Here is a 72,089-nt window from a genome sequence, read left to right on the forward strand (position 1 = left end):
TATTCAGTACTGTATCAACTCGTGGTTCGTTCAGTCCGCTATCAGTAGTTCCTATAATCAATATTATAATAATATTAATATTTTAATATTATTATAATCTCAATACTAAACTGGGCTGTATAACTAATCTGGGCGTAGCTGGAATGCCCAGAAAGTGGCAATAGGCTTAGGTTGTGATGTTGTTCAATGTCTAATACTTAAAACTGAACTTGGCTCAGATTCCCGTTTTCCCAGCTGGGCCAAGTTGTTCGTTTACGCGTTCAGAAAACAGTTATGGGAAAATAAGCTTGGGTAAATGTATTGGTTAACAAAATGATTAAGTTATAAAGAAAGATCACATATCGGGGTCCCGGATTGGCCACGGGGCCCGTTTCCGCTTATTCAGTTTGATTTGAGAAGAAACGCGCACAATCCACCCGAATTGTCCAGGTTTCTCATAGAAAAGTTCATTTTTACTTAATTAGTCCAAACAAATGATTTTTTATCACTCTTGGTGTTTTGATTTCCCCGCAGGGTCACTAGTCGCGAACTTGCCGGTTGTTATAAAAACTGAATTTGTTTAATATTAAGATTAGCATAATTAATTAACCGTTAATCATTAAATTATGAAAATTTAACCACTTATCATATAAAATATGTAGATTTTTATAAAAATATTTTTGGAATTTATTTACTGATTTATTAATTTATAAAAATTCATTTTATCAGCTATATTTCGTCTGAAAATCGTCCGTTTACCCCAAACAATTTCCAAAAATTCACCAAAAATTCCTGAATACTCAAATCATGTTCCAAAACAACCTGTATCAATTCCAGAATGTAAAAAGCTCGTGCGATATTCTTTTCGGCCCAAATTCGGCTATAAAAATTCACACGAACGCAAATAAACAAAACACCTTTAAACTTCTCCAAATGATTCCAAAATTCATATGTGATCAAAATACATCAAATCTGAGTTCCCAGAAAAATTTCATAATTTTTGAAGTATTTTAGCTATTTTTCCCAAATAAACGTCCCAATTCGGTAATAAATTCGCCAAATATTCTCGGATGGTCGAAAAATTACCAAATTTAAACAAGGACTCATTGACATGGTCCCTGATGTCCCTGAAAAATTTCAAGTCCTAAAAATATGAACATCACAACCTTAACCTAAATAGCCCGTAAGCGAGTGTTTCGGCATTACCTTAGCGGGTTTGGCTCGTTTCCGACCTTTTAATCAAATTTTCAGGTTCTTGTGCTTCTAAGCAAGCTAGGTACAAGTCCTATATCACAAACCAAGCAATATTTCATCAACATAACAGCCCTTAAGTTAGGGTTTCGGCTAGTGCACAAAAAACGAACTTTTGAACCGTAAAAACGTCGTTTCAACCCTTTAATCCGTGTTTATGGCCAAAAAAAATTATCAAAACAGGTTCCTTACCATGTGTATGATCAAAACATGTTTATGGACCTTTTTTAGGATTTTTACACGGTTAGGAATGATTTTTAGTAACCAAGACATGTTTTTATGGTATTAAACAAGTTCAAACAAGTAAAAAAGCTACTTATTTAAGCTCTTACCTTAGGGTTTTGGAAGTTTTCTGGCTGAAACAGAAGTGGTGTCCAGAGTTTTCCAAGAAATGATGTTAAAATGGCTTGAACCTAGTTTAAATGTGAAATAAAAACAAGGGGGGGTGGCGGCTGCGATCGGACCATCATGGGCCCACTTTGGGCCCATTTTGGCCCAAGTTTCTGATTTCTCAAGCCCAAATACGAAAAGCCCGGTCCAAATTTAGTTCGGGTTCGGTTTTTAGCGCGAAAAACTTATCGGGTGCGTTAAACAACGCGAAAACAAGTGTTTTTCGGCTAGTTTTGTATAAAATTATAAAAACATACTATATGTTTGTAAAAATCAAAAATATTTTCACGGATCACTTAAAACATTTCAAATAAGTGTTTGGTAAGTCTTTTTCGGCTTAACGGATGATACAATGCTTGGTTTGTAACGACTGATTTTTGACACTATATTTGTTGTGCTATTATTATTTGCAAGATAGTTATAACATTTGTTTAAATTGTTAATTACATGAATAGTAAAGTGAATATACACCAAGAATTAATTATAGATTTTGTCACACATGTTTGTTTAATGTTTGTCATTTTATGTTTTGTCAACCACATTTCTTGCTCGAGAGGTATTAGATGAAATGCCAGTAGCTAAAAGCCCGCGATTGGCAATCAAAGGTAGTTTGAAAGTAATTTACATGGTAATATGTTATTTTACTAATGTCGATTTGTTCATGCGCCACTTAATATGAAGGCTGTGATGGCTATGATGATCGATTTATTCTATCGATTATAGGATTCGTATTGTGGCATGGAAAGATCCGGAAGGTCTGGTCATGAACTATGCAATTGTGAATTTCCAGCCATTTGATCCCCCACTTAGAGATCTGAGCCTTGGCGATTGACGCTCGATGGTACAACAGGTTGGATCTCTATTGCTTTCTTGGTATGGTATGTGAAACTATCTAATTTTATATAAATAATATTTATATGTGTTATTTATTCTTTTGCAGTCAACTGCTGACTTATGAACTATTCTGATTCAGAATTGTATTCTATTGTTGGCATTCTTTTCGTTAATATTTTGAATGGGACTGCTACAGGAGTCGATTATTTCGATTCACCTCTGTAAGAGGCTGTCTCTATTTGCTTAAGAAGCTATGATGATGTTTTCTATGAAGAATCACATCTTGGCGAGGCATAATCGGAGTACAAAACTCTTTTGCAGCCATTTGCATTCTAATGCACTCATCTGAGCCAGCGATGTGATATTTTACATCCGCCTAATAGGTTATTTCTGCTATCTTTTGAATATTATTTATCAATATGTTAAAAGGTTGTGATGATTTTATCTGAGCGTTTTGTTAGTTTTCGTTAATGCCGACAAGTGTCTAAACGTTCCAAGTTTGGCTAGCGACTTCAACACTTCGCCACAATGCGCTAATTGATGGAAGAAGTCCACAATTGGTTCTGGCTATGTCGCTTCTTGAGTTTTTTCATTTGCTTTTTACAGTTGACATTAACCATGAAGTTACCATGCCACTTGAGATTACATTCAAATCTATGTGAGAAGATGTGCAATGCAACTGCAGTGGCTGATGAAAATGTGACTTTCCTTATGTATCTAAATTTAGGCATTTGTTTTCTATGTAATTAGCAAATAGAATGCATTATAATTCTTTTTTTAAATGTGCCAATTTGCATAATGAAATTGTACGTTGATTTAATTGAAAATCGAATTTGAAGATTGAAAAAGAGATGAAAAGTAAAGTTTTGAAATAACTTGTAAAGGGCATCAAGCTTGATCCGTGTCTTGACTTGGTACTGTCATTGTTGTTTCGCTAAATAACTCTAAATTTTGCAAGTAAACATTTGGCTTAACGACAACCCGCGCAACGCGCAGGTTCTAAATACTAGTTATATAAATATCACAATAATCAAGACGAACTCGAGTTTAAGATTTCAGCTATAATTTCGAGCTGAGCTGAGTCAGCTCAATACAAAGTTCTACTCGAGCTAGCCTTGGCTTGGCTAGGCTTAGATCGCTAACAACCTTTAAGTGTTATTCCCCACTACAGCGTGCGAACACCTGACTATTATCTATCTTATTAATATGTTTCTCTAAGTTAATATAAAGAAATCAAGAAAATGACCTACTCTCATGAAACGATGAAAAATATAACATGCAACATTCACATAATTATATATATATATATGGCTAAGTATAGAATGAAAACCCACTTGAGTTGTAAAAACTCTAGAAACTATTCTCAACCACATGTTTTTAATTAATATTTAAATCTTGTGGTCTACAATTAAAGTGAATAAAAAATGTAAAAATAAATACAACTTTTTCTCTCTCCTGAAAGCATATATAAAAATTAGTAAAAAAATGTTAAAAAATAGCAAAACATTTTTTTTGATGTTTCGATGTTTTATATTAAATGTTACAACATATATTACATGTAACAAAAAAAAAAACCGATGTTAAATAGGGTTTTCGCGGGTTTTCACAACTCAAATGAGTTATATATATATATATAACACTACAACTTTTGTGCAAAGAAAGTTGTACATGGGACAATTGTCGGGTTCCGCGTGTGTGGAATGCAGATCTGATTTGTGTGCTGCCGACGATTGGGACAGTCGTCGGGTTCCATTTTGGAACTCTTGGCGACGGTAATGATGGAGACAATGGCTTTCGTCCACCAATAGTGAATGTGGTGGGATATCTTTTTCTTTCTCTTTGTTGAGGGGTTAGCCAACGATGATGGTGGCCTGCCACTTGGCATGGCAACTTCAGTTGCAGCCATGCCGGAACTGCCTGTGGCTTTGTTGGCGATGAGAATAATGTTACATGTGTTTGATTATTCATGGGTGTGATTTTCAGCTGCATGTGACAGTAACATGGCTTTTCATCTAGGCTTTGATGATGCCTGATATTTGGCATGGCAACGTATGTTGCAGCCATAGTTTATTTGACTCTTTGTTGTTCGGTTATTTACGTTTCCCACACTTGTATAAAGTGGTACAATCTTTTTTTTGCTTTTGATCGGGTGATTTAATTGTTTATTTGTTGTTTTGGTTCTTATTTTGTTCACTTTGTGTTTTATTGGGGTTGTTGGTAATTTTCAATTGCATTTAATTGTGATGTTTTGTATAATTTGAGATTTGTTTATTATCGTAGGTAAAGAATATGCAAGTAATAATTAAATCTTGCTATACTATTAAGGCAATATAAGGTTTTTATATGGCATTCAACTAGCATGCCCGTATAGGCTTCTAACTCATTAATTTTATGTTTATATAATTTTCACATGCTAATTTGAACATTAATTTTAAACATTAACTCCTAAGTTGAAGAAAGTTTCAAAATAAATTAATATAATCATTATTTATTGAGTAATAAAGACAATTACTTGTTTTCATTGTTATTTTTTTAAATTTTGAGACTTTGTTTTATATATTTTTTTTAGATTTTGGGAAATTATTTATGAACGTTTGACTGGATGTTTGGATTGAAATAGTGGTTTAAGTCACAAGGTTTGAATTATATTGTTGTTTTATCAAACACGCGATTTAATAAAAATTATAACTAAGCTCATTGTTATATTCATACTTTGTTTTATAATTTCAGTAAAAATAGTTTTTTTATAACACACAACTTATGTTACAACATTTACATGTTTACGCTTCATAGTTCACAACATATGACTTTCGTAGATGATGAAGTTTTAACCAATATGTGTTTTTTGTTTCATGGTATAAGTAAGAAATATATGGCATAACTTAGAATTATATTTTAAATTGTTATTTTTCTCTATTTGTCTTTGTATGTTGGGTTCTTTTAACTAAAGTAACAATGTGATACCTTATAATAATAATGCTAGATTATCTGACGTTTGCAATTTGTTAAAATGTATATAACACACACACACATAAGTTCCATATATTTTTCGTCCGTGTATAACACGGGATCTAACCTAGTGTGTTTATTATTGTAGGTAAAGAATATGCAAGTAATAATCATTTGTGACACTTTGTATGAAGCAAAATAAGTTATGTTACACATTATAATGTAAATAGGATTTTGAAGCTCGAAATTAGGGGGTTTGATGTTTGTAAGACTCTTGAAAGTCAAAAGCATCCTAGATCATCGAGTATATACTTTGTAACCAACAAACATTATCCTCGCTAGAAGTTGTGGCTAAATTACATTATAGACACGTGTTGCATGGTACATCATTTTACTTTTTTTTGCATGTATTTTGTTTTCGTTTCTCTTGAATAGTTCGGGTTAGTTTTTCTAAGACGATAGTCAACTGATTCCCAAAACGATTGCGGTTATTTTCCTTGTCACCTACCCGCGCAATGCGCGGGGTACTAAAATACTAGTCCTTTATTAATTTATACGAAATTATTTGTTAACAATATTAAACCTCTTTTTTGAACTGCGTTTAAAACTATCCTCGTACCCAAGTGAGCTTTCTGAGACGGGATGCCAACTATCCATACCAATTTTGACATTCCAGATTCACCTAGAACCCATCACTATGAGAAAATGATTTTAGTCAAATTTGAAATACAAGACGATAAAATCTCAAGCGTCAACCATCATGTCATTAGACATTGCAATTGCTAAGACCATGTGTTGTGACAGGTTATTGGGGGCGTTGCTCCTTACCTACTACCCATTGTTTTACTCCCTTGATACCCAACATTTTTGGAAGCTTTATTCTCCTTTTCTTCTCTTTTTTTTTTTTTTTTTTAAAGAGCTACAATTGTTTCTTTGTTTTTAGGTAATTATGCTTGCTTGATGTTTATGGGCTTGAATTAAACCCAAAGATGTGTGTGTGTTAAAGAGCCACAATGGTTTCTTTGTTTTTAGGTAATTATGCTTGCTTGATGTTTATGGGCTTGAATTAAACCCAAGGATTATTGTGTTTGGTGTGATATCTGGACTCCATATTATATATATTTTCAAATTTTTATTAGAAAATTATCTTATATTGTTATTTTATAGTGTCGGAACATTAAATGAAAAACAAAAGGACACTCACTAAAGTCCTGCTCCTCAAAACCACAATAGGCTCATATGGCTTCAGTAGAGGTTTATTCATGCTACATAATCTAAAAAGTAGTAAGTCAAAATAGATAGCCGGCGTGCAAGAAACCAAAAAAAAAAAAATAAAACAATTTAGAAACAAAAAAAATCGGACCGAAACAAAAACCGATTGTTTGATTTTATGTTTTTGTGAAAACCGAACTTATGGTTCAGTTTTGGTTTTGCATGTAATAAAAATCGAAAAACCCAAACTGAATTTCTATATTTTTGTATTTGCTTTTTAATTTTAAGTAATTTACAAGAATTTAATAAATATACAAGTCATATATTTTTTTACCAAGCGTATAACAGTCACTTAGATAAAATCAACAAAATTATTTGACCTAAATTCATTGTTTTCAGTCTAACTTTTTATCCGGCCTAAAATTTTCAAGTTTAAATGATAAAAATCGAAACCGAACCGAAACCGAAAAAATCGAATGATTTCAAAAATCCAAAAACCAAAATTGTAATTTTTAGTTTGGTTATAGCCTAAAATGTAAAATCGTATCAAACCGAACAGCACCACGCGCACCCGTAACGTAGCATAGCATAGATGGTGGATTAGATGACGTTTAATATTCTAGAACATTCGAAGCCACCCAAAAACACAGACAGTAACACCTTCCGCCGGAACTTCCTCCTCCGCCGCCGCTAATACCATAAATTTAATATGAATTCATCATCATGTGACGCATAACAATATTATTATTCCGGCACACCATGTCTACTACTAGTAGCACATCACCAATATGTCACGCTCTTTCTTTTCGCCCATCACTTTCTTCTACAACAACACCCAAGCATATGACATATAAACCCTATTGTAATAATACTTCACTCTGCATCTTAAGTTTTTATTCTTCAAGACATGTAAGTCGTCTAAACTTAACTCATCTGAACTATATATTATTTTAAATTCTACTTATAACTCTTAATTTCCTGCCCACATGATTGAGCTGTGCTTATAAATCAGTTAGTTTCCCTTATTGTCATTTTTCATATTTTGCATATACACAGTAATTTTAGTGATGCTACTTACTTTTTATTTAATTTAAGGGTAATGCTATGTCACACTACCATCAAAACTGCACAACAGTGTTATGTTACATTGGGGCCTATGAGGATATACGGCGGGGTGCCTTCGAGAATCGTGAAAACTTTTTGGGCCGAATGCAGAAAACTATTTGGGCTTTAAGTTAGTGAGTAATCGAGTTTAAACATTAAGAATACATTTTTTTTTGAAAAAATATATAGTTTAAAAAAAATCAGGCCTATCGGGGTGTCGGGCCGGGGTCGGTCAACCACCCAGCCCTGCCTCATAGCCAGCCTTGATATACGGCCTTATGACTTTTGCGAATCAGAGGCATGTAGTACTGTAACATTATATAAACTATAAAGCAAATTTTTACATCATACCACCAGTATGACTTCAGAAAGAACACTCACGTAGGTCGTTTTTAGTAAAGTTATATGTGGCCCGTATTAGGTGTATGTATTATGTATAGTATGATCGTGGATTCATGTTCTGTTGAACTCGTTATTACCATCATTTCACAAATAATTTGAACCAAAGCTGAAACAAAAGCAGAATTATGCTCGATATGGTCTTTTTGAAGACATATGCATTATTACTCAAATGCGTTTTTACTTAATTAAGGAAATGATGTTCAATTTCTTGTAGATAAATAATGAATGAAATGGTATTCACTTTCTGGTAGTTGAGTCTTTGTTTATCTTTGCAACAAGGCAATTGATGAGTAGCAAAGTTAAGCTTGATATTTCTTTGAACCGGTTAGGGGTTTAATGTTATTGTAGAACTGGCGGTTCTCATGCTTTAAAGACGAAAGCTTGGATTATGGTATTCCTGATACGGGAGGAGAAGGAGATTCTGTGGAACAAGAACCAAACCGATCAAATGTGACGCAAGATTGGCCTTCACAACTCAGGAAGGTTATTATTGCAGTTAGTTGGTACTTAGTTACTTACTGATGTTGTGACGGTTATTGATGAAGCCAGGTATGTTGTTTTCAGGCTGTAGATGCTATATTTAGTACAGAACCATGGACCGTCCTGTGGACAGCTAAGACCATTCTTCAGGTTCAACCGCTTGCTTTTCTCGCTTATTACTTTAGTTCTCATAAAATTTTCTCGAGTTGACAAACAACTGCCACATCAACCAATTATGTATTGTTCACTTCAGTAGAGAAAAGGGGGGATAGCCGAGCTCGTGCTCGTTAGTTGTGTATTTTCAAGCTCGGGCTTGGCTCGTTTATTATTTATTAATTAATTTTTATACGCTTTCTAATTGTTTTCATATATTTTGAGAAAACGTTAAACGAGCCTAAGCTCAGCTCGAGCTTGTGTAGCACCTTAAACAAGCCAAAGTCCGGCTGTGGAGTGCGAAATAAAACATAGAAGTCCAAAAGAGGTAAAACTTAAAAATACCCAAGGGTTGAGCTCGGGCTAAATAACTAAACAAGCTGTGTTTGAGGCTTAGGCTCAGCTTGAGCTTGAAAAGGCTCAGCTCGTTTCAAGCTTTTTATTGATCCAAGATTGAGTAGCTCACGAGCTGCTCAGCTTGTTTGCACCCCTACACTTCAGCAAGAATCAACACTAACTTTAATAATGCACAGGTTATGCTTCTTTGGATTGCCTCGTTCTGGTTGGTAGGGTCTTGGATAATACCATTTTTAGCTCACATAGCCGGTTCAGAAAAGAGACCTTAACATACAGAGGCCAAGCATTATACAGTCTTTTGACAGACGTGGCGGAAGGCGTTGCAGGGATCGCAATCCTCCACCGTTGCCTCGCACCATTCCGTCCTCTTTCACCAGATTGGTTTAAATTTAGCTTGAAAGGAATATGGTTATTTGATGTGGGCCTAGGATGTCTCATGTTCCCATTGGTCAACTGTCTTTCACAAGTCAACCTTAATCTACTGCCAATGCTTCCTCTCGCTCCAGTAACGGTATCAAACGTTGAACAATCAATTGTAGCACGAGATCCTGTGGCAATGGCGCTTTATGCAACTGTTGTCTCGGTTTGTGCTCCAGTTTGGGAGGAGATTGTGTTTAGAGGGTTTCTTCTTCCCTCTTTGACGAGGTACATGCCTTTATGGTGCTCGATAATGGTGAGTTCTGTAGCGTTTGCGTTAGCTCATTTCAATATGCAGAGAATGCTACCGCTTGTGTTTCTTGGGATAGTAATGGGCACGGTTTATGCACGGTCAAGAAACTTAGTGCCATCAATGCTTTTACATAGCCTTTGGAATGCCTTTGTTTTCATAGATCTTATGAAGTAGTTTTTCTCATACAATTTGCTATTTATTTTTATACTTGTACAAAGATACTGTTTGGTATTAGTAATTGATATATAATTTTTTTATTATATTTCAGTAAAGATTATCGAGCTATCAACTATGGAGCCCCTATTTGCTTAATTTTACTCGTGCATTGGAGTCCCTGCATACCCCAAAATTATATGAAAATTTTAACTAAACTTTATATTTTGGGGTTCACTAACTATTCTATATTTTTTTATTTTTTAGTGGATGTGAGTGGAAAAAATTATAATTTAAATGATTATGGAAATGAGGAATTGGATGTATGACGCTTTTAAAAAGAGAACGAATTCTCGGGATAATTGCGTATCTTAAGTTGAATTATGTGGATGAGATGGGAATACCATTGTAAATGCTCTAATCCAAGCCTAACTACGGATATTTTTTCTTCAAAATTTGCAAATCGCTTGTGGCCATTACGTTTGGGGCTGCAAATAAGCCGGCCTAGCACAATGGTTCACCAACCTTTGCCGCCAAACATACTCTTCAAACTTGTAATTCATGTACCCGTTTACAGATTCAGTTAATGTGATTTTGTTGATGCTCTCTTTCCTAACAGCCAGATAACTAAACTACTGTTGTTTTATCACATATGCAACTCATGATATACTCAGTTTTTTTGTCTTAAATCAAATCAAATTGACAAGTCTTGGCCCATTAGCCTGCTCGACCTGACAGACAACCATATTCTCTTGGTTTGACTCCTGATATATTCAGATTATTTCGAAATAGTTTAGTCTCGATGAGTAGATTGAAAAGAAGATCAAGACTTTGCTAGGTTATGAGCTACCAGTGTTTGTAACAAGGGAATTCAAAATACCAAATTTCAACCAAGTTCCAAAAGAAACGGAGTATGATAAATAAAAATAACAATTCCCCAAAACAGCTAAGAACATGCAGTAAAGAAGTAACTACAAAAACTAATTCACCACTTGCATAAGCAGCACATGACTCATATAGCAGCTTTCACTCCGATTCTTTTCCCTTGTTCTTTTTGCGATTTTTCTTCCTTGTCTCGAGTGTTTCCACGTTTGCCCTTTTCCTTTCGTTTGCTATCTGAAAAAGCAAACCAGCGTTATTATGTAAATGTAAAATGTAGATAACTATAACAAAAAAAACCACTTTTGGCCTTTCTTAGAATGAAAAGGACGTGGCATATCAACTTCGCTTCTATAACTATTTAATATATTAAACTTACCTTCATGGCTTGCAAAAGTCCTCTCTTTTTACGGGACATTGAAACCATGGCCATATTGTCATCATCCTCAGCAAGCTGTCGTGATGATGGCCCTGCTTCATCCTCACCATTGTTCTTAATCTCGTCGATGTTAGAATCTTGCGTGTGCTGCATTCCTATCATTTCCCTCTTTAGTTCCTCATGATACTTCTTTTCTTCAAGTGCCATCTGAAAACACTGACACGTTTAGTAACACTTTCAAATAAAAAAATTTATTAAAAAAAGAGCAACCTTTCGTTTTCTTTCATCAGCTTCTTTAGCTTTTGTCCTGTCAATGACCCCTTCAGCAAGTAGATTCTGGGCACTCTCAAGACCATCTTGTTCGCCACCAGGCATTGGAAGAATTTCTTTTCTTGCGGCTGATTGAAGCCTTTTTATGGTTTCTGCATATTCAGGTACATACCCTTCTGCTTCGTTGTCAACAAATGGTGACAAATGTGGTGGTAGAACCCTATTTAACACAAAATGTATTAATATCCAAAATATAAATAACTATTCAAAGTACTAAAAAAGAGGGGTGTTTTTGAAACATACTTCCCAACCATGTACTCTTCAGTCGGTAGTATGATCCGTGCGTTTATGCAATCAAATACCCATTGTGGCTGAATATAGTCTCTTGAAATAAACCGGTGGCTTTGAGTCGGCCTGTCCACAATCTACAGAAAAACATTAACATAAGATGACGAACTATTGATTTCAAATAAGATTCATGACAATCATCAAACATACTTGATAGCTAATGTCCTGATTAGATTCCTCAAATGGAGCTCCATCACCATCCCACGAAACCACTCCACCAAATGCAGTAATCACAAACAGTAACGATTCTCGTGGAACCTGAAAAACCAAACAACAGACATTTTGAAAACTGTTGCATGCCAAAATAATAAACATTAATCTTACCTCACGACCCAAGAAAAATGTTTTATTTTGAAAGAGTGTTTTGCAAGCTTTTGTTTCTTCATCTTCTTCAATATCATCAGTAACATCTTCAACAAGGTGCATTAACGCACCAGGTTCATTAGCAGGAAGTTGGTCCTGAAGTTGTGCCAACCTAAGCTCAGATTCTTCATCATTTGTTCCAACTGCTCTGTCTTTAGCATCAGCGTATCTTGTCAAAGCATATAAATCTACACATAAAGTTTAAAGATTTCAAAAGAGTTCTCCAGCAACAATTTAATCATATTATAGCAAGTTCTGGTTCTTACCTGCCGCTAAAGCTTTCAATCGGGGATCAAGAATAGGTGGATACTTCAACTTAATTGAATGATAGAGTCTAAGATTAACAAAACCAAGGAGAGTCTGCATGTCAAATAAATGTATCCATAAGCAACAGTTAGAAATACAACCAGAGTATGAAACTTTGATTGATGATCACAAACCTCATAAAACTCCAAGAAGGTAAGCATAATCTTATAATCCACATCTTGAGGCATGACTTGCTGGAGTGCATGAGGAGTCAACCATGTTACTTTTTGGCCTTCAACTTCCGCCTAGACACATATTATTTGATGAACGACAAGTTAGTCAAATTACAAACACAAACACAAACACAAAAAAAGAAAAAAAAACTGTATGTCAGAATCATTGTACCTGATAATAGATTCCCTTCACTGATATGAAAGCCTTTCGCAATTTATGTGTGCGAGAGATATATGCTTGCCACTCGAGGCTTAACCTAATGAAACATATAGACCATTATAAATTTTTCTAAAAGAAAATCATGATTATAGTATCGACGTGACAACGCATACCCTCTACAGTTATGGATTCTTTCTGCTTGAATATTTTCCCTTTCTATAGCAGGTAAGGCAGCAAAAAGATGCACCATGGTGAGACAGTCATCCAAATCTCTTAATGCATCAATGAACTTTGGATATCTAAAGCCAAACACAATATCACATATCATATAGTGACAGGTTACAGGAAACTAAAACAGCAAGTAAAAATTTTAAATACTGAATATGCTCAGACCTACCTCTCTCGGATAAGCATATCAAGAGTATAAGTAGGCTTTCTTGTCAACAACCGCTCAGCAAGATCCTTGTTCTTCTTAGACACTGCTTTCTTGACCTTTTTCTCATATGCTCGCATCTCACGAAATTTATCAAGAAGTGGCTCGTGTTTAAGAAACAATATATCCTTCATGTGATAATAAGTATGGTGGTTTCCCTTCACCTTTTTCTTTGGGTCCCGTGGGAACACGCCTTTGAAGATACATAATCTCCTATTGAATCAAGCGCCCAAAAACATTAAAATTATTAGTAACTAAACACCTTCACGGAAAAAAAAGTGGTTGTGTGTGTGCTAATTGTAGCCAAACAAATACATCCAAAATAAATAGTAGAATAAAATGCATAACAGCAGAAAAGTGGTTATGCGCGTACATTATCAGTGTACATGTTTAATGGTCATGATGGATGGTTTTTTGTGTGGGTGCGATTGTCTTGACCCACACATGTTGCAATTCTCTTTATCTAGTTCATGTTTTTAGATGTCACTATAGAAAGTATTGATAGTGTGCACTCGGACGTTGTTTGGCCTTTTTGTTATTAGATGAAAACAAGCTAGAAGACAATTTGCAGAACCCATCAATGAAGGTCCCAACACCATGAGTGATCAATAGTACTCAGGTGCGTGTTTGCTTGTTAAAAAAAATACTAACAGCAACTGCTGTAATGTAAAACTAGAACATAACTACAAAATCATGAATTTATACTAATTTATTGTTCTTTTGACTCAAATCAATGTAGTATATTGCTTATGGGTCATGTGGGTAAGTTTTTGTTTCACCATGTTACTAAAATCAATGATCAATTTACAAATTTTGGGAGGGAAAGTTTTTGTTTCACAGTAAAAAAAAATATTTCTTTAGTTATTTTTGAATACTTTTGTTTAATATTGAATGATTAATGGGTTATGTGGTATGCACTATGCAGTGGTCAAAGAAGCCAAGCAGAAAGACCCTGTAAGCTTCTTTAGAGAAGATAAAGGTTAGTCACAAGTCACAACCTATGCAGTCAATCTTGATGGTATTTCGGTGGTATCTCGGTTAACGATCCTCACGTAAAATATCGGTCAGAATATTGGTACCGATATATCACAAATATTCCTGATATTCTGGATATCGGTGTTTTAAGTCTTAATTTTCAACTTTTAGTGTTTAATGTTGGTGGTTTGAGTCTTAATCAGCTCCTACTTGCTACAATTGTTAGTGTTTTGCAAGTTAAGGATAATTGTTGATAGCAGGTGAATATACTGAGTTGTTAGTGTTAAAGTGCTAAATATATAAATTCTACATGATATTAAAATTACCGATATCTCACCGTCCGATAACCCGATATTTTTCGGTGTTAAATGCTTAGGTCACAACTTTGATTGATTTTGAATGTAAAACTGCATTTGTTGTTTATAATTAGTTCAGTTTATGTTAATCAAATAGGAGTTGATTTTACGTTGAGTTGGTTCAGTTACCTAAATAACTATCAATTCCAATCAACTCTTACCATTGCATCAACATATATCTATACAAATAGGATCTGCAGCAAATATTCGAACCTGAAAACAGAGAGACTGACTTGAAGGTACTTAACAGCTTGAGACCTAGTGATGTATCTAGCGGCGTTGCCTTCCTTCTTCTTCCCCTGTGCAAAACCATCAACAGATTAATCGATTTTTGTAATTAATCAGCTGCTAATTTGATATCAACCAACTTACGGCAGGCCTGTAGTGCTTCGGCATTGTTGTTTATGATAAACCCTAAAAGTTGGGTTCTGCAGCTGCTGTGGATTTGCAAGTTGTTACGTGTTGATATATACAAGCACGAGACTTGAGTTGGGCCTGTTTACTCTTCACGTTTGTCAATGGGCTACGTTTTATGTAACCCAAAATAGAGACAGGTGCACAAACACAAATTTGGGTTTTTCTTATACTTGGTTCCTTCAGGTATAACAGGGTGTATAGCCTATGAATTTGGTTCGGGTCGGGTATAGCATCGAGCATTTGAATATCCTATTTTCGAGTATTGAAAAAATCCCTAGTTTCGTGATTTTCCCTGTTATATTTCGTGCATAGATTGGCTTTTTAAAGGACCTGTACTTTTTTCAGGTATAGATTGGATAATTGAACGGTTCCAGGTATGGAACCGGTGCCGATTTTCTAGTATTACTAGATACAAATCGGGTCTGGTTCCATACTGAAATGCATACTCTATTTGCATCCTAAGGGTAGGGTTGGGTACGAGTTTAGGTAGTAAAAACCCGGGCATAAAAAAATCTGATTCCAGCTTTTTTTTCGGGTTCGGTTCCAGGTTTTTTGTGCACCTCTAAAAGTTGAGAGAGAATCAATCGATCACGAGTACTTGTTTAAATGAAAAGTGAAAACTGTATGTAAGGATGGGAGCTCTCAATAATTTTTCACAAAAAAACCTCATATTGGTTTAATTAACACCACAATTATAATTTAATCTTTTTATATATAGATATATAAAAATGCGTGATGGGTAGGCTGGCCCCACAAAAGGTGCCCCTTAGCCCGTTAATCCATTGGTGCTTCTTCCCTCTACTACGCCCTCCAACACACTCTATTTTGGTTTAACGAAAATTTGGAGCTGATGTGGAAACAAGTGGCGTCCCCATCCTGTGCTACACTTGGTTTTATAAATAGGTGTTTAATTGTTCTACTCAGTTTTTAGGTCAAATTGTAAGTTAAAACAACAATCTGTTAACTATGTAAATATATCAAGTTTGATTTCCCAATTTAATGGTTGTTTCCCTCGTATTAATCGCTTTATTTTGTTTGTAATTTTCTTACGTTTGCTTTTGGACTTGTGTCTTGTAAGTAGTCTTTTGTTTTTAATAATATTTGACCTTTCAAATTAAAAAAAAAAACCGTATAAGTATAAATTAAATTGCTACTAAAGTTTTATTTTACTATTTGAGTTTATCGAATCTTTATAAAAGAACACACATAAATAAAATAAAAATTGTATCCCCACATTAGATGGTTGGTGAGGGGTAGGGTGGAGCACATGATCTTAAATATGCAAGTATAATATGGTGTTTAATGGCTTGAGGTTATAACGGAAAACGTGATAAGAATTTGTGTATGTTTAAAGTGTAACTAGGTACGTTTGTAAGTGTCTGTGGTGATTTTTGGTGGTTGTCTTTGGGCCATGGGCTAGTTACTTGTTAGGCCCGGTTTGGTTGTACTTTATTTTTATATATTATATGCGTTTTGTCACCAGTTAAAGAATATATATATATATATATATATATATATATATATATATATATATATATATATATATGCAAGCAACACATACACAGTGTTTACTAAGTGCTGAAATCATTGCATTATTGCCTTGAGTCTCATCTAATATTGTGCTATTGTCGCAAGTCTCGTCTAATATGTGCAAGTTCTCACGTGCAAGCTCCATTGAATTAAATTCACTCCACACCTTATACATATCGATTATAATCTTATATTATCTTGCTTTCAAAAACTTAGGTTGGGTTTCACTTAAGTTGATTAGAAACCATTAACTGGCATAGTAGAAGATAATGTGATTGATAGACTTTTATAATTCAATATTTAATAAACAAGTATATAATATATTAATATTAATATAGTTGTTCTTATCCAAGAATGAATATGACACCTAAAACATTTGTTACGGGCACCAATATTCCGAATTATCATTGAAGAAACACTAAGTGACCCCGGCAGATTACGGATAATCTTAGGGTCAAGTAGATGTTTCCCACGAGGGTTAGGTCCGACAAAGATGGTTATTCTTCTGATGACCTGCAAAACAGACACCGTGAGCTCGTCACTGAGAAGGGGGGGTACCTCCTTGTGACCACCCTCCGGCGTGAGAATCAGACTAGATTGCTCTGAATATAAGTGTATATTAAGAGAAATAGCTAGAGCAGATAAGATCTGTGATGGTATAAGATAAGATATGATACCGTTCCAATGTGTTGGAGTATTTATAGCCGAAGGTAGGTTTCCAATCAGGTACAGCCAGCTGTATAATATTCCTTTTCTACCAACTGTGGGCTACGCACGTGCCATGCTGGTGGTTGGTGGGTAGGCAGCGGCTGATAGTGACATGGCTGGCTGTGTACTATTCCTTTTCCACCAACTGCAGGCTGTGTACGTGCCACGACAAGGGTTGGTGAGTAGGCAGCGGCTGATAGTGACATTAAGTACTAGAGCGTGCTCCTCGTCGTACTGTTGTCAGTGATCTGTCACCCTGTGATTGGTTCATGGGCTGCTTTGGTCAGATCTTGTCTATTTTGTCCATACCTTGGCAGCTATAATACAAAAGATCCTCCAGAAGCGTACGGACTGGCTCATTTGGGCGGGGGTATTCCCGGCTTGCTCATTCCTTCTTCAGGTGACATTACTGAATTATTGAGAGTTAGTGCATTGTGCGTGTAGCCTTGCTATTAGTGCGGGTAGCCTTCCCTGATGGCTTGTATCCGCAGCTGTGGGAACAGGCGGGGTACTTCACCACTGGGAGGCTTTTCCTGCGGGAACAGCTGGCGTACTGCGCGTAAGGTCTTCATCTCTCTGAGCATGGTGGGTCCTGCGGAACCAGTTGGTCTTTGCGCAGACGTCCCTCTTCAAGGTGAGTTTTGCGGGTCCAACTGGGCTCTGCTGTGACCTATCTCTTCAATCATTTTCTGCTTTCTAGCTCTAGACCTTTTTCCGCTTTATTCCCATTTTGTTTTGGCTTTATTTTATCTTTTTATATATGTGTTTTAAAGTATTATTATAATTACTTAATAGGCATGAATGATTTAATAGTAATTATTTTTTATAATTAGCCTCTTCTATGTCATTTTAACCACTGAATTTTGTATTTTGTATTTTTTTTTCTTATAAAAGAATTATTTTGAAGCCAGTTTATTGAAGAGGTTATAATGTTATAAAATATTAATGAAATTTTAAAATTGCAAATAGAGGTAATTTATAAAACCGGTTATTAGTCAATGGCATATTCTTACTTATTAGTGTGACAATTTGTAAAATACAAAATATGGGTGATCAAGATTTAAGTGTAAAATTATTAAGAGAAATAAAAAAAGAAAATCTGAACATGAAGACAAAATTACTGGATACATAATAGAAACGCAAGAAAGTAAAACATGCTCCTAGTGTATAATAGCATCTTCACCTTTTTTATAAGCATTGGTTATCACACACCTTTGACCTACCCACACACCTTTTAACGTGGGATTCCATACGATCGTATGTAGGGTGTGTGGATAACCAAAAGGTATACGTACGAATAACATATCCCTTTTTATATTGCCAAACAATATCCAACATGCTGTTCGATATTTTATATATTTATAGCCATAGGGTCATAGAAAAGGCACTATGTTCATAATCATTAAATATCAAAAAATAGAGTAGCACCATTAAGAAAAGTAAAATGAAACCCTTTAAAAGAAACATCATGAAAATGTTTTTAGAAACTTTCATTGCATTTTTTAAATCACATGCATTTATAAATTTTCTTTAGTTTGTATGACATGCAACAATATATGGCCACATAGCAATTGAATTGTGTGAGGTCAGAGTGATTATTCTAAGTTGTTTTCCTTGTATAAATGGGAAGCCTTGCTAGTATCAATCAATTATCTATTATAGTTAATATGCCTAAACTCCCTCTTACAGTTTCTATTGAATGTATCCTTTCCCCTACTAAACTTGTCACACTATCTCTCGACCTTTACTCACTGAGGGTACATTCAAGATATACAGGGGGTATGTTTAGCCTCACCCTATATTATAACCGGTAAGTCGAATCTATCTTCTGAAACTTAAATTGACAACTTCAGTAAGCTAGAATCATACCACTGATTACTTCTGTTCTCAAACTTATACCATTTACAGTACATTCATGGATAAGATCATCCTCTTGCATCATTACAACTTTCTAATTTTTGCCATAAACCTGAAATAGAGTTAAGGCATTCGGTTTCTGCACATTGCGTGTTGTTTGGAAGACAATGAGTTATAATTGCTTATGTGCAAGTAACATGAATCTGGTTACAGATTGCTTTTGTCCTTAAAGACCATTTGGTTTGGAGTCTCTTTCTTCTTTATCTTACCATGATTCATGTCCATTTACCTCCCAGACAGACTAGGGGGACCAATGTCCGGCTTTTTTGTATTTTAGGGTTGGCTGAATATATAATTTGGTTACACTATTATTTCCTACAATTCAAGATTCCATCCAGGGCCCAGCTTGTAGAAATAGAATGGAAAATCAAATGTCTTAGCCATTAATTCCAACATCTTTTTCTGGTTGCTTTGGTCTATTGACATTTTTATTCTAAAGGATCCTCTATAGTCTATACCACACAACTACATTACTATTACTACTATAATATAAAGTAGCACTTTGGTGCCGCAAGTGGCATAATAGGCCACTTGGTGGCACCGTATTGGTTAATAAATTTTGGTTCGGTTAACACAATAAATGTAATGGAAACCGACAAATGTTAATTTTTTTGGTTTTGTTTTAGTTTCGGTACCATAACAAACTTGAAAAAAACCGACGGAGTTCACGCAGACTCGTGACCGTATTTAAAGCACATGACCGACAACGCTCGGGTTTTACTAACGCGCAAGTTTACTGACGGACAACCCCCCCCCCCAAAAAAAACTGGTCGTTCGTCCACCTCATTTTTTATATATTTTTTTTCGTTTTTTAGTTTTGGTATCGTTAACTTATGTAATCAAAACCGACCAAATTCGTGTTGCTTCATCGTCGTAAGCTTGGATTTTACTGATGTCTGTGTTTCAACGCTGGGGTTTTGCCAGCTACCCCGGCGCAACGCGCCGGTAGAAAAAACTAGTTAAAAACAAAATAAGTTAATTTGGATTATTTTACTAACGTGTAATTTTCATTCATAAAGGCGGCATCGGGTAATGTTTGTTAAATACGAGAAAGCTTGTTTAGAGAATCAACATGTGTTTATCCCCTTTGCTTTTGACACATTTAGTTTCTTAGCTCCGAATGCCGTGGACCTTCTGAACAGAGTTCAAAAACTCGTGCATAGTAATTCATCGGCCCATAAGAACCAAAACTTTGTTTTTAGTATGATTGGGTTTGCTATCCGAAACGGGGGTAGCGGCACAGCTTATTGCCCGCTTACCTACCACTTCATTGTAAATCGTTTGTTCTTTAATAATAGTTTACATTATTGCACAAAAAAAAATCATAAAATCATAAATGTCTTAATTATATAATAATGTCATAATTATTAATTATATGACTTGAAAATTCTCACTAGGTGAAGATAAGTATTTATGTCTCTTAACTTATACCAGTTTATGGTTTATACTTCACGTTATCAATATATTTTTAAGGTAAGGGACCAATGCCTGCTCTTTCCTAATACTAAAAAACATAATATGCGACATTGCATCATGTGTAGGGTTCACATTTGTCGTTTATTTATTATATTATAGCAAGGACCACAATAATTGTGTTTTTATTGTTATATATAGTTTAGGATATCTTATAAATATAACCACCACTTCCACACTTTGAAATTGAAACAGTTGGTACTTAGATTTTTTTTCATCTATGGAAGATTCACAACCACTCTCTGTTGAAAGCTTTTCATACACTTGGTTAGTAAATCGAAACCCGTCCCTTGATAGCCCGAACCGCTCCTTTAGACTCTCGTTCGATGGCTCGTCTTTCATCGAGATGGATCCTAACCTTACACCCTCCAAACGATTTCTCGTTCATCAAGATTTTGATTTCAAATTGCCAAACTACCAAACCCCTATGACTCTTGTACATGCCGATAAGCTCATCTCAAACGGTATTGTGGTTCCTTCGAAACCACATTGTCCATCATCTACCGACACTATTCCTGTTTCTCCGACCACGCAAAGGGAGGGGCGTTTTCGTAAAAGCCGATCAGTGTCATTACGCAAGTGTAACAAGTTACCAAAAATAATAATTCAAAAGTATTTGGACTTGGTTAGGCCACTTTGGTGTAGAATGACACGTGGACGGACCGAGCATAGTAGCAAAGTAAAAGGAGTTGAGAATTGGGAATGTTCAAGCGCTTCGGGTTCTAGGACAAGCGGGGCGGATAATCTTAGAAGATCTTGTGATTCCGAGGGCTCGATTCATGAGGCGGTTGTACATTGCAAGAAAACCATTGGCATGATGAATTAGGGAGTCTGTTATATTGTAAAGTTGTTGATAATATTTTGATATAATACATACAATTAAGGAAAGGAATATATATATTTGCATATGCCTAGGCAAGTATATATATTTGTAAAGTTCATGTTTCATGTTGCAAAAACATGTTCATCGGATGTAATGTCGGTTTTTGACCGATGATCGATGTCGGTTTTATAGTGTTGCTTAACTATTTTCATGAATCATTTATTTGGTACCAAACAAGTGTTATTAACATATATGTGACTTCTTGTAACTTGTAACTGTATCTATAATTGAGAGTTGTATACTTGCATCAGTGTATGTATCAAGTGTGAGCTCTGATTGGCTGAGGTACTCCAGCTGTTGTGTCCCACAAAAACAAACAACTAAGCAAAGGTTTGACAGGACCACAAGCACATCACGTGGAATGTAAAATCAGCACTTTTATAGTTCATGTCCCATTTTGAGAGATACCATTCTAGTTCCACAAATTAAATCGACAACGACAAAGTTCCATCACAAGAGCAACCACCATGACAGACTTAGAAGCTGTATTTGTGGTTGTTTTATGAGCCAAATTAAATGATACTAGTCACATGTTCAGGTAAATCAGAGGTGGTCTTTAAAAGGTTACGGTAGAAAACAGTTTGAAGCTAGATTTGAACATGAGAACAAATATGTTTATTAAAATTGGGCAAACTCATGGCTAAATTTGGGGAGTTTATCGGTTCGGATGCAAGATATTCGGTTTGTTTGAATTTGAATTGTTTTATGTAACCGAAATCAGAACTGATCCAAACTCAAAGTACTTTAACCGAACCGAATTCATCCTTAAAAACCGAAAATCTTAAGTTGGTTTGGCCTTAAATGAATGTGTAATCTGATTAATTAGATACGTCATACTCATGAGCCATGAGAGTAAATGGGTAACTGGGCTGGGCTTGGAGTACTCTAATTAACTCTAAGCATTGGGCTCAAAAACAAACTCACATATGACATATGTGCCTATGTACAAATCGAATTCAGTTAACCAAACAAAACAAACAAATCAAATTCAAATTTTATTTATTTGATCAAAAAACCAAATTTCCAATTCGGCTATGGTTAATAATCAAACCAAAAAATGGATTTGCAATCGGGAGTGGTTTTTTTGGTTATGGATATGTTTCAGTTTACGGATTTTTTTGTTTTCGTTTTTTAACAACCCGGGCTAAATGACTAAGGTTAAAATTTTAAATTCTTGATAAGTCTAGAATAATAAGTTAGCAACGACATCTTCTTTTACAATTGTCACTCAAAAGTTTATTCAAGACTGCAAGTCAACCAAATTGAGCTGAGTTTTGTGGAGAAAATTAACGAGTTAGTAATTCCAAATGACTAAACACAACCCAACAATTCATTCTATTTTTTAAGTCCTAGGCTCACTCGAGTTTTCGTCCCACCATGTGTTACGCTAGAGAGTTATTCTCTTGTGATGACATAATGATTGTCAAATACCCAAGGCAAACTCTAAAGCCAAAGTAAGTCCAGTTAAGATAAAATAGTTTGACCAGAATTGGGCAACAGGACTTTCCAATTTGGAGAGTGCCGTGATCTAAACAAAAGAAAGTCGTGAGAGAGAGAGAGAGAGGGGTTATCAACGTCATGGTTGGGCTTTAGTTATATGGTTCAACTAAAATTGACTGTGCTTGTGGGCTGTGGTATAGCCCTTTACGGCCCCTGACTTATTTATCCTTTTGGTATCGGGCCTTTGCTTATGTATGATCTTATTATCCAGTCTAGTATTTTTGTTTCATTTTGGGGAGAAATGAACGTGGGCAACTTGGTGTATGCGTGGTCAAATTACAAAGTCACCCATGGTACCGTAGCATAAATTACGAAATTACCCCTTGTACAGTAGCAATACTTCTCCTTTAATAGATAGTATAATAGTTTTCACATTTTTAGTTGTGATGCTTTATAATTTACTACTAGTATATCGATTTATAAGTGAGTTGACTGTTCACTGAGTTAGTTAATGAGTTGATTTTTCTGTTAGTTATGTTTGTTGTTAGTCTAACTAACATAGACAGACAAACACAAGTGTTGATGTTTTAGCCTATCAATAAATGTATAGTGATTACTTGTAAATAAACGATTGGTGTTGTCTCTAACTTTCTACACTTCCTGCATACTCTTTCTTTCATATCATGTCACGTTGCTTTCCTAATTTTTTTTGCCTTCTCTTCCTTAAACACACAGTCTCCGTATAGCTCGGACTTTCCAAAACCTTTATATAATTATATAATATTCGTTAATTTCTTTGAAAATAAATTTATTTTATAGTTATAAAGCAATTGTTTAATAGAAAAATGTATTGCATTAATAATAAAAATAACAAAATAAAAACATAAACACGCGTAAAATAAATTTATCTAGTCCTACTTTCAACACTTTGCGATTCGCACATTCAATTGTTGTATACACTTTGTGATATGTTTGTTAATGCTAGTATCTCTTAGCATATTCCTTCACTTCGAAGTCATTGCTCCGCGTTCTTTCTCAATAGAAGTGAACACTCGTTTCCAAAAACCATCCTTTTTTGTTAGCTTCTACTGTCCCAGCCTTCGATAACATTTACTCAAGCCTTTGATAACACTCTTCGTGAACAAATTATTTCCTTAACAAACGAACATGAACAAGATCTTATTTGTGTTCTAGCGTTACGCTAGTCTTTCATATAAAATCTTACTCTACTAAATCATATCCTTATCCGGAACAAGGATTGTGTTATCATCATTCCAAACAGTCATAGTGGCCCATTTTGAGAAAGAAAGTCAAACGTTTTATAATTTTTAGGGTGTAAAGGGGTAGTCAGTCAGCCAACCTCCTCCCATCTCTTTAGTCTTTAACTCTTTATTGCAAAGAAAGCTTTGGGTTTTGGGTTTCATAAATACAACGACTAGGCGTGCCCTCACTTTTATTTCCACCCCTCAACTTTTAAATTCTTTTCAAGCAAAGCATATTTTTATTTTTATCTTTTCAAAAGCATTATTCCATGCATACCAAAAATGAACAAATGCCTATATGATATCATATAATACATACAATTTGGTAATGTTAGCCCATAAGTCACAACTTTGATAATTTTGCAACTAATTCTGGCTGGCACAAATTCATACCGTACATCATTAGAGTATAGGGTTTAGTTATTTATAAAATTGTCACATAATGTTGTTTGCATACAGGGTTAAACTACGTATGTGAGATTCATTGGTTTGCTTACGGGCTTATTGATTAAACACAAACGAACTTTTTGATTCGATCAAAACATATAAAATCGGTGAAAATTAAATTAAAACCGATCAAGACCGTTAAAAACTTAAATCGTTAATGCTTACCTCCTCTCTTTGTTCTGTCGGTTTTTCGAATTGCATTAACTTGAAGAAATGATTAAATAAATTTACTTATTTATTAAATCCTTAGTTACTGAACACATATTCGTTTTTTCTCAGATTTGTCTTGTTATAGAATCTTTGTACTATACGAATATAAATAAATCTAGAAGTAGTGGCAAAAAAGAGAAAAAAGATAAAAAAAGAAAAAGAAAGCAAAAGTCACCTCATAACACAACCCCCTTCACTTTGACATACACTTTATTTTTGACCCTATCCTTTGAGAACCTCTCTTTTCTTTCCCTTTTTCATTTGTCTCACAAGTCGTTTCTTTTTGGGTCTTTTAGTTTTACCATACGGTCGTTCCTTTTCTTTTTTCTCCTCTTTTTTGAAATTTCTTTTACGACCCTTTAACTTTAAGTTTGTCTATTGTTACCCCGTCTATTTATTTAATAAAAAGATGTTTTTAGCCTTTATTTAAGCAGCTCTTCAAATTAAAAGTTACTATTACATAGTGGGTTACTTTTCTTTTCCTTTCACTTTTATTTTTAGTGTCAAACATAGTATACATTAGTATAGCGTTATCTTGATACTTCTATTATAAGAATAATCAACAAGATTCTAGCAAAAATGCAGATATAGTTATTTTCAAATTTCACCATATAATATAACCTTTTTCTGAATTTTGAGTGATTTATATAAGTCTTGTACCTTATTAAATTTATTCGATAACATACAATATCTATGAAAGGGTCATGGTCCAATGGTATAAATGAGTTAAATAAGGCTTTGTTTATATTCGATAACATACAATCGACTATGTAGAAACCCCTTAAACACTAACAACAATCCTCTCAAATACCCTAAAACCATTTTTTCTTTTCTACTTCCATAATAATGCAAATATGATAGATGATTAGTCAGGTAAGATTGAAGGCTTACTTGCACATCCTCTCCTCTTCTCAAATTAGTAATTGCAACCCGTATTACACTACCCTAATAGCAGGGGGCAGGGGCTGATGTACCCAAAGAGCCCGCGTTACCCATCCCAAATTAGAGACTGCAACCCGTATTACACTACCCTGATAGCAGGGGCTGATGTACCCAAAGAGCCCGCGCTACCCAATTATGATACCAAATTACACCCCTCCTACTCTTAGAAGTTTTGGTTGGTTGCAAGTTTTTATTACTTTATATTTATGCTTGAAGTGTTTAGGTTCACAAAATTCGGTACCGGTACCGAACTCATCCCTATGATAACGTTTAACTTCCCTAAACCATATTTATATATTAGAGAATGGGATTCTGGTATAAATTAAGTGTTTTTCAACTCTAAAATATAAATCAATTTAAGAGAATAAGATACGAATGCTCTTAGACCATGAGGTTATACAACACTCACTATCCTTCACTGATCCTTCGTGGACGTCTCCTCATTCAATGATAGGCGAGGAACACTACGCCCATGCCCATATGACCACAGTCATGACTCATGCAGGTAACGGGTTATTCCCTATCCACCAAATCAACTTTTTTTTTTGTTTTTTTATTTATTTTTCTTATTAAACAATATAATAGTGGATAATGAGGTATATAACTTATAGAGGAAAACCCGAGTTAACACAAAGATAATACAAACATGACAAATGATTAGGCGTACCACAACATGAAGGAGGTGTTTGGGATTCCTTATTTTACTCCTTATAACTTATACAAGTCATAAGTTATAAAGTTATAACTTATGACTCATACACTCACAAAACTAACTTTCTCAAACACCTTATAACTTATAACATATAAGTTATAATAAGTTATAAAAAGATAAAATAAGGAATCCCAAAACACCCCATACTAATAATATATCTTAGAAAGAAAAGTTACAATTGTGTTTTAATTTAAACTTGAAGTCCTGAATATTAAATTAATAATAATAATAACAACGGTAAAAGAAATAAATAATTATAGCCTATAGTCATCGGAAAATGCAACGTGACGCCATTGTTACACTCCATCAAGGAATCAAACAAATACACGACTCGGCTTTCTTTTCCTCACTGACTACAACTGCAAAAAGCTTAGGCTGAGGGGTGTGGGGCGCTAACTTGGGCGCGTGAGCCCCTCCGCTCGCGCCCCCAGGCGCTAACCCCACATCACCGGGGCGCGAACCAGGGCGCGAACGGGGCGCGAGCGCGAGCCCCCAGGCAGGCGTGGGTGTGGTCGCGGGAGAAGAGAGAGAAAGAGCCGTTGTGGAGGCAGGAAAAAGCCGTTGAGCTCCAATATTTAAAAAAAAAAACCTTAAAAACCTCTATATAATACCCAAATTACTCTCATTTCAACCATATCAAAACACAATTTCACCTTACAAACTCCTATATAATATCCCAAACTCCTATATAATACCCAAAAATGTCTGGAAATTGGTACCCAAACCTAGATTCAGATTATATTGACGACGATTTATGGTCGTCACCAGACCAACCGATGTTTTATTCGGGGCCGCAAGAAACATCCGGCTTTCAACCATCCAACATACAACCGTCTCCTAACTTTGTTGTTCCAGAGACACAAGAATCACACGGTGATGCTACGGGAGCAAGAAGACGCGTCCACCGGAAAAAACAACTTGCAATGGACGGGCCGTCTCCTAACTTTGTATTTTTTTTTAATGTGTGTTTTTTTTAATAATTTATGAGATTTTTTAATAATACGTTTTTTGAATATATTTATAAAAAAATAAAAAAAAAATCCGCTGGAGCCCCTGCTGGAGCCCCTCCACACCAGGGCCAGGGGCTCCAACACCCCCTTATCCAGTTTCTCTCTCTGCCACACGTCACAATATTATTGACTGGAGCCCCCACTCACGCCCCCATTAGAGCCCCCACAGGCCCATACCCCTCAGCCTTATAGCTTAGCTTATTCCCCAAGAGCTTCCATTAAACCAAGAGAAAGGAAAGCTTTTACCCTTTAACATTAATATTTATACCCACTCACCCACCATCCATTCATTAATTAATGGATGTCTTCAGCCTTCTCAAATTCTGGCGAAACGCCGGCGTCGGAGACTCCATCGACGACGAAGGATCATTTTATGACTTAGTCTTCACAAATAACGACTCTCCACAAGTCAACATAATTACTAGTGGCTTCCATAGTGACACACACTACCAACAACCGCAATGTTCAAAGTTGGATGGCCATTTAAAGTCAAATCACACTTATTATTATTACTCGTCTCCACACACCAACAACAATAAGAGGAAACTTTTGTCGACGACGACTCCAAGGTCACCGTTTCGAGTGCTGATGCTAGGGTTACACAGCACCAAATCCAAATCCGTTAAGGAGATCAAATCCGACATCCAGGAGGTTACCATCAGCTCTCTGCTCAACAGAGATGATCAGATGCAGTCGAAGCGGTTCTCGAAAGACGTAGTTCAGAGATACTTGAATCTTATTAAACCGAAACCGTCGGTTTTGAAGGAGGTACGTAAGCATTTTGGGAGAAACCGCTCGTCGTCATCTTCCGTCGTTAAACCTGTTCCGTCACCGGCGGTAAGGATAAACGACACGGAAGATGGAATCCAAAGCGCCATTCTGCACTGCAAAAAATCCTACAATTCACCTTCTCAAGGTAATATATTATTATAACGGAAGTTAACTTACAAACTAAAAAATTATACTTATTTAAATTAGGATGTGGTTTGAAGTGGTTGTGAGTAGAAGCAAAGAGAATATTAGGTTTAACTTTTTATATAGTATAATTTGAGGTTTTATTGTTTATACTTATTTAAATTTGAGGTTTTAATATTTCATGGAAGTGACTTTCAGTGAATGAATAATGATATAGTTATAAATAAGTATTATTTTATTGTAATGAAAAAGAAATTTCAGTAATTTTTAGTGTAATTGTATTTATATGGATATGGATATGGATAGAAGAGAACGGACCGGGAAACCCATACATTAAACGGTAGTTAAAAAAATGTACTTTAAGCTGAAACAAGCAAAGTTGCTAAATTGTGTGGTGTTTAGAGAATCAAAATGCATGGAGTTTTTGAATGAGGGTTGTGCATAGTAGTATTTTTAGTGGAATCCATTTTGCTATTTTAAAAACAGTGGCAGGTTGGTTGTTAGTTTACTTGTCACTTTATTATTTTGATAAATGTCATTTGGTTGATTTTAAAAATATGTATGTATTTGTTACAGGGTGTAATGTTTTGTCAAGATCTGGAAGTGCTCCATCACAAGGTACTCGGATCTCCGTTGATGAAGAGAAAAGAAGCAGTATATGAAGAAATGGCGGGAAGATATAACATTTATTGAAAGACTCTGGTACCGGTAACATCATAATAAAATATTAGAAAGATATATATGAGTATGGATTTGTACTTGGAAGGGGCTAGTAGGGTTTTTGTAAAGTAAAAGGTGATGATTGCTTCATCAGAAGTTTGAATGGCAGGGAAATGATACACAATATCTTTTGCTTGTATTTTGTCTTGACAAATATTTGGGATTTGATATCTATATTCAAACACAAAATCATCAAATGGTTACCTTTCCATAGTGGCGTCGATTCTTGACACGACTGAAACACTACCCAAACCCAACATGAAATAAAAAGGGTTTTTGGTTGGCTAATATGACCCATTTTCTTGACATTCAATTATATTATTATAAACAATAGAGGTGTCATTTACAAATGAATGAGTCAGTTTTGGAAACATCTAAATCACGCACTGGTTAGATAAAAATAACACCTATAGAGAGCACAAGTCAATTGGGCAAATAACTTTAATCAAAGTCTTAGATTATAAGTGTAATAATATTGTTTTATAGTCATATATAATGAATTAACTATCTATTAAGCATTTAAGAATGTACATAAAAGTGTTTTTGGTCAACCTAAACCAACCAGTACTAAAAACAACTTTTTGGCCCGAATGCATTTTGACAATTATGTTAACTATACGTGATAAAAAGTTTTTTAAGGTTGCAGGAACACTGTTATTGAAATGTTAACGTATAATTCACACAACATTTAACATTAAAAGAACCAGAATCAACACAAAACAACTATACACAAAATAAGAGAAGCAAAAGCTTCGCTAACATGAAAATAACGCAACAAAAAATAGGATATTACCTTTCTTCAATCCAGGTGACACATCATCTCCAATAAACACGAGGGGAACATCAACTTTCAATAAAGCATTAGGCGGTGCTCTCATAAATGTAACATTAAGCACAGCATCGGTACTAGCATGAAGATGAAGCTAATAACACCGAAAAACAAATTAATAACTTATGAGTGTAATTTCCAAGAATCCAAATTATTAACACCTTTTAAAAATTATATTTCTTAGTAAAATTTTACATACCAATCGAGGCAAGACGCGAACTTTTTCAATAATATCCTCACTTTCAACATCAGGCCGAACCTCGAGATCAAAAAGGCGTGACAGGAAATAAGACCGACCAAGGTGATTTACAAGCTTCTTGATCTGATTATTCTGAACAGATATGAGACGTTTATTACCACCATGCTGATCATCCTCTTGCTCAAACACAATGCTCGGGACCCGTCCCGCCTTGCGCTCTTTAGCAGATATGTTTTTCCCAGACTGTGCGCGTGGCAATGCAACAATCGTCTCTGCATGCTTAACATCAGGCTTTGTAAAACCATCAAGATAAGTGAGTGGAATTTCATTGTTTTCTTGAACTAAAGCTGCAGCAGTGGATGACTGTCTGATGTGGCGGAGTAAGGCTCTGGTGAGCACTTGGCGTGGAGCCAACATTTGGTTTCTAAGAAAAAAGTTAAACAGTCAAGGTTACTGCCACATAATCACTTCAACCGAGCGACCAGAATCATTCTGATCAAACATAAATCACAATTTTTGGCAATGAAATTGTAACTAAATCAATACTCAATATCAATCATCAGCTAAAAAGTATCCAATTTAACCTTGGAAATCAAATTATAAACAAATTTGCATGCTCATATATTGACATTTACCATTACACAAGCTTCAAATCTACCATTTAAATTACTGAAAACCTAACTGTCATATGAACAGAGCCGGCCCTAGGGTAGTGGAAGCCAAACAACTGGCCAAGACCCATAATTTTCAGAGGGCCAAAATTTTTTTATATATATATTATAAAAAAAATATACATATAATAGTTATCAATCTTAATTATCTTAAATATTTTGTGCCCAAATCTTTTTTTAACCATAATCCATTTAAGCCTGCACAAACTAAACTTAAAAAATCAAATAACTTGTTAGGGCCTACGGGCCTTTTTATTTCGGCTAAGCCAAGTAATTTATATCCTCAATTAGGCACCCATTTAAGACAAGATAAGACCTGCTAATAAAAAAAAATACACTATGTGCTTTGTTTTAATAACTAGCCTAGACTCCGTCATTTTCCCTTATTGGTACTGTCTTATAATCATGAGTTCATGACATCTAAAATAGTTAAGCGCGTCGTTCCTAACCTGTTAAACCTATTAAGGCACGAATTGGCAGCCCTAGAAATGAACATATATGTAGTGGCAGAATATAATAGGGGTTAGGGTTTATGAAAAAATTTAATTAGAAATCAATACAATAAATACCTAATTTCAATATTTTGAATAATAATAAGGGTTTTAATGTAATACAATACACTACTACATTATTTCAGCTTAATTAAATTAGACAATCGGAAACCTAACAAATTACTTTGTAAATGATTTATTATTATTGTTTACAAATTTATAAGCGAAGCTAGAGTTACCAGATTGTTGAGTGTTGGAAGGTGACACGTGGCGGTGGTCGGACTTGGAACTCCGGTGGTCGGCGATTCGCCGGTAGATGTTAAAGAGGCGGAGATGTTAGTGTGCGACTGGAGAATCTGAATGAGATCATAATACGGTTTATGTGCCACGAAGTAAGGCCCAATTTACTACTGGGCTGCAGGTCAAAAGGGCCTGAATAAAAATCTTTGAATTTTATGATTTAGAATATACATGCACAAACCGGTTAATTTAATAACCGGTTAGATACTTAGATCGGTTGATCGGCTCGGTTAGTAACCAGTTTTCAGACCCAAAAACCCTAACTGGTTTCGGGTATAATCGAACGTTCGAACCGTTTAATCGGAAAAACTTTGTGGCTGCTTGATGTTTATGCCATTAATTACTAATTCATCACCCGAGCTTTAGCATATTTTCTCTTATCACTTGTACTTTTCCCATTTGTCTCTTTTCCATCATATTTCCCACTTCTCTTGGTCGTTGCACCTATTCGTACAGCTTCATCAGTCAAACTATGAGCTAAGGCTACAACGTCTTTAAAGGCTAGAAGTCCCCAGGTGTACCTTTCAATTCTTCTATACTATGGCAGTTGATTTCGCACAAACTAGCTCGATAGAGATCGATGCATTGTTGTTGTATGGTGGTTAATGACGAGGAGTCAATAGCTTTCTAGCAGTTTGTCTAAGGTGGAGAAATGGAATGGAGCGTTAGAGCCTTAAACTGGCCTTTCCTTTCATGTGGTGTATAGACAACTAGGGCCTTGCTAAAAATTTTATGGAAAACATAGCGATCATCCATGCATCATAAGAGATACGATGTTCGAGATGATACAAACGAGATGGTTAGCTTTTACCGGCGTCAAATCATGTAACGTGATAGTTAAGGTCAAATAATGATCATCAGTCTAATCTATGGAAGCTTTGTAGCTGTTATAGATGAAGAACATGCAAGGATAGCATGCTATAAATAAATTTATTTAGTTATTTCACATAATATATTTCATTTCTTTCTAAATCTTTTAAATTTTTTGAAATTTATTTGAATTAACATTTTCGGGTTTTGTAATCGCTGTTAATTTCAACAATTTATTTTGATAAATAATTTATCAATTAAGTATATTTATGTCATCAAAAATAATTTTCCTAATAAAATTGTAACAAATTCTTTTTACAGCTGCCTTGCTCTTGTCCGTGAATTTGGTGGTAACTCTCAACTAACCCATCTCTTGATGCAAAGAATTCAAAATATCTAAAATTCTTAAACCCCACCGCCCTTGTCACCAGCTCGCCAAGTCTTTGTATGTCTCCTTTACGACTCTTTAAAATGTGGCCTCCATCTAACAAAATTATTCAAACAAATAATGGAGTCTTATACTGTGGTTCTTTATCCTGACCCAACCATCGGCCATCTAGTTTCCATGGTGGAGCTTGGCAAACTCATCCACAAACACCACCCTTCACTCAATATCATCATCCCCACTCATAACTAAACCAATAAATACATCGAAACCGTCTCCGCCACCACCACTTCCATCACGTTCCACCACCTACCCACCGACGTCGTTCCACCAGACTTCTCTAAAGAACACTTAGACCGAGCCGAGCTTTACAACCCAATAATGCATGACCCTCGTAACCATCTCGGCCAAAGGTGTTATTCTTGACTTCTTTACTAATGCGGCTTTCAAAGTCTCTACAAGCCTTCATATTCCCACTTACTACTTCTTCACTGGTGGTGCCTCACTTCTATGTGTGTTTTTAAACATACCCACCTTCCACAAATCAAAAGATGATTCAAACGATTACTTTGACTTTCCTGGGCTCCCTCCATTCCATGCATCTGATTTGCCGCCGCTTATATTAATAGAAAGAAACATATCATCCAAACAATTTTTGAACACTTCTCTCAATATGGCAAACTCTTCTGGCATCATTTTAAACACCTTCACGGAATTTGAGCAACGAGCTCTTGACGTCCCCCAGGGTGGCAAATGCATCCCGGACAGGGCGACTCCGCCTGTCTATCTAGTTGGGCCTTTGGTTGCTGGTGGAGATGATCAAGTAGATTCTACTGCAAACGAGTGTTTAAAATGGCTCGACTCTCAGCCGAGTAAAAGTGTGGTGTTTTTATGCTTTGGGAGTAGGGCGTGTTTGATAAAAAACAGTTGAAGGAGATAGCTATTGGGTTGGAAAAAAGTGAGCAAAGATTTTTGTGGGTTGTGCGGGACCCGCCACCAGACGGGTCGAGTGGGTCGGGTCCGGGTTATGCACAAGTGGGTGTGGAAGAGTTTCTTCTTGAAGGGTTTTTAACCCGGACAAAGGAGAAGGGACTGGTGGTGAGAAACTTGACACCACAAACGGCGATACTGAGTCATGGGTCAGTGGGTGGATTTGTGAGTCATTGTGGATGGAACTCGATTCTAGAGTCGATGGTTGCAGGGGTGCCATTGGTTGCTTGGCCATTGTATACGGAACATAAGCTGAATAGGGTGTACTTGGTTCAAGAATTAAAGGTGGCGGTGGCGGTGGCGGTGAAAATGTCAGCAGATGATTTTGTGACGGTGGAGGCGGTGGAGGAGAAGGTGAGGGAGTTGATGGTTGGTGAGGAAGGGAAGGTGGTGAGAGAACGGGCTTTAGAGATGAGTAGAAGAGCGAAGGCTACGGTGAGAGACAAGGGTCCTGTAATATTTCGGTTTTTTTTTTCCGTTTCATGTTTTGTACCCGACCCAGTTTATGTCCGGGGGAATTATCAATAAAAGATTTCTTTTAATTATTTCTTTTATATAACTATCAAAGAATGGCACAAACAACCCCTTAACTAAACATTTGATATGTTTGCACCCAACTCAATAGACCAAGGATCAATTTGCAATTGTATTCAAATATAATAATAATAAAATAATCTTTCTTCTTCTCCTAAACCCGTCAACAACCATACCCACCTCAAACCATTTCTTGTTCCTCAATTCTCGGCCTTATTAAACAAAATTGATCTCATAAAATCATTGGTTACCAAAAAACGCATCACACCGACTTTCTAATCATGGAAAACGAATCAAAATCAAGGCCAATTCGCGAAGTCAAACCCGCGGCCTTATTGACACTTAAAACACTATTAATAACAATGATAATTCAATTAAACGTACACACACATTCCTCATAACCCTGCGACACAAAACCCTAACCCAATTACAGTATACGTAGCCGTCAAGAATCAGTTTGGATCACAAACAAGCCGCGACCCTACTGCCGTTCGTTAACCTGCAATCTGCAACTAGAAACGGTAATTGAATTATGCATCTGGTTTTTCGTTAACCCAATAATGTAAACCCTAAATCAATTTTTTCAAACATTAAACGAATAGGCCGATTAAGAAATCTAGGGTTTATGGGTGGGAGTGAACCAGAACCTGCATGTATATATGTTATCGGTTTGGTGATTAGAAACAAAATACACACTTGCCCTGATGGCAGGTGCGATGCTTGGTTAGGACATGAGAGCCGGTCCAGGCGCGGGTTTGAGCCCCCTGGACCTGGTTTTTATTTATCTATTTTATTTTACTTATGTAACACCCCAACTCGGAACGGGCTAACGTGTTACTATTACAGATATCAAATCAACGCCACAATCCAAATACAACAAAAATTAATGCAACCTACGTCATATTATTAAACAAAATGAATTAACTTTAAGAAGCTTGAACTTCATTTTTTTTTTATCTCTCATCACTAAATTCCCAGAATCCCGGATTACCTGAAAACAAAATAAGAAAAACAAAACAAGAAAACACGGCTGAGCCAAAAATTGCCCAGTAACGGAAAGAACAATAGTATAGGTAAGGACAGACGTAAGAGAATAAATATACGAACTTCAATTCAAACTCGAAACCAACTTTTTTTTTACCTAAACATATACTTAATAAAATTCGGATGTATGATCCGACACTTGGCCAGAACATGGTCAAACGCATGCGGAAATATATCAGAACTATAACAAAAACACCCAGAGCCAGAAACATATAACTTGTAACATATAATGTGTGACGTGTAACATATAACGTGTAACATTTAACTGAACTATAATTAAATGCGAAACATAATCCGCTACACGATCGGGACGTAATCTGAATATACTCAAATTTAATCAAATGCATATACACATATCAAAACGGACCAGAAATATAGCGAAACAAAATATAATTACTAAAATACACGACGATGATGTTAAAATAAATAGGTCGTGTAATACGGAAGCACCCAGAGCCTAAACAGAGGGGTACACAGCTAGCTAGTCCATGCACCAAAGAGACGGTGTGGGTGGCGTGCACACATTGTTCCATCTCAAACAGAAGTCAGGAGTCAGGAGTCAGGAGTCGGAGCTAAGATCGATCTATACGCCTCTAAGTGGCCAAGGTACTACATGAGTACTTTCAGAGACGCCGTGAACTTTGATTACGCACTGTCACGATAAGTGCCATGTCAGGAGTCAGGAGTCAGGAGTCGGAGCTAAGATCGATCTATACGCCTCCAAGTGGCCCTAATACTTCAAAAGTACTAGTTAGAGACGCCATGAACTTTGATTACGCACTGTCACGATAAGTGCCATGTCGTTGACGCCCCAACGACAAGTCAGAAATGCTCGGGTAACAGAGTACTAAAACTAAAAACATATAACTAAAATATATTATATAAAATAACTGAACTCAAAATATAACCGACACGTAACAAAAATCCATACTACAAAGTAACGGATTAGAATTTATATTATGAGTGAAAGAAACCAGAAACCGTACTACGAAGTAACGGAATATAAATAATACTAAGAGGAAACAAAGACGGAAACCGTACACTACGAGAACGGTGAAAACAATATAAAGCTAAAAGAAGAGAAACACGGAATCCGTACTACAAAGTAACGGAATAGAGTCAATACTATAAGTAAACGAAAACAGAAACCGTAACGAAGTAACGGAATATAATTTATACTATGAGTGACAGAAACCAGAAACCGTACTACCAAGTAACAAAATATAATTTATACTATGAGTGACAGAAACCAGAATCCGTACCTTAATTGTTAAGCAAAAGTAAACAAGTTGGCTCGTCTTCAACAATTATGAGAACCTACGGTTTATTGGCATTTTACTTTAGATTCTCGAACTTAATTTACATGGGTGATTCGTTGATTTCCCCGACAAACACCCTTTTCAAAGCTCATGCTTAATTTTGAAAATCTTAATTCCTACTGTTTGTTTTAGCATTCAAAATGTTAGTATAAATTAAAAGCATCCATATAGAATTCTGAATTTGTGACCCATTACCCATTATTATAATATAGCACTTCATATTAATTTACATGTGCACACTGTTGATGACAAACAATATGATATATAAAAACAAAACCAATCAAACTCTTTTATATTGAAACTATCTGCATGAATATTTCTTTGAAAATCAAATCTAGAGTGGTCTGTGCGTTAGTCGTCGAAAGAAATCAACGATCATAGGTGTCGCGCCATATTTGAATACTTAAACATATACGGACCAGAAGAAAGGGATCAGACGATTACCTAAGCAGTCGAACATAGTCGGTGATTCACGAAAGCGTGATGTCGGTTCAGAACAAATCGAAGGCGGCTCGAACGGTGGTCCACTTACAGGGATGATGGTTGTCGGCAGTGGTATCGCCAGACGCCAACGGACAACTTGTAGCAGGACCGAGTCGTCACACGTCGGAGAGGTGGGAGATTGTGAGAGTATGCGGTAGGGTTTTTTTTTTGTGATGTTGATAGAGTTAGGGTGCTTAAAAAGAAACGAATCGATCATCTCAGATATATCCGAAAGTTTGAATTTGAAGAAGCCAACTTGATGATAAATGGAAATTTAAAATAATGCACATGTGGTTAGTCTTAAGTTTGAACCCATCCATTATTATTATTATTATCATATATATATATATATACATATATATATATATACATATATATATTATCCAATATCAAAGTTCGGGTTATTATAACTTAAATCTTTGTTTTATTTTTAATATAATCATAATATAATATTAAATAAACTTTGCTTTAACGAAACCAACTTTGTAAGCATTATTTTGGCCATGATTTCGTGTCATAGATTTCTATCTATAAAGTATATATTTTTATATAATATATTTATGCATAAATAATTAATGCTTCATTTATATATATATTGTTTATTATTACTTAATATAGGCTATTATTTATTTATAAAATCTATTTACTTAACAATATAAGCAAGGATAAAATAAATCGCCTATATTGTTTACCAAATAATGATATTAACATTAATAATAATAATAATAATATAAATACTAACAATAATAAATATAATATTTTAAAACCCTAAACGACTTCTAAATATTTCAAACCGTTTAAAATACAATAATGATGTTCAAACTAATAGTACCCTATCGAATCTCAAATCGATATTAATTCTTTTCCTTTTATTAAACAATTAGGGCATCCTTGTTAACGTATCTCGAAGGCTTGAACGTGTTCACCCTCACTTTTTATTATTAGCTCATCCTCACTAATTCACTCACTAAAGGTAAGTAATTCACATCCCCTTTTTTACCGCTTTATATTTTGGGGGCGTTATGCGTTAATTATGTTTTCACTACAATTCCACTATTTGTGTTACATGATAATGCTCAATTAGTTATATGTGTAAAAGTGACTATGTTTTTATTTTATGTTTGGTGGTTGATATCTCATCCTCATCCTCATTAGTATGATCATATTGTGACATTCGTCAATTTCGGGTCTTGTTTGTATTCGTTTTTGTATTTGTTTATTATGTAAACCGAACCGATTTGTAAACCGAAGCTTATGTTATAATCAAAATAATGGATTTATGTTACAATATTGTTTCACACTTGTTGGGTCTTGAAAACATCCTATTTTTATTTTAATTTATTTATTTATTATTTATTTATTTATTTATTTTTTTGTTGTTTTGTGTTTTTGTCTTGATCCATTTTGCATGAAAACTCTTGTGTCTCACACCCATATTTGACCACCAACATTACCCTATATATACACCACATTTCCTCATCATTTTCCCTTGCTACAACTCCAAAAAAAAAAAAAAAAACTCTTTCAAACATCAAAGATTCAAGGTTATCTTCTTAAGTGTTCTTGAAGGATTTTGGTCTTTCATCTTAATTAGTTTATGTAGCCTTATTAATACTTGTTTATGGTTGTGCAACATATATATAATATACACCCCTTGTTTACCTTTGGTAGTTACTTCTCCGATTCCGGTCGATGAGGTTTCGGACCCCATAAGGCAAGGCTTCATGGAGGACTTCGTGTCCTTGATATATATACATCTATATAACTTGTTCATACATATTAATCTTGCTTATTTTAGTTTGTTGGTCATGTTTACAAGTTCCATGGTTATGGGTTTTTAAGAGTCTATGCTTCGGTTTAACCATAAATAGCTCTAAACCGTAAACCGAACTCTGTTACTAGTTTTTGTTTGTTTAAACATACTTAGTGTTAGATCTAAGTTTCTAAAATCATTTTTACAAATTCTATGGTTATGGGTTTGTAGAATCTTACCTCGGTCTTAACCCGAAACACGATCCGAACCGAAACCGAACTTTTTTTTTAAAGACTTTATTGTTAACTTTTGGTATTTATTTATTTGTACATAATTATACAAGTTCTTTAGTGTTTGGACATGTGGAAACCATCTATGAACTTGTTGTAAGATGGAAACCGAACCAAACCGATTCTTGCATTTTACCCACCTTATTACTTAACATAGGTTGAGTAAATATTAAGGTTAGATACTTTAACCCGGTTTCGAGCAAACTTACATTTTTAAAGGGTTATTATTATAAATTCTTAGATAGTCACATTTTAAACCTTGAACTTTAATTATTTACATTTCTCAACATTTATTATGTTTAAAGACCTTCAAGACAACCTGTCTAAATTCAAGACTTCTTTTCTTTTTAGGCATTGTGCGTTAAACTCGTCGTTCCGACAAATCTCCAAATTATCATCTTTCAAGTTTACTACTTGAAGGTGAGTACTTCATACCCCATTTTCCATCTTTTATTTTGGGGGTGACATTTCATACTTATTCAACAAAATGCTTTATATTTGAATCTTAAACCACAAACGTAGTTGTATACTTTACCTAAATAATTGCTCGATTTGGTGTTCTATGCTTATATGCCTATGTGTTTATCGCTTTTGGTTGGTGGAACTATAAAATCCTAGACTATTTGGCATCCCCTTATAGCAAGGTGTCGTTAACGTAATGCAATTAACGATACCTATAAAATCCTAGACTATTTGGCATCCTTTATAGCTAGGTGTGCTAATGTGTTTAGCGATATCTATTTATCCAAATTACCACTTTTATTTATCGTTTCGTATGCAAGTTTTGCGGCTATCTTTATTATATACTAATATGATTAAACTTATGAATTGCTCACCGACCTTTGTGTTGACAAACTTTATTTTATGAAATGTTGCAGGTTTGCATCTTGGTTGATTTATGATTGTGAAGAAAACGACATCAAAGATCTTAGGATATTAGTAAAAATGAACAATATCAATTTGCCATATTTTGTGATATGTTGTTCATGGTTATTTTATGGATAATTGTTATGTGACATTTTCGATGTTGTGAAATGAAATGAGTTTATTAAATACTGTCACTTTAATTAGTGTCATGTGCTTATGGACAATCGTTACACCTCGGCATGTTCCGCCGCCTTTGGTCGGGGTGTGACACATATGACGTCGGAGTAGCTCTTTATCCATGGAAGACAACTTTTATATTATTGTTATATTGTTGTTATGCTAGTTGTAGTATTTCATATTATCGCAAGGAATTTTCATTTTTATATTATATGTATTCAAAAACCGTGATTACTTGCTCAACTTTATGTTGACAAACTATGTATTTTTCCGCATGACGCAGGTAGCTACATTGGATGAAGAATCAAGAGATTAAAGAGTAGTTGGACCTTAGGATGCATGATCAATCAAAGATTATTTATTTCTTTATATTAAATTGTTATGTTTATTTCTATTAGACAATGTTTGTGCTTTTGCGTACTTGAATAATATGAATTTAATAATTTAGATATTGACACGTGGATTTATTTTAGTGTCTTTTGAGCTATGATACAATTATGTCACGCCCCGACATATTCCGCCGTAGGTTGGGGTGTGACAGGTCACTCTATCAATGAGCTATTTAAACTAACCCAACCATGGATTGTCAGGTGATCTAAAGGCTTAGTGTTAAATAAGTTTATTTACTTTGTGTCAGTGTTTAATGTAATGCAATGCAAATAAGCAAGTTTTTTGTTCAAAATGTTTGAAGATCGTGTGATTGTAAAGCAAATATGCCTAGATGTGTTTACACATCGAATGCATCGCTATATGAGAATTGTGGTCTCCTAATTAATGAGCCAATAATCATAAATGATAAACATTGACTAGCCCTCGGGCAACCAAGGGCGCCATACAGGGCCTCTAAATTCGACCTTGTGACCTAATAAAGCGCGTGGTTCACTTACCCTTTTCCAAGCTCTAAGCACCCAATCGTATCATAAGGTGCATGACCTGGGTCAAGGCGTCACGTCAAGGACAACAAACGTGTACTATAATATGTAAGTAATGAAGGGGTAGCTTGTCATAATCACGTGAACTCTCAATTATTTTTTACGTTTCTCTTTCTTCACCGAGTTTGTTTTGCGGATCTTTTATTCGTTTTCTTAATTCCTAAATATTTACTACTAACACTATCTATTACTTTTTCAGATATTCTTTCTTCACCCACAAAGTGAATTTGTTTTTCGTTTCTCTTTAGTAATCTTTAAAACTTTAATTATTTTATGAACGATCACCAAAAAAATTATTAAAACAAAACTAGCAAGATGCTATGAAACTCCCAACAACGAAATACACCAACACACCAACTGTACACAAAACCCAAAAAACTGGACCAAAAGAGCACTCCCAAACACCCACCCGAACATCCCGTTTCAATCTAAATGAGCACCAATCCTCCCACGACAGTCTCCACATTACGACCCCTACTTTTTATTCATAGAAACCCTAACACTTCATAAAGAATTAATTACTTGCTAGTTGCTACCCTAACTTTTTATTTGTAAAACTTTATTACTAACTGTTGAATATTTAATGAGTTTTAGCATAGTTATAAAGAATTAATTACAAGCCTAGCTACCCGTCAAAACAAACAATTAACTTTATCTCCAGCCATCAAACTAGAAATTTGTATCAATCAAAAATCAATAAAACAAAAAAACATAATACTTTATATATTTACTGTCAATACAAAATACATGCACATACACGTCCGCACAAAGTTAAAATACAAAACAATACAAAAATAAAATAAAAAATAATGGAAATAATATCTCTCACACACACACACAAGTCATGTCATCGGCAAGAGATATTTCTAAGCTCCCTGTTTGCAACCACAAGGTCCATAACACAATCCATATTCACATGCTTATACCTCCTCACAAATATTAATATCTTAAACCTCCCAGTCAACCTTGACCGACTCCTCAGAGTCAAAACCCCACCGGTAACATCACTCCTCAACTCCGACAACGTTGTAACATTCGCAGACGACAAAGTCACAGGAACAACAAACTTCCTCGTATCTCTTCCTTTCACCCTGTCGTCCCAAACCAACCCTTCACCGACCTTCTGTTCCCGGTAGTAGAACTCCACGGTGGTGCTCCGGTACCGGAACCGCCGGTAGTTTCGGTTTCTGATACCGACTTCTGCGTTCATTATTATGTCAAATGAAGGACTAGTCGAATTATTAACGTTGAATGTTCCGAAAGTGGCCGACCGGACACGGAACCTAGGAGTACTGAACCTGCCGGCGGTTAGAGCTAGTACGAGGATGATTCCTATAGCGAAACCGGCGATGATGAGGATGGAGATGATGTGGCGTCGGCGTCTTTTCCGGTGGGCTTCATTTGCTACGGCTGAAAGATCTTCGTTGACGTGACCGTAAGGGTTTGTTGGAACCATTTTTTATCGTACTGATGATATATGGAATTGTAATTACTAATTAGCGACGATAATATATATAAATATATAATGGTGACAAGGGAGTAAATTGGTGCTTTCGTGGCGTTTAACTTTGTTGACGGTTTTACATTCTAGATGCTCTGATTTTTCTTTGGCTGCTAGCTTACATCATGATAATATTATATCAACTACTTTGTTAATTAATTCTTCTGTTAATAATGATACTTATCTAGAGTTTTTCTACTTTTATGATTTTTATCTTTTACCGATCAATCGAATTTGACAAGTTATGATGAAGAATGAAAACGAGACGAGCTGAGTGAAGCCTGAGCATGGCTTGTTTTGACTTACGGAAGCTCGAGCCTGTGATTTGCTTGTTGTGAATTTTCTAAAGCTTGAACTCGACTCGTAGTGTGTTGTTTTTTACCTTTTTAAGCTACTTGGCTCGTTATTATTTATTTAGTTAGTTTATATGCGTTTTTAATTATTTATATGGAGAAAAACTTTAAAAGAGTCTTAACTCAGCTTCAGCTTGACTAGTATCTTAAACGAGTCAAAACTTGACTCAATCTCGGTTGCGCAATGTGAAATTGATACATAGAATTCTAAAAGGGGAAATTTAAAAATATACAAGGCTTAAACGCTGGTAAAATAAGTAAGCAAACTTTATTTGAGGAGCACGAGCTCAAAAAAACTCGGTTCGTTTCAAGCTTTTTATCTATCCGAGATTGAGTAGCTAGCTCGCAAACGACTAGGCTCATTTTACACCCTAAAGATACCATCGATTACTCTTCTTAAAATAATGTTAAAACATATACACATCATGCATTTGTAGTTTTAACTATACTTTTTTAATATTCATTAAGTTGTTAAGATCATACCATCAAAATTGAATTCGAGTCGTTGCAGAAAAGTATGGAACGAATGAAATAATATGGAAATTCTGGAAGGTTAGAAGACTAATTTGAGATACGCGGGTTCAACATCAAGAAAAAAAAAGTTTAGGAAATCTGGTTAGAAAGTTTTGGTTGAAAAAAATAAAAGACTTTTCTTCTAGAAATAATTTTAGTGCTTTATTATTACTTATTCATAAATTATCATATTAACGCAACCAACTTTATATACCATAAAATTAGCAAGAAGCTAGAGCATCTAAAAGTAAGACACCAAGATATTTATAAAATATCAATGCTACATCAATTTTCCCAATTGACTAAATGAAGATTAGCTTTACTCTTAATCCACATGAAGGAGTTCGCCCTTTGTGTCATAAGTAACTTTACCGCGTCATTGTGAATGGTAAAAGCTTTTTTGTTTTTGCCTTACAAATTCATCAAAAAGTGATGGTCGCTATTGAGAGAATTTGACTCCCCTCAACTTTCCGGGCATTTGAAATCATTCTTTGATCATATATTCTCTGTTAAAACCGTTACTTCGCATCACAATTTCACCTTACTCCAGATTTTGTTAGCCATTGACACGTTACTACTTACTAGAAGATGGTCGACCAACTCAGGCTTCCTCCATAGCTTCAACAAGCATGCGTTTCTAGGGGCCAAACACTTGCCCTAAGCTATCCATAGAATCTTGTAAGTTCGAGACGGGCCACCTTAACAAACCTATTGATGACCGTGTCGTACCGATCATGCAAAAACCTAATTTTACCTATAGACAGGGTAAGTCAGGTATCGAATCCAAAGGAGCATGTGGTCAATTTCATAAGTTTTTTCGTTTATTTTACTATATTTACAAAACAATTATAAAGAAACAATTATGAAGATTTGTCAAAAGTGCTGATCACACTAGCAAATGAACTGGTTTTAATATCAATTGTGTAATTAAGCGAAGTTCAATCAATTAACAAAGCAAATCACACCCGGGAATTCAAATAATCAACTAACAGTGTTCTCATGCAACTTAACAGATTAATTATCATTGGTCAACTAAAGATTGTTTAACGAGCTAAACCTTAGGCATCAACAATCGCTAACACATGGCACTGGTTATCAAACGGTCTCTGCCAGTGTGATTCAACTAAGGGCAATTGTATGCTTTGTTGCAATTAACTAGTCAGCACAACCCTATAAGCAATTATTATAGCAACCGACAAACTAATCGTTCTGATCAACAAAAACCTAAACCGACTGAATGCACAGCAATACTAAATATCAATACTCATAGATTAATCAAAGACAATTGCAAATCATTCGTTCTAAAAGACATGAGAAAACTGAAAAATACAATACTCTACATCCCAGGTATGATTCGAGAAGATTCAGCTGCTCATGATCTTCGATTAGTCTTCAGCTATTGATTCAAGATGATGAACTACGAATCCTGAGGTGATTGGAGGTGATCCAGGGCTCCCGGAATCGCCCCTTGTCCTCCCGAAACGGCTGGAAGTCGTCCTCCTCGATTAGGGTTTGTAAAATAGAAGATATAAGTCAAAACCCATTCCCCCCCGTTTTTTAGCCAGTCGCGTAGCGCGATGGCCATATACCCATACCATCGCGCTACGCGATGGAAGATGACCTCATTTTTTGATTCCTCTCATCAAGAAATCCAAAATTCATATATTATGGGTTCCGTAACTCATTTTCTAGCCCAGGATATGCTCGTTTTACTTCTTGGTCGCTTTTCGTCAACCTATCGTGTTCAGTTTTAGCATCGGCTTTAGGTTTCTCATCTAAACTCTTCCTGAATTCTTCTAACACTTCCCAAGACTTCAACTTATGCTCTGGTGTTCCCGAGATATCATTCCATGCTCCTACAAGTCTCCAATTTAGCATCTTTAATGATCAATGACCTGAAATACAAAAGCACGTATGAAGTGTCACACCCCGACCAATGAAGGCGGAAACGTCGAGGCGCGACATGATTGCTCATTGCACAATGACAATACAAAGTTACAATATTTAAACAACTCATTTAAATCCATATCATCATAAATAACACAACAATTGTTCATACAAAATGCCAAATAGATAGAAAAACAAATAACTTGTTCTTTTATTTTCTAATATCCTAAAGCCAAGATAATAAGTTTCTTCAAGTAATCTAATCAAGCTAACATCAAACCTGTAACATTGCATAAAATAGAGTTTGTCAACACGAAGGTTGGTGAGCAATTTTCATAGTTTTGGACAATAAGTATATAGTATGAAATCCACAACTAATAGCAACAATTTAGAAAATAAAACCGTCAATAAGAATACATTGACGACAATAATGAAATCGTCAATAAGAATACATTGACGACTCCTTTCTATATGGGGATACCATATATACTCGGAATTAACGTATGATCATACTTTGATGAGGCTACCCGCCTTAGCATTCAAGAGGCTACCCGCCTTAGCATTCAAGAAATTTACACATAATCATGCAAAGCATATAACACCAAATCGAGCATTTATTTAAGCAAACATATACAATACGTGTTGTGGTTTAAGACTCAAGTATAAATCATTTGAATTTGAATAAGTATGCAATGCCACCCCCAAAATGAAAGATGGAAAACGGGGAATAAAAAAGTACTCACATTAACAAGTAACTTGAAAGATAGTGTCGTGAATAATCGGAGAGATCGGTTTAACGAGCAAGACCTATATTAAACGGGTCTCGTGTTAGTAGGTAGTCTTGGAAGGGTTTAAAATAAAATATATGACAAATAAAGTAAATAAATAAAGTATAGGATTTAAAATGTAAATATTTGAGAAATTAAAGAAACGAGTTTTGTAAAATAAGTTTACTCGAAACCGGGTCTCGGTATTCTATTCATTAGTTTTTTTCTTTTTTTTACTCAACCTATGTTAAGTAATAATGTGGGTTAAAATGCGATATTGCAAAACCCTTGGTTATAATAATACCAAAACGAGGTTTAAACGAGTGTTCGGGTTTGTCGGTTCGAGACTTGATAATTGACCAAGCTCACAGTTAAGTTCCCAAAATAATAAATGTTATGAGATAACTCAATAAAATCAAAATAGACTTAACCATGTATGTAGTTCTATTGTGAAGAACCTTAACGTTCGTTAAGCGAGTATACGACCTTATCGGTTCGAACTTGTTATAAGATCAAGTTGGTTACCGACATGCCAAGTATGTTTAGAAATTAACTAAAATTGATTTAAAATATAATCTTGAATAAATATATGAGTTTTGGTGGCTAAAAACACACTTGTGTGTTTTAAGCGAGTGAACTCGGTTTAGTTCGGTTTTTGGTTCGGTCCTTGACTCGGAATAAGACCGAGGATGGTTACCACATACCCAATTACCATGGAACTTGTAAAATAACTTATAAATAATAATACTCAAGTTTTACATTTAAAAAGTTAACAATAAAGCTTTTAAACAAAAGTTCGGTTTTTGGTTCGGTCCTTGACTCGGAATAAGACCGAGGATGGTTACCACATACCCAATTACCTTGGAACTTATAAAATAACTTATAAATAATAATACTCAAGTTTTACATTCAAAAATTTAACAATAATGCTTTTAAACAAAAGTTTGGTTTTTGGTTCGGTTCTCAACTCGGGATGAAACCGAGGCTAGTCACCACATACCCAATACCATGGAACTTGACGTATATGAACAATAAACTAAAATATGTAGAAGTTAAGCAAGTATAACAAGTTATATGGTTAGATTTGTTAAATATATAAACAACGACTACAAAGTCCTCCATGTAACCTTGCCTTACTAGCCCGACATTTCAACCAGCCGAGACCGGAGAAATGAAAGACCGAAGGTAAACAAGGAGTGTATATTATATATATGTTGTAACATCAAGCTTTAAGTATTGAGAATTTAGTTAAAATGAAAGATTAGCTTATGAAGAACAACCTTAGAATTCAAGAATTTGAGAGAGAAATGAAGAAATGAGCAAGCACAATTGAAGAAGATGGGTGTGTATATATAGGGTAAGTTGAATGGGTCTTTCATAAAGGGTGTTTCATGAAAATGGGTTGGTTATAGACCCAAGAAAGCACAAACTACAAATGGGTCCTTCACGTCTCCATTTTGGTAGTTTTAGTCCCTAGAGTTCGTTATGAGCGTTTTCGGCGAATTTTAAGAACCGAAAAGGGTGTTTTTTTTTATCCAACAACTATAAAACAAATATTTAACATACAATTCATCATTTTGATAATATCGAAAGGTTCGGGATACAAAACGGGTCGGGTTTACATTAAGAATACAAGTATAAAATAACCCGAAATTGACAAATGTCATATGAAGTACCAAAGTTCTAACAATATGCTGAACAAAACTACATAATTAACACACTAATGTATATACAAAATACCCGAACATCACATCCCCACACTTATCTTTTGCTTGCCCTCAAGCAAAACTCTAATGTAAACATCAACCTCCATCATAGGTATGTCAATTATCACCATTAATACTAGCAAGGTTTAAGGTCATACCTGGTTTCCCAGACTGACACTTTCTAGATTGACAACCCACAAATAAAGTTAATGTTACAATAAAACTCTAGAATCGCCCAGACAAGTGTACTTTGTTTCTGGTTAAGGCATGCATGTTCATACCCCTCACACTATCAACACTTCACTCGGTTTAATATCTGGACTAGCAAAAGATGTGCTAGTATATGTCTTTGCCCTCAAAATACCTAATATGAGTTACAACTTAATATGCTTGCAAGTCAGTCTTATCTCCACCCGTTACCCACCGGTTGCATAAAGACTTGGACTAAGGGTTTTGCTGAGGCTTAGATTTAGGTGCGGATTAGGCATATTTAGTGACTTAGGTGGATGAAACACAGTTAAACAAACCAAACAAACAAACTCAAATACAGATGAACTGCTATTTACAACTGAATACAACCAAACTAATAACTCTTTTGTTTTTTTATTATTTTTTTTGTCTCTCCCTTTTTTTTGATATTTTTTTACTAATAACCGATATTAAATCAAATATTTTTAACTCTGACCAAGGCACATGTACATTGTGTACTATGCTCTACAACAGATTATATACAACTCGATAACGAACTGGATTTCATCACACGGGTAAAAAATAAAGGCCAAGGCTCAAATGGTGTGTAATGTTCAGTTTAGAAAACAGAAAGGAATAAGGTCCAAATGGGCTCCTAAAGGATAATGTCGGTTAAGGAATTTATTTAGTAGGGAATTATGTACGAAACGGGTTTTCTAAAGTCCTAATCTCCATACAGGTGGTGGTATTAAGATCTCGATAAGCATGTGACAAGCAAGTTCTAATTCTGTAAAACATACCGGTTTCCCTCAATCAATGACAAGACATGTTTTATATCTATTATATAATATGTGTATTAAGTATAAGGGCTAATCTCACAATATGTCTGGAAATAAAGGCTGCCGATATGAAACATGTATATCCGTCCCCTTGACTCGTTATCCCCGCCTAAACAATTCCATTTTCAACTTCTCCTTTTAAAAAACATTTGTCGGGAAAACTATCGAGAAGCTGAAAAACCAACCATGACCAAAAACCTCTAACTTGGCATTAATAGCAATAAGTGACAGTTGATAACTTAAGTTTCTGAATACTATTCGAGGTACTATCGGGCTAAAAATTTCAATTTTCCCCCATCCCCGCACTTGAGGTTGACATTGTCCTCAATGTTAAAATAATAAAACACTTAACGAACATTTGGGGAACGGGGTTAAAGTGACAGTTTAACAATTCAACAACTCGGGGAACAAATGTGATGGGCTTAAGCAAATTATATAATTACATTCCTAACAACTAAAATAAAAATAACAAAATAGTTTATGAAACTGAAATCACCTGATAATAATGACAATGCAATGCTAAACTCGGCCCTTAACTCTCAACATACTCGTGACACACGTCTCCACTGCTGATCAATACCGACTAACCATATCTGCAAAATCTCGAGACGCGTAGAAGCAAGTTTCTCACCAGTGTAAGACATAGAGGTCTTTTAAGAGTTAAATTATATTATAAAAATCATTACAAAGCCGAATTAGTTAGTTTCATAAAAAATTTTGCTAACAAATTAAAAATAATAAAAGACCTAATACACTTTCGCAGGAATCACGGTTGCATTTTGCATATGCAACAAGCCCTTTAAACCCCCCGGTAGCCCGGGTGGATGAGTGAGGTCTCGTGAGGGTTTATAGTGAACCACACCCACAAAGTTCCAATACAATATATATATATATATATATATATATATATATATATATACATACACGTACCTGGATTAACCGTAGCAAAGCATGAACACACTCCGGGTAGCTCAAATGGCTAAAACCTCGTTTTCTGACATCTTCACCGAACACTTCAAACCCTATTTTTTCTCCATGGGGCATCCCCACACTTAATTTCTACTACGATGGCATGCTTGAAATAAACGATTAGTAATATACAAAGATTAAAAAAAGCTTAGAATAAAAAGTAAAAATAAATTACAAAATGCCGGGTTGCCTCCCGGTTAGCGCTGAATTAGATGTCTACAGCTCGACAATACCTGAATTCCTCATGGTGGTCGAAGTGAACACTTACCCACCAAGTTTCCAATATACGCTCGGTAGCTTACATGCCGAGTCCATAATCGCTTTTTAGTGATTGGCATGTTACTTGAATGATTGTCGCAAGGCCAATCTCTTAATTATTTGTCCAATATCATGCAAGCTTACTTTCATGTCATTCGTTACCAAGCCTTCATCCCCATACTTGTTGTTTGGAATAATAAGTATTGGAGAAGGCACATGATACACCTGGGCTACCTTAGGCTCTTCATTCTCTGAAGGAGTTGTGTCATCTGCTTTAATCACACTTTCACTTTCTTGCTCTAGAAGATCAACAACCTCAACCTCTTCATCACTATCAGACACAGTACCACTAGCCAACTGCCCTTGGTCTCGTTTGATTTCTATTATATCCTAAGTGTTCTTCTTGAGCAAGGCCTCAAGTCTTTTATCTCTTAGCTCATATTTCTTTTCTTCTTCCATCATCCATCTGTTATGTTCCACTAACACGTTCATGATAGTATCGAGCTTAGAGTTCAATATATTTTGCTGCTCTTCATTAATATACTGAGGATATTCATACTCACCTTCATCATGAGAATATTCATAATCATCTTCATCATAAGGATATTCATAATCATCCTCATCCCAATCTGGTTTGGTGTGCATAATCTCTTCATTAATTTGATTGGTCCACTTAGCCTCAAGATATTTCCTTTGTTGTTGTGATTTCTTGTTATTCTCAATCATCATATTTATCATTTTGTCAAGTTTGGATTCCACCGTGTCTTGGTAACTTGAGAAATAGGGCATCTCCTTTGTTGTCATAATACGGCTCTTGATCATATTGGTAATCCATGTCTGATTGAAATTATTCATCATGATTCGGTGTGGTGTGTTGTTTAGAGTGTGAATAATATGGCAAACTCTCTTCATCTTCATAGCATATCATATATCTCCACCAATGTCGACGCTCTTGCCAATTTTGTGAAACTGCTGAACAGTCTCGATAATGATACAGGTCTTCACAATAGCAAAAATCACCATCACTGCTCATGGTGACTAGGCCTGTAAACGAACCGAACGTTCGGTGAACATTCGTGAACCATTCGGCGGGAAGTTCGTTTATGTTCGTTTATTTAATAAACGAACGAACTTGAACAAAAAAACTTATGTTCGTTTAATTAAATGAACGAACATAAACACATGTTCCGTTCGTTCATTTATGTTCATGAACGTTCAGTTATGTTCGTTAATTTATGTTCATTTATGTTTTTTCATTTATGTTCGTTTATGTATTAATAAAAAATAATTAAATGTTATCTAGATAGGTCATCTGCTTAAAGGTTTTATATTTGTTAATTTGTGTTCATTTAGGTGTCTTCATTTAAGTTCGTTTATGTTTGTTTGTGTTCATTTACATTTGTTCATGTATGTTCGTTTATCTTTGTTCAGTTATGTTCGTTTAGATTTTAAACAAACGAACACAAATGTCCCTTTTTAAATAAACGAGCATGAACATAAATATTTGTTTAATTAAGTGTCTGTGTTCTTATAAAATTAAATGAACGAACACGAACATGCCATTTTTTGTGTTCATTCAATTCGTTTACATGCTTTCAATATTCACATTGATGATTGCATCAGTCTCAACTCTAGGCTTTTCTGATTTTATTTGTGTTCATTTGTGTTCGCGAACACATTAATTTCCTTAATGAACGAACAAGAACATAAAATCACGTTCGGTAAGTGTTCGTGAACACATTATTTTCTTAACGAACGAACATGAACAATGCCTTGTTCATGTTCGTTCGGTTCGGTTACAGCCCTAATGGTGATAATAACGTGTTCGGGTTTCTGGATTTTTTGTTAAGAATAACGTACAAAAAGAACTAAAATACCTAAGGTAAAATGGAACATAAATAACAAAAGAAAACAAGAAAAATATTTTTGTATTTTTGAATTTTTTATTATTTTAAATTTTTTTTTTCAAAAAGCTCAAACAAACGATATAACACTAAGCGCACTAGCTCCCCGGCAACAGCGCTATTTTGATGACCGTGTCGTGCCGATCATGCAAATACCTAATTTTACTTATAGACAGTGTAAGTCAGATATCGAATCCAGAGGAGCATGTGGTCAATGTCATATGTTTGTTCGTTTATTTTACTATATTTACAAAACAATTATAAAGAAACAATTATGAAGATTTGTCAAAAGTCATGTTTTTCCTTGCAGTTAGGGGAGATGTTACACTCTCTCTCCTCGCCTGCTACAGTTACTGTTTTCAACGTCCCACGATGTAATTCCGTGGAGACCTCTCCTTATCACTATCACCATGCTGAAATCAGTTTATATATTATTGTTACCTTAATTTCGAGAGAGAGACTGCTGAAGTCGATGGTCTCTGCATAACCGGCAAGTAAATATGAATTCGCCTTCTTCATAATCCCCAATCGACCAGAGCTGGCTCCCCAAATCTTTTCTAGGTTTCCCAAATTCCGTATCGTAGCCATTGATTTCAGATCAATGTTGAGTGGGTGGAAATTGACGTTGGAAGCTTCGATGTCGCTATTTATATGTTATTGCAGTTTGTATGTGGATTGATGAAATTTATTGTTGGTTTTGATTTTGGATTTCATAATTACTTGTAGTTGTAATTTATAGTTCCTAATTTTACCCAATTGCAGTTGTATGTGTTTTCCTTATTGAATTAATTTCTTAGGTGCTGTTGTAATCAATCGATAGTGGACTTCATATAGTTAGTATTCATCTCTAATTTCTACAGGTTGCATAAACTGATTTTCAGTCCAGATATGGTATTGAGTTGTCCCTCAAATCTTTTTCATTGAAACACATTTTGGCACATCATTTGATTCAATTTTCCTATTTACAGTTCTGGAGAAGAAATATCCCCTACCCTACCCTACCCTACATCTTTGCTCTAGAGTCGTTAATTGAAGCAAATTTGATGAACAAGGTTCTTTTAGCTTCTTGACTTTTGATTTATATAATTCCATGTTTTGTAATTAGCTACCATATATTTATTTACCTTTGCTCATATTATGTAATCTACATCTTCTTGCTTTCTTAAATTCTCATAATGCAGATTGAAGATGATGATGGTCTACCCGTGACTTATGTTATAATATGGAAGCATGGATCCTCCTATCTAGAGAGAAAAATTGAACAGTAAGTATGCATATTTTCAAACTTGTAAAAACATTTTACATTTTAATTTGAGTTGCATGGTTAATGATTTAACGTATAGAATATTCAGATTTAAGCCCGAGTCATATAATAGTAGCTTTTGGTCCTTATAAGGTACCAACTACTAACTTTCATATTGGTAACTCATATATTTAGTACATATATAAATGATAGATGATTAATATGATTTGTTTTCTAGGAAGTTCAGTTAAAGAAGCAATATAATCCAAAGTGTTAAATTTGTGAAGGTTTCTGCAAATCATGACACTAAGCATACTGTTATTGGGCCATATCAATGATATGTAAGATATCTTTTTCCCATCATTATTTTCATCCATTCCAACTACAATTTGAAGCAGCATCCTTTTGGTTTACCCATAAATTGCATAATTGACTCTAAAACTTGATTATAGTTGTTCCATAATTAGGGTCAAACAACCTGTTTTCGATTTTTCAACAGATAATGAAAATAAATGTATAATTATCTGACTATTAAAGTTGTAAAAATCACAGTAAAATATGTAATAGTTAGCTATGGATTCTTCATATTTCTATGTTGATTGTTACTTTTATGTTCTTTCTATTGATATGAGCTGTTAAGAATGCGCTGTAACGTGTGTATTTCATGGAATGCGCATCAGGTTTGCCTTCATACCCGGATGTGTTTTTGTTGCCAATTTAACCATATATTTGTTGTATTTGAGTTTAAAGAAGCATAATGGATGAACAAATAATGATGTTTTCGGGTTATTGTGAAGCAACAAGGCGGGGAATTCACCATTTGAAGAGGATAATTATGGTCATGTTTCTTTTACTTATTTTTATGGATAGGGTATGTATAGAGACATAGGGTAACAATAACAGGATAAATTATAGTCATGTTTCTTTTACTTAATTTTAGATCTTGGACATTTTGTTAATTTAAAATGTTGTTCTTATGTTTTTTTTAATTAGTTTTTATCATTTCTAACCCACCCCACCAATTACCAAATAAAAGTGGGGATGGTATAAAGTTATGTAATTGTGACATAAAGACGACGGGTATAAAACTAGTTATCATTGGTCAACTAAAGATTGTTTAACGAGCTAAACCTTAGGCATCAACAATCGCTAACACACACGGCACTAGTTATCAAACGGTCTCTGCCAGTGTGACTCAACTAAGGGCAATTGTACGCTTTGTTGCAATTAACTAGTCAACACAACCCTATAAGCAATTATTATAGCAACCGACTAATTAATTGTTCTGATCAACAAAAACCTAAACCGACTGAATGCACAGCAATACTAAATATCAATACTCATAGATTAATCAAAGACAATTGCAAATCATTCGTTCTAAAAGACATGAGAAAACTGAAAAATACAATACTCTACATCCCGGGTATGATTCGAGAAGATTCAGCCGCTCATGATCTTCGATTAGTCTTCAGCTATTGATTCAGGATGATGAACTACGAATCCCGAGGTGATCGGAGGTGATCCAGGGCTCCCGGAATCGCCCCTTGTCGTCCCGAAACGGCTGGAAGTCGTCCTCTTCGATTAGGGTTTGTAAAATAGAAGATATAGGTCAAAACCCATTTCCCCCCCGTTTTTTAGGCCCGTCGCGTAGCGCGATGGCCATATACCCATACCATCGCGCTATGCGATGGAAGATGACCTCATTTTTGGATTCCTCTCGTCGAGAAACTCAACATTCATATATTATGGGTTCCGTAACTCATTTTCTAGCCCAGGATATGCTCGTTTTACTTCCTGTCGCTTTTCGTCAACCTATCTTGTTCAGTTTTAGCATCGGCTTTAGATTTCTTATCTAAACTCTTCCCGAATCCTTCTAACACTTCCCAAGACTTCAACTTATGCTCTGGTGTTCCCGAGATATCATTCCATGCTCGTACAAGTCTCTAATTTAGCATCTTTAATGATCAATGACCTGAAATACAAAAGCACGTATGAAGTACCAAAGTTCTAACAATATACTGAATAAAACTACATAATTAACACACTAATATACATACAAAATACCCGAACATCACCTATGCGAATTCTCTCCATATTTTCAATAACTTTTATAGGGGAATATTATAACGAAAGATAGTAGACAGTTCCAAGAGCGTTTCATATCACGTTAGCCAGAATTGAAAAAAGTAAACTAGAGATTAATAATTTTCAAGATAAAATGATATATTATTTGATCAGGAAAAGGAATGCATCATGGTCTCTTTTATGGAAAGTTCTAGCAATTGTGACAACTAAAAACTTAGATATGATACTTAAGAAATTACTGCCATAAGTAAGATATTGCATAAGTTTGTGACAACTTTTAAAAGAATACGATTAGCAAGTTTGTGAGCTAGAGGCTTTAAATAATATAGAGGGTAATTTAGAAATGAACGATACAAAGAAATGGGTAGTGATAGATAACGTCACGGCACTAGCCATGTTTCTTTGTATATAAAATTCGATAGTGCTATGCTTTTGTCATTCCATAACTTTCTAACTTTTTATTAAATGTAGAATGAATTCAAACATGATAGTTAACTAAATACATATTTTTCTCTATACGTACGTTTAATAACTGAATCACACAATACGACACGTTTGATCATAACCTGTTTAATAACATAATACATTTAACACATGTATATACAATCTATATATAGTTAATTATTTATTATAAATTATATGAAACTTTATATTCGTAAAATTATAAAAGTTCATTTATTTTACAATGTCAAGACTTTCTTAGTATACTTTTATTTTTTGGCTTTAAAAACTGTTTAGATGTATGGTATCCACTTTAATAATATTTTATTTATTACTTTTTCTATATTTTATAATATTTTTATTAAAATTTTACGATAGCAATAACGATATATAATCGCTGGAAACGAGGTATTTAGTTATAAGTTACTACATAAGCGAGCTTGAATAAAGCTGACAAAACGTGTCATTGACACACCACATGTTTAAATAATGGGATAATTGTTATAAATAGATACGGAGAGTTAAGTTTGTTCTACGTGACGCATTTGTTGTTAAACTCATTCGTGGGGACACTACTTATTAGAATAGAGCTTTGGGCCGAAGAGAGGGCGCCATTAAACCTCACTTGTCCAACTTGTGGGAAAGTACAAATGAAGCATAGCATCATCATCCATCAAATCCCACTTCAATTATCAAAGTCAACCCTAAAGATAATAATTAAGTTGTTGAGGAGGACCCTCCGTTTTTCAAGATGTTCCTATCATAACAATGGAGTTAGTGACCACTCTGAATCTTTAATCTATTTGGAAATGACTTGGATTACCCTATATATAACGTTTAACTATATGGTTGAAAACATCTTACAAGTAAGACCTCAAATTTTAAATTTACATAAACGTCATAATTGGTCTAACAGATTATATAAAATTACGTAACAAATGCATAAATATAAAAAGAGTTAATTTCAAGAAATCAACTCTAGAGAAACCACCATCCTCTACAGCAGCCTTTGCCCTTCTACTCATCTCCAAAATCCGTTCTCTCACTGCTCTCCCTTCCTTGCCATCCGCCTCACCGCCTCCGCAGTCACAAACCCATCTGACGACATAGCGCCACCTTTATTTCCTCAACCAAATATACCCTATTCAACTTCTGCTCTGCATACAACGGCCATGCCACCATTGGCACCCCAGAAACCAACGAGTTCCACCCACAATGACTCACAAACCCACCCAGTGACTCATGACTCAGTATCGCTGGCTGAGGCGCCCAGTTCTTCACCACCAGACCCTTATCCTTAGTCCTGGTTAAAAACCCCTCAGGAGGAACATCATCAAGATCAAACTCTTTAACATCCGAAGACGGGTTTCGGACCACCCACAAAAACCTTTGTCCACTTCTCTCTAACCCAACACCAATCTCCTTCAATTGCTCTTTCTTAAACACACCCATACTCCCAAAACATAAAAACACAACACTTTTAGTAGGTTGTGTTTTCAGCCACTTCAAACACTCGTTTTCGCTAACATCATCCGCTTGATTTCCGCTAGCAATCAAAGGTCCAATAAGATAAACAGGCGGAGTAGGACCATCCTTGACACACTCACCACCCCGAAAAGCTTCAACCGCTCTCTCCTCCAACTCCAAGAAGCTGTTTACGCGAAGATTTCGCCATGTTACTAGAAGTATCTATGAAATTTTTGTAACAATTAGTTTCCCTATCATGCAAAACTATAGGCATATATGAAGAATGAATAGGAGGTACTCCAGGGATATCAAAGTTAATATCTAAATCTTTAATACTTTTAGAATTGGTAATTTTATCAAAAGATATAAAAAAACACATAAACCAGAAGCACCACTAGTATAGAAATAATAAGTAGGCAAACCAAGGCTTGTGGACGCTTGAAAACATGCATTAGAAAAGAAATCAAGAACAACAGCTTTGATGGTTGATTTGGCCGAGATGGTTACGAGGGTGTCATGCATTATTGGGTTGTAAAGCTCGGGTATCCCGAAAGCAAGGTCTATGAATTCAGAAGGGAAGTCGGGTGGAAGAGCGAGTGCGGAACGCGATGGACGGGTTGGTGGCGGAGACGGTGGTGATGTATTTATCAGTGGAGCCGGTTTCGTATGGTGCCGGAGTTATGATGATGATAATAGAGAGTGAAGGGTGGTGAGTGTGGATGGGTTTACCAAGCTCCACCATCGAAACTAGATGGCCGATTCCTGGAGAAGGATACAGAACAACCGTAGAAGACTCCATTAATTTAAATTCGATGACACTACTAGAAAAAATGTCTTTATTTAATTATGTATATAGGAGATAATGGAAACAAAGTTATCAAAGTTGTTTGTGGTCACAGAATATGTGCCGTGTGCAATTTTATAGTCTTCCAAGTGATAATTATTATGAGAGCATTTAAAGCAATAATTATTATAACCAATGGAAAACTCGTTTATAGAAAAAAAATACAAAATGTAACGTGGAACTAAATTCGCCATACACCGCTAGACCGCTAGTGTAAGTTCCCAGACGAAAAAGAGGATAACGTGGCTTTGTACAGTATATAAGAGTATTCTCGTTCAACCCCTTATATTAAGTGAGAGTTGTTTTTATAATTTAGAAAGTGATCCAGAGTGTTTTTAGTAAATAGTTTTTATATTTTAGAAAAAGTAGTGATTTTTCTTTATATTTGAAAAGTTATTGTTCATCCTCTATAATTTTTTAATATATTTTGAAAGTGGTTGTGAGTGAAAGAAAGAGAAAAGGTAATAATAAAAGGTATAAAAAGTATTATTTAATTGAAATGAAAAGAGAAAATAAAGTGAGTTTTAGTGTAATTTTTGGTTTGGAAATAGGGGTGGGATGAAAATGCTCTTAGAACATTTTTTTTGAACGACTAATTTGGATTACTCACGGACCATTAGAGTATCATCGTGCCACCAGTGGTACCACGCGATCATATCCACCACCAAGCCACCAATTCATGAGGAAACTCAATATTTGAGAAAAACCTCCTCTTATAAGATTTGAACCCAGGATCTTATAGTCACTAAGTTTTATCCCACCACCAAGATACTATTAGACTAGAAGTTCTTTGGTCAAAACTTTTTCAAATAGGGACATTATGAAACATGTGACCGTCCCCATAAGAGTTTTATAAAAAATGGTATAATGATAAAAAAAACTTTAAAACTTCTTTGTAATCATTATACAATCATTATTTTTATTTTTTTGAACGACTAATTTGGATCACTCACGGACCACTGGAGTATCATCGTGCCACCAGTGATACCACGCGATCATATCCACCACCAAACCTCCAATTCAGGAGGAAACTCAATTTTTGAGAAAAACCTCCTCTTATGAGATTCGAACCCAGGATCTTATGGTTACTAAGTCTTATCCCACCACCAAGATACCATTGGACTAGAAGTCCTTTGGTACAATCATTATTATTTTAATTATTTTTTACTTTTTTAATATAAATAAAAGAAATAAATATGGGATAAAAAAATTGATTAGCTAGAAAAGATGGGGTGAGGCGGCTTGTAGAAAGCTCTCCATGCCAAAACTTAGCTCAAAACTTGAAAGGGGCGGTGTTCGTAGAATTATGAGAAAGTTTTGAGGTTAGAAACGCCCCACTACGGATGGTCTTAGTGTTCTGCTCATCTCATAACAACCTATGTCATGGCATGAGAATTTCTATGAAGCTCAGCTCATTTTAAGCTCTTTTTTTAGAGCTCGGGCTATAGGATCATGAGTCGTTTTTTCAATCAAACTCAAGCTCTGCTTATTTATAACTTACTGATAATTTTATCTATTGTTTAATTACCTTTTAAATATTGAGAAAAATTTTAAACGAGCTAAAGTTTGACTCGAGTTTAAATACAATACTTTAAACAAACCAAAGCTCGGCTCAAGCTTAGGTGCAATGATTAAATAAGCCAAAGCTTAGCTCAATTGTGGCTGTGAATTGTTTACATGTTATTATGCATGAAAATGATGAAACCATCTAAACAAATCATGTAATGACTTTTGGCGTTTTGAGTACTATGACCATAAACATTCTAGACCAACCCTCTAGACCATATATTCCTTTGGCTAAAGTCTAAACATGAGAAAATAGACCCGATGACTTGTAACTTGTAAGTATATAGTTTATCTTGTATTGTTTTCACTCTAACGGGCTTAAAAAGCTATGCGCTATTTCGATCATGTATTACCAACGAAATATACACCATAAAGACCATATATTTTTTCGCCAAAAACACACAATTTAAGGTAATTTTGTTGACCCGACACATCATGGCAAGACTGCAGATTAAAAAAAAAAAATAATCTTTGATCCATCATTATTTACATATTTGGCCAAAAGACTTGGTTAATTTCAAGATATCAAGCCGGGAAGAGCCATCGTCCTTCATTGCAGCCTTTGCCCTTCGACTCATCTCTAAAACTCGTTTTCTCACCACTCTCCCTTCCTCACCCTCCACCAACTCCCGCACCTTCTCCTTCACCGTCTCCGTAGTCACAAACCCATCCGCCGACGTTTTCACCGCCACCGCCACCTTCATTTCTTCAACCAAAACACCCTATTCATCTTCTGCTCTGCATACAATGGCCATGCCACCAATGGCACTCAAGCAACAACTGCTTATAGAGTTGAGTTTCACCCACAATGACTCACAAACCCACCCACTGAACCATGACCAAGTATAGACGGTTGTGGTGCCCAATTTTTCACCACCAGACCCCTATCTACGGTCCGGGTCAAAAACCCTTCAGGTAGAATATCATCAAGCCTGAGATCCTTAGCGCCTGAACCCGAATCGATTTCTTCATCCAATGGTGGATCGCGCACTACCCACAAAAATCTTTGCTCACTTTTCATCAACCCAATGGCTATTTCCTTCAACTATCTTTCTTAAACACCCCCATACTCCCAAAACATAAAAACACTACACTTCTACTCGGTTGCGAGTTCAATCATTTTAAACACTCATTTTCACTATGATCTTTGTCAATCGCGATCAAAGGCCCAATTAGATAAATTCGCGGAGTTGAACCGCCAGTGATGCATTTACCATTCCGAAGCGCATCAACAGCTCTTTCTTCAAATCCCACAAAACTGTTTGCAATTACGCCCGAAGAATTCGCCATGTTATTATGTTAATAGCATTGTCACGTTAACTTTGCCGAGATGGTTACGAGGGTGTTATGCATTATTGGGTTGTAAAGCTATGTGGACAGCATACATGGAGGGAAAATTTTTTGTCTCAACTACTCAACTTTAAACAAGCTAGTTAGATTGGTTTGGCCCAATAGAAAAGTTATCTGCTGAAATTTTTGTTCGAACTCGACTCCGAAAAAGCTCAACCTAGTTTCTAAATTTCTTATTTAATGGCATTGTACTTTTACACACCGTTGTAAAAGTAAAATTACGTCTTCAAAGCCGAGTACTTTTTGAGTAATCTGCCTATACGACTTTCTTTTAACTCCGCCTAGTTACTAAGAATCGGACAAAGGAGGTCAACCTAAGCCAGAATCAGATCTAGTTGATCAATTTGGTCCGATTTTGACTCTAAAAGATAAAACATGACTCGCATTTCTAGATTCATTCAAGAACGAATACACGTGTTTTGGACGATCCGGATCAGAATTCTTCGTTACCGACTATGCATTGAATTCAAATTTGTCATCTCGCACCTGGCTTTTAGAAGCTAAATGTCTCTCGTGCTTTTCAGAACCAAGCGGGGTATGCCATAAAAGGGGCAAATTAGATATAAGTTTATAAAACATGTCATCTCTTTGAAACAAAACAAATAGTGTAAAACCACAAACTGCTTTACATATAACCAAGAAAGACTCAAATATAGACATATGTCTAAATTGGACAGTGTGGGATCTCAAGAGTCAGACCAGATTTAATTTGTCCCCAACCGATTAACCGCCAATGCTTGTCCACTCTCCTGCTCAAAGCAATCTTCTCACCTGTGCTGGTACACACGGGTGATGTCAACTGCAGTTTTGCTACATGCCTTTTTTCTTCATCTTTCATAACCTCCAAAACACGCGCCCCTGTCGATACCGATCCTATGTTCAGCATCAGTATTTCCCCCAGTGACAACTTTGATACCTTCGCTTGCTCTTCTCTTCCTTTTGCCTTCACTCCCAGCAGCTGACGCAAAAGAAAATAATCCACCTACAAAGCGAACAACAATTATGAAGCGGCGTATAACGCGCTAATCAATTATCAAGATTTCAATATTAGTTACATAGGTAATAAATAAAATTTGTACCTCCAGTTGTACAAAAACATCTGGAAGAGAGCCAACCTCCCCAAGAACTTGACCGACCAAGCGATCAGCACGGGTCAGCGTAGGGTCGATTGTTGTTCCAACCCCAATAAGACCTCCAGGAACAGCAAATTGAAGCTGATTCTGCTCTGCGAATAGCGACACTATTCTTGAGTAAATTGGGGTGCACTTGATGTTACCTCTCTCATCTTTAACAACGATCCCTGGACGCACCTCTATATGCTGGTTTACCTTTAACACACCCTGTTCAATTCGTCGTTGTACGTATTAGAACTCTATTTATTTATGACAAATTAATTAAACCAAGTAATTAGTACGTCGATTGAAACCAACCTTGAGGATACTTCCACCAGCAACACCACCTCTAATCTCATCAACCTCACATCCAGGCTTATTGACATCAAATGAACGAATTACGATCATATTTGGAGGTGAAATGAAGTTCCTCCGTGGAACAGGAATCCGTTTTATTATGTATTCGCACACAGCGTCAATATTATACCCAAGCTGAGCGGACACTGGAATCACCGGTGCACCATCAGCAACCGTTCCCTGATCAACAATTAATTTGTCTTAATATATATTATCGCGAACATGTTGAGGAAGAAAATTAAATGAATTAAGAAACCTGGATGAATTTCTGGATTGTGTCATGTTGGTTGATGGCTTCATTTTCTTGAACTAGATCAACCTTATTTTGAAGAATGATAATATGTTGAAGCCTCATAACCTCAACAGCAGCCAAGTGCTCAGAAGTCTGAGGTTGTGGACAGCTTTCATTTGCTGCTATGAGAAGTAAAGCTCCATCCATGATAGCTGCTCCATTAAGCATAGTGGCCATCAGAATATCATGTCCCTAATTATACAATTAATAGTACTGTTAAGTAAATAACAAATTATCATATTAATTATACATGCATGCTGAATATATATTATCTATATACTTACCGGGCAGTCAACAAATGATACATGCCTCATCAGTTTCATCTTGCTGCTCTCAAATCCAGGCACATCACAAGGAGGGCTATCTTCTTTTCCACTTCCATAGGCCCTACAAAAATTTGAAAAAAATCTTTAATAATTAAGTGATGTTAAATACCAAGATACAATGATGATGATGATGATGATGATGATGATGATGTGTACGCTTACTTGCAATGTTTTCAGACCCGACCGGGAGGTCGACCCGGACGCCTTACCAGGTCAAAGGTCGGACCGACCTGAGAGGGCGGACCGGTGTTTGACCGGATGACGTCATAAATAGTTTAAATATATATTTATATATATATATATAATTCATATACATACAAAAAATAATAATAACCAATAATAATAATAATAATAATAATAATAACAAACTTTAATGTTTATTCATATTTTATACATTGTTTTTTAAATATATATGATTTATGTTTAATAAATAGAGACATCAATGAAGCTTGGTTGGTTGGCTCATGGTGTAATTATTAAAGCTTGTATCTCTGAAATGACCCAAGTTTGAGTCCTGGCATACACATTTCATTTTGGATTTAATAAAAAATAGGTTTTACCGGTCCACCCGCCGGGTCAACCGGTCCGGGCCGACCGCCACCTGCAAAACCTGGCCGGGTTTTTAGAAACGTCCCAAATACACTGACCCAGCCCGGTATAGGGACCGGGTCCCGGTCGGACCGGTCCGACCAGCCACGCCGGGTTTCAAAACACTGCTTACTTGTAACACATGGGTGGAGGGCACCTTTCATCTTCACATTTGTATATCTTTGCACTGGCGTACCCAAGCTTAATAGTAATGTTACGCTCCAACTCGCTTTTAAACCGAACAGTCTGTGCATACAAATCAAACAGTTTGATGTTATTAAAAAGGTTCTCGAAAATAAGACAAATGTAAGCCTTCGATTCATCTACATCTACAGTTATTAATTAATGGTTTAAAAGATCAGTTAACAGACAAAAAAATAAAAACATGTAGATGTTAACTACCTGTACACCCGATATTGCTTTTACAAGTGTCGATTTGCCATGAGCCACATGACCAATGGTACCTGTACGTGGTTTAATACAAACACCAGGAAAACACTAATTTTAGTTAACATCGATCATAAGTATATATACAAAGACCGATAAGCAAATCGGAACGTTAATTTACCAATATTTATGGTTGCCTGGTGAGATATGACCTCAGGAGAAAGCGGATGTAGCGATGCTACATCCATCTTGCTCAAATTCTGCTCCATTAGACCTTTTCGATCCATAATCACTGTTCTTGACGGATTTTGCACCATTGGAAACAAATCAAATCAAAACCTAACCTAGGGACACAAGAATGAAGCACCCAAAGAAAACTTGTCTTTCGAAGTTGTTGAGTCGAAAGAAGAAGAAGAAGAAGAAGAAGAAGAAGAAGAAGAAGAAGAAGAAGAAGAAGATAGCTTCACAATTCTTTTGTATGTGTTTTTGTTTTGGACAGAATGAAATCACCACAAACAGAAACCCTATATATAGAAAAATCAAATATATGGAAGAGATACTTGAACTAAACATATAAATAATTAATAAACTAATAAGAGACTAAAATAAAACAAATATTTTCCAAATTTATCTGAATTATAAGGTCGTATATATTATATTCAGAATCATCATACGAATATTATTAAAATATAGCAAAATTAGCATCTAAACCATGTACAATTCGATACCCAATTGGCCAATTATTATTTTTTTTAAATCAAGTTTGTTACCATAATTGGCAAGATACAAAAATATTGCAGTATTAACAATCCTAGCCGTCTATTTGATCTGATTGTTCTAGTGGCCCACTTGTTCTATACGCAACGCATCCAATATTTTCTCTAAATTGACATCATAGTAACTTGAAGACTTTCTTTTAATGTTGCTTATAGCATTCTCAATTAACCCCTCATTTAATGTGAGATGTGTTTTTATAATTTAGACAGTGATTCAGGATGTTATGAGTGAAGAGTTTTTATATTTTAAAAAAAATAGTGATTTTTCTGTATATTTGAAAAGTTACTGTTCATCTTCTATAATTTTTTAATATATTTTGAGAGTGCTTATGAGAGAAGGAAAGAGAAAAGATAATAAGAAAATGTATAAAAAATATTATTTAATTATTATAAAAAGTATCATGTGCATTGACCGCCTGAACCGGTTACCTTGATCATAGATTGACTGAAAGTAAATTTAATTTGTTGAAGTGGGAGAATGATGAATGTTTTTAGTTTTGATCATAAAATGCTACAAATTAAAATATGGACCATCTTCATCCCTAAAATTTAAAGATATATACTGTTATTCATTTTTACTGTTGGTTTTCAATTTCAGATTAAGTCGGATTCAGTTTTTTTGGTATCGTCATTGGTTCGGTACTGATCTCACTTATATTTTTACAGTTTTGGGCTTCTTATCGAAAAAATATTATCCCCCCATCATTGTCGACATAACCATAAAAAAAGATCACTAATAAAAGCGAGAGCCGTTACTAAAACATTACAAAGTTGATGATTCCCACCAAAAATTTGATCATTGGGTCGTGCTAACTCCATACGAATCAACACTGTGAAGTACTATAGTTATAGAATATTGATTTCTATAATTATATTTCGAACATGTTTTTTTATTTTGCAAAAAAAGTTCATTTGTTTATACAATGTTTTTTTTATAAATTGAACTTTTTCTGTTTTTCATTATATGAATCATATATTGTTTTTATAAGAAACATTTACAAAATTATGAATCATATAGTTTTTATTATTCGATTCTTGTAATAGGAGTGTCAATAACTTAGTATCGAGTATATAAAACAAGTTATCTCCGTATACCCATTTACCTTGAAAAAGGAATTTTATTTATATAACGTAAATAATATAAATTCAAATTACCAAATTCAGACGATTGAGTTTTGAGCAATCCCTTGTTTACATAGCATATGGATATCGTTAGAATGAATATTTAATCGATCAAAGTTGACAAAATAAATGTGGATTTTTACTTTCGTCGTGTGGAATCCGATGGCCACGTGGACACTAAGAAACGTATCACATGTCACATGAAATCTTTAGTTGAAAAGGTCGGCCACGGTACAAACGAATAGGAGTTTTTTTTAAGTTGAAAAATATTTTAAAAGAAAATTGGAAAGTCATCAACCAAAGAAACTCCTAACAAACAATGTTTTCACTAAGTTTTGGTTGGTGTGTTTTGTTGTGGTTTTACCTTACTTTTTTAGGTTTTATACAACATAATAATATTTATACTAATAAATGCAACTACTCTTTTTAGCCCATGGAGAATCTTTTGGGTACTTTTATGTATAGTCACTTTCAGGTTTTCTCCCTTTTCCAATTATAACCACACATGTAGTGGTCATGCTGTGATAGGAAAATGAGGGAACCCCCACTCATGCACACACAGCTGGCAGTGAGCCTCATTTTGGGTTGGCTCGTTGTGTACAAAAACATGAGTTACAAAAACAAAATGTAATGATTTAAAGAAGAAAACCCCTTTTTACCATCACATAACTTTTTGCAACTCTTCATTCTTGGTTGTGATTAGTTACCCGATCTTAGATGTTCTTCCAAAAGTTTTACTTTTGAACTCTTGAAATCTGCTTTATTGTTGCCTCATATCCTTATTCTCTTTTGTTGTTCTTGGGATGCTATATCCTGGCACCACCACCAAATTAGTGTTTGTAGAATCCTATATTCCTATATGAATCATATAGGCCTAAACATGATTGTATAAACATTGCATCTACAACATCTAAATGAAAAGTTTAGGCTTATAGCTTTTTGCAGTATATGCGGGTTGTATAGGCTTATACGAGACATATAGACACAACTTTTTTATTTTTTTGAATTTTTGTTTAATTATTTTTATAAGTTCCCGTTTTTAATTCAAATAAAACTTTTAACATAAAAACATAAGATTTAATAAATAACATTCCACATGGTTTTAATTATAAAATAAAAGCGCATAATTTATATATAGAAGTACACCTAAGTAATAGTATATCTTTTGCTCCACACTAATTGAACAACCTACTAACAACATGAACATTTTGAGGTACCGTCCTTTAGAAAACGACTTTTAGAATGCCGATATCTTGAAACACTCATGTTTATGTAGGTTGTTCAATTAATATGGAGCAAAATATGTATTTTCATATAAGTGTATTTTTATTTTATAACCATGTGGAATATTATTTCTTAAATTTAGTGTTTTTTATTAAAAGTTTTAACTAATTAAAACGGGATATTGTAAAAAAAAATCAAAAAAGAAGATTGTGTCATATACCCATCGTATAGGCCTATACGAGATAATAGATATAGAATCCAATGCTGTCTGACAAAAAACAATCCAATACGACCCGTGTAAACTTATACGATTATTGCAGGTGACATGCGTGTCCCGATATATTGCATGGTATCCACTCTCGTGCCTTTAAATTTTTTCCCTTCTTTGGACCGTAACATATTCCCATTATGGATTTTACTAACAAGAAAACTTTAATCCTTCAAGCTATGAAGCAACAAGAAAACATACCACCAAAAGTTTATAGAAAACTTTTTGAAATTTTTTTTTGACCATTGTCCTTGATTGTCGCTGATTCACTTTAGAGTTTAGAGTTAGACATGTACCAAGCTACAACTTGCCGTGCACTCAACCATGTTCTAGATGGATAAAACTCAAAAGCTAGTCATCTATACGTCTATCATCAGTCATGCACATACTCATAGCAAACCAATGTGAGCGAGGGCCATTTAAAACAAAACTTTGAGCAAGAATGAGAGAATTGGACAATATTATCAGACTAGACCGAGTTCCTGCAGCTAGTGAAGCCAAGCCAATCGAATCCGATCGAACAATGGTGACACGAAAATAGTAAAACAATGGACATCTAATGAGCCGAAAAAGTTATTATGGGAAAAAAGAGCATTTAAAGTGCTTCTTTCGATACAATATCCATAATATATAATTGAAATGAAACGTGATGATAATACTTAAAAGGCTAAGGCCCATTTAAAGCAGATCACGACAATGGATCCACAGTTGAGTTAGCTTAAAGAGCTCAACGATAGAGGAACCACCGTCCTCCATCGCAGCCTTCGCCCTTCTACTCATCTCTAAAACCCGTTCTCTCACTGCTTTCCCTTCCTCACCCACCATCAACTCCCTCGCCTTCTCCTCCACCTCCTCCGCCATCACAAAATCATCCGTGAACATTTTCACCGCCAGCGCCACCTTCAGTTCTTGAACCAAATACACCCTATTTATCTTCTGCTCCGCATACAACGGCCATGCCACTATAGGCACCCCAGCAACCAGAGACTCTAGAATAGAGTTCCACCCACAATGACTCACAAACCCACCCACCGACCCATGACTCAGTATAGCCGGTTGTGGGGCCCAGTTTCTCACAACCAATCCTTTGTCCCTAGTCCTAGCTAAAAACCCTTCCGGAAGAAACTCTTCCACACCCACCTCTTCACCACCCGGACCCGACCCATCCGACCCGTCTGGTGGCGGGTCCCGCACCACCCACAAAAATCTTTGCTCACTTTTTTCCAACCCAATAGCTATCTCCTTCAACTGTTTCTTCTCAAACACACCCAGACTCCCAAAACATAAAAACACCACACTTTTACTCGGCTGAGAGTCGAGCCATTTTAAACACTCGTTTGCAGTAGAATCTACTTGATCATCTCCACCAGCAACCAAAGGCCCAACTAGATAGACAGGCGGAGTCGCCCTGTCCGGGATACACTTATCACCCCGGAGAGTGTCAACACCTCTTTCTTCAAACTCCGTAAACACGTTTAAAATGACGCCAGAAGAGTTTACAAGGTTAGTAGAAGTGTCTGCAAACGTGTTTTTGTGTTCGCCTTGTAATAATACAGTTGGCATATCGGAAACATGGAAAGGCGGGAGTCCAGGAATATGAAAGTAATCGTTTGAATCATCTTTTAATTTGTGGAAGTTGGGTATGTTTAAAAACACACATAACAGTGAGGCACCACCAGTGAAGAAGTAGTAAGTGGGAATACGAAGGCTCGTAGAGACTTTGAAAGCAGCATCAGTAAAGAAGTCAAGAACAACGCCTTTGATGGTGGATTTGGCCGAGATGGCTACGAGAGTGTTATGCATTATCTGGTTGTAAAGCTCGGGTATCCCGAAAGCCCGGTCGAAGAAATCGGAATAGAAGTCCGGTGGAACGACGTCGTCCGGGAGGCGGTGGAACGTGATGGAAGGAGTGGTGGCTGAGACGGTTTCGATGTATTTGTTGGTTTGGTTATGAGTGGGAATGATGAGGATGATTATATTGAGTGAAGGGTGGTGTTTGCTGATGAGTTTGCCAAACTCCACCATCGAAACTAAGTGGCCGATGGCTGGATCAGGATACAGAACCACTGCGGAAGAGTTCATTTTGCGTTTGACGGTTCGGTTTGGTTGGTTTGCTTTGGTTGAGATGGCTGGCTACAATTTATAGAGTCAGGTGTACATGAAAAACATTTTGTTTGGTGAAACGAATGGTGATAAACGAGTGGATCAAAATCCATTAAAAGACACAAATAAGTGGTTATGAGTCTTAAAAAGGACACGTCTACTTAATCATTTAGGACTAGGGCCTTAAAATTAATAAATCAGAAACCATTTTAAAGTATAAGTCTACTCCATATAAATTTGCAAAAACAGCCAAAATCTAATATAAAGAAAGATCAGCTTCCATAAAATCAGCCAAATATATGCCAAAACTAAAACCACAATTCAATTCAAAAGCGGACGATATGACCGGAATGCAAGCTAGTACATAGAATATGGACATACAGCTCCAAACCACAGCCATGATAGAAAAGAAGATGAGGTCCAACACAAAACACACGATCTTACCGATTCTTTCTTAATATTCCCATTTTTTCATTTCCATACCGTCTGGAGGGGTTCCTTCCACCACTTTTGATCCCACTTCTTTCCAGTTTGTCGACAGCACTGTCCCACTTGACTCAACCTGTTTTTTTCCCCCAAAAAAAGACAACCCGTAACTAATAACGTACATGTAAATAAATGTTTCAAAGTAACTGTGGCAAATGAGTGGAGTCGGGGGGTTACGAAAAACAATTTTTGTCCGATTAAGTATATTCTTTTACATTTAATTGGTGTGTCAAATATAGTTACAAAAGTTGTAACTATTTTAAGTGATGAGTTTATATTTTGATTAAAATGATCCAACATGCGAGACGAGTCCAGACTCCTTCATAAGTAGAGGTGCTAAAATGGGCAGTCGAGTAATGGTTCGAAAGAGGTCAGGTTGCATTGACTGCAAAAACTGTCCATTTTCTAGTTTCTTATTAAACTAAAGTATTAAATCATGATTAATAAAACTTTCTACTAAAATACTAGTGTATCTTTTTGAATAAAACGTGTAGAAAACGGAAGAATCTAAATACACTTTAGACAACTTTGAACACGTTCCACACTTCCACGGCCAGCTTCACTTTTACACAAGTATTAAAAATTACCCATTTGACCCGTTAAAAAACTAATAAAAATTTTAACGGAACAAATTGTCATCTCTTAAGTTCAATGGCAAGAGAACCAATTTGCAAATCAGGAAAAGAAGAGACTTACAAAAGATTTTCTCATGGCCCTTCTTGTATCGTCATCTGCATCTTTGTAAATATCACGGAAAAACTTGTTAAGAGCCGCATCACCATCAAGTTTTTCATCCTTTTCCTGAAAAATACATAATTTAATTAGCCACACAACCGGACCATCATTTGTGCCTCCTGATCCCTAGAGCACAAAATCAACGTTCATACCTCTTTTTTCACTTGAGCTTCAAGCTTATCCCAGTCTTTGGTTGGCCTTGAAGAAGGATAAGTTGGTCTTTGAGCAGCTACATGACAGAAAACGCCATCAGCATATTATCTGATTATTATAACTAAGCACATCAAAGCACTATTTGAGTATTTTCTACAACTCTTTTTACTACAGTTCGTTACTGATTCTAAATATTCAAGATCAAATAATTACTTTCAAAACGCAACAAAACTGGTTGTCATAAATAATGACCTACCTGTAGCAACATTGCTCTGTCGCACAACCAAATTGTTGTTAGTAAATTCAAGAGCTGTCCAATGTATAGTTTCAGCTTTCGCAAGCCGGATTTCAACTTTGGTATATAGAACATCGTATCGGCACTTTGCAGGGACAATCTGTCAATTTAAAAAACAAAGGTATTAGGTGATGTGAAAATATTATATCACTAGCACAACCACCTCACTGTTAACATAATGTTCCCCTATGCATGGGAATTTAATTTATATAGTAAATTGCCATATATGCCTGACATATTTTTAAACCACAGAAAGAAAGAAATAAGTCAAACAGGTTGATTTGACTGTTAGAAAGCAATTCCGTGTCCGTGTATCTCACCTTTCCAAACAAGCGAGGCTGGAAAACGTATGGATCTTCCCCAGGTACCTCAATGGTAACACTTAACTGGAAAGCAACAACCGAATTTGTAGTGTATAAGAATAACTTTTTCTTAATCAAACATACATGCAAATTATGAAAAATAATCCTGATAAATATATAACAATTAGAATAAAGTAGACTTTCAACATACAATTTGCTCCCCGTAACTGACAGACACGCTGTTAGCCGGTATTCCCTTGGCAAACACTGTCACAACAACCTCATCTGGTTTCTGATAAAACTCATGTCTGCAGATATAAAATCAGCTAGAAATCATCAACACCTAATGCAATCTACATCAAAATCACACACTATATTCTAGATATTTGAAAAGATTCAAACCTGTATTTGGGTTTGGCTGGTGTCGCAATCACCTCACTGGATG

At 35.4% G+C, this 72,089-nt stretch overlaps 7 protein-coding genes and 5 pseudogenes across 8 annotated transcripts in view; 4 read left to right on the forward strand and 8 right to left on the reverse strand.

The window, feature by feature from the left end:
- The first annotated feature begins 4,265 nt into the window (after positions 1-4,265).
- On the forward strand, positions 4,266-9,957 carry LOC143594671 (uncharacterized; annotated as a pseudogene). Its single transcript, XR_013146378.1, has 4 exons — positions 4,266-4,424; positions 8,470-8,604; positions 8,686-8,751; positions 9,288-9,957. The product of XR_013146378.1 is annotated as an uncharacterized LOC143594671 (transcript).
- Positions 9,958-10,939: 982 nt separating this feature from the next.
- LOC143594673 (pescadillo homolog) lies at positions 10,940-14,985 on the reverse strand. The gene is made up of 13 exons (XM_077073926.1): positions 14,949-14,985; positions 14,790-14,875; positions 13,210-13,458; positions 12,986-13,111; positions 12,825-12,909; positions 12,614-12,724; positions 12,440-12,533; positions 12,135-12,361; positions 11,961-12,068; positions 11,766-11,887; positions 11,463-11,682; positions 11,193-11,399; positions 10,940-11,050 (listed from the first exon to the last, which is right to left on the reverse strand). The coding sequence occupies exons 1-13, from the start codon at positions 14,970-14,972 to the stop codon at positions 10,961-10,963; spliced, it is 1,749 nt and encodes a 582-aa protein (XP_076930041.1). The 5' UTR covers positions 14,973-14,985; the 3' UTR covers positions 10,940-10,960.
- Positions 14,986-20,748: 5,763 nt separating this feature from the next.
- On the forward strand, positions 20,749-21,447 carry LOC143594679 (putative membrane-associated kinase regulator 6). Its single transcript, XM_077073931.1, has one exon. The coding sequence runs from the start codon at positions 20,842-20,844 to the stop codon at positions 21,445-21,447; it is 606 nt and encodes a 201-aa protein (XP_076930046.1). The 5' UTR covers positions 20,749-20,841.
- A 6,377-nt stretch (positions 21,448-27,824) lies between these two features.
- Positions 27,825-29,104, forward strand: LOC143594674 (uncharacterized). The gene is made up of 2 exons (XM_077073927.1): positions 27,825-28,443; positions 29,019-29,104. The coding sequence occupies exons 1-2, from the start codon at positions 27,825-27,827 to the stop codon at positions 29,102-29,104; spliced, it is 705 nt and encodes a 234-aa protein (XP_076930042.1).
- A 692-nt stretch (positions 29,105-29,796) lies between these two features.
- LOC143594681 (uncharacterized) lies at positions 29,797-31,685 on the reverse strand. The gene is made up of 4 exons (XM_077073932.1): positions 31,595-31,685; positions 30,191-30,610; positions 29,956-30,085; positions 29,797-29,813 (listed from the first exon to the last, which is right to left on the reverse strand). Exons 2-4 carry the CDS (start codon positions 30,605-30,607, stop codon positions 29,797-29,799), a joined length of 564 nt encoding a protein of 187 aa, XP_076930047.1. The 5' UTR covers positions 30,608-30,610; positions 31,595-31,685.
- Positions 31,686-32,917: 1,232 nt separating this feature from the next.
- Positions 32,918-40,898, forward strand: LOC143594675 (UDP-glycosyltransferase 88B1-like; annotated as a pseudogene).
- A 1,185-nt stretch (positions 40,899-42,083) lies between these two features.
- On the reverse strand, positions 42,084-42,692 carry LOC143594682 (uncharacterized). Its single transcript, XM_077073933.1, has one exon. It carries the CDS (start codon positions 42,690-42,692, stop codon positions 42,084-42,086), a length of 609 nt encoding a protein of 202 aa, XP_076930048.1.
- A 14,116-nt stretch (positions 42,693-56,808) lies between these two features.
- Positions 56,809-58,160, reverse strand: LOC143594683 (UDP-glycosyltransferase 88B1 pseudogene; annotated as a pseudogene).
- A 2,407-nt stretch (positions 58,161-60,567) lies between these two features.
- Positions 60,568-61,058, reverse strand: LOC143594684 (UDP-glycosyltransferase 88B1 pseudogene; annotated as a pseudogene).
- A 724-nt stretch (positions 61,059-61,782) lies between these two features.
- Positions 61,783-64,497, reverse strand: LOC143594676 (eukaryotic translation initiation factor 2 subunit gamma-like). The gene is made up of 8 exons (XM_077073928.1): positions 64,362-64,497; positions 64,196-64,257; positions 63,927-64,039; positions 63,164-63,266; positions 62,844-63,071; positions 62,549-62,767; positions 62,198-62,458; positions 61,783-62,100 (listed from the first exon to the last, which is right to left on the reverse strand). The coding sequence occupies exons 1-8, from the start codon at positions 64,495-64,497 to the stop codon at positions 61,783-61,785; spliced, it is 1,440 nt and encodes a 479-aa protein (XP_076930043.1).
- Positions 64,498-68,248: 3,751 nt separating this feature from the next.
- Positions 68,249-69,652, reverse strand: LOC143594685 (UDP-glycosyltransferase 88B1 pseudogene; annotated as a pseudogene).
- Positions 69,653-70,116: 464 nt separating this feature from the next.
- Positions 70,117-72,089, reverse strand: part of LOC143594694 (protein SGT1 homolog) — a 3,912-nt gene continuing 1,939 nt past the window's right edge. Inside the window, exons 4-10 of the mRNA XM_077073941.1 lie at positions 72,047-72,089; positions 71,856-71,952; positions 71,663-71,728; positions 71,304-71,442; positions 71,047-71,123; positions 70,856-70,960; positions 70,117-70,235 (exon numbers count right to left, since the gene is read on the reverse strand). The exon at positions 72,047-72,089 is cut by the window's right edge and continues 99 nt beyond it. Coding sequence (XP_076930056.1) covers positions 70,128-70,235; positions 70,856-70,960; positions 71,047-71,123; positions 71,304-71,442; positions 71,663-71,728; positions 71,856-71,952; positions 72,047-72,089 — 635 coding nt within the window. The 3' untranslated portion in view covers positions 70,117-70,127. The remainder of the gene's footprint in view (positions 70,236-70,855; positions 70,961-71,046; positions 71,124-71,303; positions 71,443-71,662; positions 71,729-71,855; positions 71,953-72,046) is intronic.

This window comes from Bidens hawaiensis, unplaced genomic scaffold (assembly GCF_021521415.1).
Source record: "Bidens hawaiensis isolate Kalapana, Puna unplaced genomic scaffold, B.hawaiensis_p1.1 tig00044063_1, whole genome shotgun sequence".
NCBI classification, from domain to species: Eukaryota; Viridiplantae; Streptophyta; class Magnoliopsida; order Asterales; family Asteraceae; genus Bidens; species Bidens hawaiensis.

What these genes read in the sequence shown, in the direction of transcription:
- LOC143594681 (XM_077073932.1), bottom strand. Translation starts at nt 30,607, where the DNA reads ATGTTGGCTCCACGCCAAGTGCTCACCAGAGCCTTACTCCGCCACATC. An exon ending in TTCGCGTCTTGCCTCGATTG is followed by an intron (nt 30,086 to 30,190) that starts GTATGTAAAATT and finishes CGGTGTTATTAG; the next exon opens with CTTCATCTTCATGCTAGTAC.
- LOC143594673 (XM_077073926.1), bottom strand. Translation starts at nt 14,972, where the DNA reads ATGCCGAAGCACTACAGGCCTGCC. An exon ending in CTGATGAAAGAAAACGAAAG is followed by an intron (nt 11,400 to 11,462) that starts GTTGCTCTTTTT and finishes CAGTGTTTTCAG; the next exon opens with ATGGCACTTGAAGAAAAGAA. An exon ending in GACTTTTGCAAGCCATGAAG is followed by an intron (nt 11,051 to 11,192) that starts GTAAGTTTAATA and finishes TTGCTTTTTCAG; the next exon opens with ATAGCAAACGAAAGGAAAAG.
- LOC143594682 (XM_077073933.1), bottom strand. Translation starts at nt 42,692, where the DNA reads ATGGTTCCAACAAACCCTTACGGTCACGTCAACGAAGATCTTTCAGCC.
- LOC143594679 (XM_077073931.1), top strand. Translation starts at nt 20,842, where the DNA reads ATGGAAGATTCACAACCACTCTCTGTTGAAAGCTTTTCATACACTTGG.
- LOC143594674 (XM_077073927.1), top strand. Translation starts at nt 27,825, where the DNA reads ATGGATGTCTTCAGCCTTCTCAAATTCTGGCGAAACGCCGGCGTCGGA. An exon ending in CTACAATTCACCTTCTCAAG is followed by an intron (nt 28,444 to 29,018) that starts GTAATATATTAT and finishes TATTTGTTACAG; the next exon opens with GGTGTAATGTTTTGTCAAGA.
- LOC143594676 (XM_077073928.1), bottom strand. Translation starts at nt 64,497, where the DNA reads ATGGTGCAAAATCCGTCAAGAACAGTGATTATGGATCGAAAAGGTCTA. An exon ending in CAATCCAGAAATTCATCCAG is followed by an intron (nt 62,768 to 62,843) that starts GTTTCTTAATTC and finishes ATTGTTGATCAG; the next exon opens with GGAACGGTTGCTGATGGTGC. An exon ending in CTGGTGGAAGTATCCTCAAG is followed by an intron (nt 62,459 to 62,548) that starts GTTGGTTTCAAT and finishes CGAATTGAACAG; the next exon opens with GGTGTGTTAAAGGTAAACCA.